A 52538-nucleotide genomic window follows, 5' to 3' on the forward strand; every position below is an offset into this window, starting at 1 on the left:
ACTCTTAGAGTCCAACCAACCAGGAAGACCAGAGGAGGTCCCAGTTGATGGAACTCAGGTCCCAATTTGCAATCCCCTGTGCAACTGGACCTTCTCTGCATGTTAATTTCATCATTAGGAGACAAATCAAAGGCAAATGAAATAAACAGTAATTTGGCACAGAACAACACATGGACTAAGCAACTTCTCCTTGGAGACAGATCAAGGGAGGAGTTTTGGAGGGCCTGAGAAGCGAAGGATGAGATCATAGTATGAAAGGATCAACTGGGCTTGAAAGTTCAGATATTTCTCAAGTCATGCGGATGAACCAGTCATGACTTGCTCTGAAATTGGTCATGATCAGGTTCTATAATGACCAAATGCAACATGCTTCTTTTCACCTGAACTATCACACTTTAAAATGTGCATGACTTTTGACCCAGAGAGCGCATTTTTTTGGAATCATTAATATACAATCACATGAGCAACATTATGGTTACAAGATTCCCTCCATTATCAAGTCCCCACCACATACCTCATTAGAGTCATTGCCCATCAGCATAGTAAGATGCTACAGAGTCACTACTTGTCTTCTCTGTGCTATATTGCCTTCCCTGTGCCCCCCCCAGGTTATCTATGCTAATCATAATGCCCCTTATTCCCCTTATTCCTCCCTTCCCACCCAACCTCCCCAGTCCCTTTCCCTTTGGTAACTGTAACTATTAGTCCATTCTTGGGTTCAGTGAGTCTGCTGCTGTTTTGTTCCTTCAGTTTTTCCTTTGTTCTTATATTTCACATATGATTGAAATCATTTGGTACTTGTCTTTCTCTGCCTGGCTTATTTCACTGAGCATAATACCCTCTAGCTCCATCCATGTTATTGCAAATAGTAGGATTTGTTTTCTTCTTATGACTGAATAATATTCCATTGTGTATATGTACCACATCTTCTTTATCCATTCATCTACTGATGGACACTTAGGTTGCTTCCATTTCTTGGCTATTGTAAATAGTGCTGCAATAAACATAGGAGTGCATATGTCTTTTTGAAACTGGGCTCCTGCATTCTTAAGGTAAATTCCTAGGAGTGCAATTCCTGGGTCAAATGGTATTTCTATTTTTATTTTTTTGAGGAACCTCCATACTGCCTTCCACAATGGTTGAACTAATTTACATTCCCACCAGCAGTGTAGGAGGGTTCCCCTTTCTCCACATCCTTGCCAACATTCACTGTTGTTTGTCTTTTGGATGGTGGCCATCCTAACTGGTGTGAGGTGATATCTCATTGTGGTTTAAATTTGCATTTCTCTGATGATTAGTGATGTGGAGCATCTTTCTTTGTGCCTGTTGGCCATCTGAATTTCTTCTTTGGAGAACTGTCTATTCAAGTCCTGTGCCCATTTTTTAATTGGATTATTTGCTTTTTGTTTGTTGAGGCACATGAGCTCTTTATATATTTTGGATGTCAACCCCTTATCAGATATGTCATTTATGAATATATTCTCCCATACTGTAGGATGCCTTTTTGTTCTACTGATGGTGCTCTTTGCTGTAGAGAAGCTTTTTACTTTTATATAGCCCCACTTGTTCATTTTTGCTTTTGTTTCCCCTACCTGGGGAGATACGTTCATGAAAAAGTTGCTCATGTTTATATTCAAGAGAGTTTTGCCTATGTTTTCTTCTAAGAGTTTTATGTTTCATGACTTACATTCAGGTCTTTGATCCATTTCAAGTTTACTTTTGTGTATGGAGTTAGACAGCAATCCAGTTTCATTCTCTTAGATGTAGCTGTCCAGTTTTGCCAACATTATCTGTTGAAGAGGCTGTCATTTCCCCATTGTATATCCATGGCTCCTTTATTGCATATTAATTGACCATATATGCTTGGGTTAATACCTGGGCTCTCTAGTCTGTTCCACTGGTCTATGGATTTTTTCTTGTGCCAGTACCAAACTGTCTTGAATACTGTGGCTTTGTAGTGGAGCTTGAAGTTGGGAAGCAAGATCCCCCTGCTTTATTCTACCCTCTCAGGATTGCTTTGGCTTTTCAGGGTCTTTTGTGCTTCCATATGAATTTTAGAACTATTTGTTTCTGTTCATTGAAGAATGCTGTCAGTATTTTGATAGAGATTGCATTGCATCTGTAGATTGCTTTAGGCAGGATGGCCATTTTTTTTTTTTGAGAGGGCATCTCATATTTATTGATCATATGGTTGTTAACAACAAGGATGGCCATTTTGACAATATTAATTCTTCCTACCCAAGAGCATGGGATGAATTTCCATTTATTAGTGTCCTCTTTAATTTCTCTTATGAGTGTCTTAGAGTTTTCAGGGTATAGAGTTTCAGGGTATAGGTCTTTCACTTCCTTGGTTAGGTTTATTCCTAGGTATTTTATTCTTTTTAATGCAATTGTGAATGGAATTGTTCTCTTGATTTCTGTTTCTGCTAGTTCATCATTAGTGCATAGGTATGGAACAGATTTCTGTGTATTAATTTTTTATCCTCAACCTCACTGAATTCAGATATTAGTTCTAGTAGTTTTGGAGTGGATCCAGAGAGTACATTTTTAAGGCTCTATCCCACAGAAATATTTCACATACACACAAAGACATATAAACAGGGACTTTTCAGTATAATATCATTTAATAATCTAAAATTGGAGCCATGTAAATGTCTGGGAATAGGTGAATTCTAAGTAAAGTATGATATGTTTATACCACGAGAGTGTAGTAGTTGAAACAAAGTCTCCAGACCCAGGGTGCTTGGGTTAATATCTCAGCTCTACTGCTTACCAGCTATGTGACCTTGGATAAAAGGCTGAACTTGTCTGTGACTCAGTTTCCTCAAACATAAAAAGAACATCAATTTTCCTTGTTCGTAAGACTATTGTGGGAATTAAATGAGATACTACTCTAAAGAGCCAGAACATTGTAGAGACCCATAGCATGTATTAAATATAATTAAATATATGTTGGCATGATTCTTATTTTTATCACACAATTGTGTAGCATTTAAAAAAAATAGGATCCATCTGTAGATCCTGCCATAGAAAACTGCAAAATACACTAATAGGTAAAAAAAAAAAAAAGGTTGTAGAACAATGTGTAAAGGATGATTCTATTAATATTTCAAGTGTATATAGGAAAATGCACCTATATTTATATAAATGCATAGAAGAGAGTGTGCAAGGACCTGCTGACAGCAACAATTATCTCTGGAGAAGGAATTGGATTGAATGGAAGAAAGAACTGAAAGATCTTCACTTTCTTCCTCTCCATATTCTGGACTTGATGAGTTGTTTTACAAGCATAGATTAGTGTTATATAAATACTTTTAAAAATATAATAAGTAGACAAGTAAAGGAGCAATAGGTACAGTGAAAACAATCATGAACAAGTGAATATCTGCAGTGTTTTAACAAACTGAGTTTCCAAGGAAAAGGTAAGTAGGACTTCTCAGTCCATGGTCACAGATCTAACACAAGAACAGGATTAAGATATGGCAAGTAAGGTGGCTAGTGCATGAAAAACGAAGAAGGCAGTCACTTTTAGGGTCATGACTTGCACAATCCTTAGGCCTGGCCCTGATCTAACACTGCATTGAAAATATCCGCAAAGTTAAAGTGTTTGCTTCTTAAGCAGCCAGTATTGTAAAAAATTAAATGTCCTGAAAAATGTGGACTTCCTTTTCTCTCCACTCACATTTGAAAGAAAAATTAATAACTTAGTTGATTTTTGACATCTTGAGTGTAAGTTTAATGTATCCCAGGTACAGTTTCCCAGAAAGTGGACTGAGCAAAGGTCTCACCTTCTTCCTAGCTATTCACTCTTCTCTTCTGGAATGTCATCCTGAAAAAAAGGAGATTATCTGGGTCAGTGTGTGGTGTGTAGGAGGAGTAGACAGAGTTTTCATAAGTCTTTAAATGCTGAAGTATTAAGCTTTGGACTCTCACATGGTTTCACAGGTAATTTACCTTCTTTCTTTGGCTGCAGTGACAGCAACATAATCATTTGTGAAGTTAACTGGCTTCGGAAGGCAGTATGACATTGGTCCAGAGTGAAATGAAACATCCAACCCAGAGTGGTATTTGCCTATTTTCCTGAAATACCCCAGAATGACTCTACCGGTTACTTATGGAAGACATTCATTCTGACTTGTCAGTGCCTATAAATAATTTTGAGTATCATCTCTAGGAAAAACTAAGACTATGGCTCAATGGATAGTTTCATGCATAGTCTAACCAGTTGAGCTAACACCTACAGATACTAAAAATGATAGTTTAGTCCTCAACTGCATGGCAATACCACTAGATGGCGATAGTTCCTGATTGTCATACACCAAGCTGGTATCTCCCCAAACATGTTGCATTTTTCAAGGTCAGGCCTTCATTATCAAGAGAAAAGGACACCAGATAAAGGCCACATGAAGTAGATAACTAAAAACGGGGTCCAAAATTTCATATTAAATAGGGGGAAGAAACGTGATTAGGGATTTATCTTACAAAATGATTTTTTTTTAATGAAAGTACTTCCATTTTTATATTGACAAATTATAAAATTTAAGTTCTAATCATAACTCCCAATTATCAAGATAAAGAATGAATCACCTTTTGATCGTGCTTATAGAGATAAAGTATCTTTTAGAAATATTTTGAGAACCTAACACAATATCCTTTATTCCAAGACTTACAATGTGAGCACTATTTTGGGGATGAGTGTCTAGGGTATTTAACCCTTTTTTTTAAAAAGGATATCTCTTAGTTCCTTGAAAGCCAAATCATTCCCTTTGGAAATTTTAGCATTTTTGTCTGTTTTGTTTCCATTTGTTAACTGGTCTACTCATTAATCTATGATTTGTGTAGGAATCAAATTCTATAAATATCATTTTCATCAATATCATTGTATCTTGCTGCAATAGACAGAATTTTAAGATAGCCCCCAAGATTCCTACCTGCTGGTGTGTACAAACTGTGTAATTCCCTCCTGAGTGTGGATAGGGACTGTAAATATTATTCAGTAGTCACTCTTGTAAGCACGTTATATTATATGAGTCTGTGTCATAGCAGATTCGAGTCAGATTATCCAGTTGGTCTTGAAGAAGCAAATAGCCATGTGTGAACTGCTTATGGAGGGACATATGGCACGGACCTGAGGGTACCCTCTAGGAGCTAAGAGGTGTCCCTGCTGACAGCAAGAAAGAAAATGATGACTTTAGTCCTATTATCACCAGGAACTGAATGCTTCCAACCACTAGTGAACTTGAAAGAAGACCCCAACCCTCAGATGAGACCATAATCCTAACCAATACTGTAATTTTTTAGCAGAGAACCTAGTTAGCCCATGCCAGGACTCTTGCCCCACAGAAACTGTGAGATAATAAATTAATATTGTTTCAAGCTGCTAAGTCTGTGGCAATTTCTTACGTAGCAAGAGAAAACTAATAGAGTTGCATTCTTCAAATATTTATATTATTTGGCTAAATGCTTATAGACTCAATAAAAAAAATTTATAGAGTTGTTGGTAAAAAGTATTCAGAAAGACAGATTCTACTATTAAGAGGAATGGATTTTTGAGTGAGGATAAAGACTACAAATAGTCAGCTCATTAGTGAATATTTTATTGCGTATTTAAATTCTATGATGATTTTTGCTTCTTCAAGCAACCCTGTAACTGTAAGACAAGGGACACTTTGGAAAATAAGGATTCCTTCCCCACAGTTAAGATAGAATCCCTAGCCTCAAAAATTTTTGATATACAATTACAGTAATAGTAAAATGGTGTTTAAGACCATCCTTTTTCCTGTTCCTGCTCCTTTCCCTTCCCTTTCACAGATCTTGATTCCAAAGGCACTCTTTAATAAGCATCTTTCATAACAAACTCTGTTTTAGAGTCCTCAGAGTCAGTTTCCTAAGAAACCCCATCTACAAACCCAAACTTCAATAATGAAGTCACCTGCACTATAGTCCAAAAGGTCTAGCATATACACACATATATATGTACATATGTATGTGGGGCAGAGACAGAAAGAAGACAAATGTGGAAAAATGTTAGAAGTTGGTTTATACTGGTAAAGTATATATAGGTTTTCATTGTATTCTTTTTTCAAATTTTCTAGTTATGAATTTTTTTCAAAATAAAAGGAGAAAAGTAGACAAAGAGAAGATGCATTACTAACAAAGAGACAAAATATGATAATGACTTCTCAAAATTAACAATGGAAGTCAGAAAACAATGGAAGTGTACCTGGAGAACACTAAAAAAATAACTATCAATCTATAATTCAATGCCAAACAAAAATATTCTTTAAAAATGAAGATAAATACTTCCATACAAATATTAAAAGAATCTATCATCAGCAGACTCACCATAAAAGAAATAATATAGTAAGTTATTCAAGTTGAAGGGAAATTATCCCAAATAGAAGTATGGAGATCTAGGAAGAAGTGACGAACAACAGTAAATATGTGAATAAATATATATAGATATTAACTTAATGAAACAGCAATAATAATTTATTGGGGAGATAGTTTGGATTAAAATGTAGAAACTTAAAATCTCTCACCTGACTCTTTGGCAATTTCCTAACCACGACTGAGCAAGAAAGAGACTAGAAAGACTAATGGTGTGTAGGACTAATGGGCAGAAGCCTACATTAGGCAGGCTAAACATGAAAGTGTGATGGGACTCTATCTTTTTCCCCATAGCAAATTTGAAAGCAAAATATGGCAACTCCGAGTTATCTGCTTGAAAAGGACACTAGGACAGAGCACTTCAAATGACAGGAGACATGCATCATGCATTTAAACTATGAGTTTCAAACTCCTTCTCAGCTAAGTAGTCTATCTGGGTTTTGGGTAAGTAGTAGATTAAGTTTTCTTTCACAATTTCCCCCCCTAGCACAGGGCACATTATTATAGGTATAATAACAACAATGGTAATAAGCAACAGCAGTGAAGAAACAAATCCAAAATTACATACTCACAAACACACACAATTCCTACCCCAAACAAGGAAAAAAATAAAAAACAAAAAGTAAGAAAACCTAAACAATACATAAATTTGTCCTTTTTTGAACAGTGAACCAGGGTTAGAGAGGGTTATAAAAGATTTAAACTCAGAGCTCTTAGGATGGGGAGCATTAAAAACAGTATTCTTACTATTACATTTGCTTTCTTTATATCTGTTACTCACATATTATTACATTACCCTATAGTGGTTTTCCCAGAAATTATAATATTCATTCTTAACATATTTAAATCTAATATAATGGGTACTTTGCCATTTCCCAAGAAAGTTTCAACACTTAACTCCATTTACCTCTCTCCTGCCTTCTTTTTTTCTGTACTGCTGTGGTCAGGTATATATCCCATTAGATATATTTGTCCAGTTTGTTATTGGGTTACCTTTTTTCCTTATTGATCTGTGGAAACTTTTTAATTTTTAATATTTTGGATGTTATTCCTTTTTCAGTTTTACACAGCAAATATTTTCTTAGTCTATGCTCTCATTTTTATAAAACAGCTTTATTGAGGTATAATTAACATATAATCAACTACATATATTTCATGTGTACAATTTGATGAGTTTTGACATATCTATACACCTGTGAAACCTTCAACACAATCAAGATACTGAACACATGCATCATCCCCCAAAGTTCCTTCATACTGCTGTGTTGTCCATTCCCCTTCATATACCCTACTCTACCCCCCTCTTCAGGAACCCACTGGCATGTTTCTTGCCTCCATAGGTTATTTGTATTTTCTAGGATTTAACATAAAAGGAATCATACAATGTGTACTCTTTTTTGCCTGGCTTTTTTTACTCAGTATAATTGAGATTTAGCCATCCTGTTGCCTCATTCCTTTTTATTGTTTTTCTGAGTAGTATCCATTGTATGAACATACTAATGTTTTCACAGGTTGGTAGACATTTGGATTGCTACTACTTGGTACTTGTTTTCTTTTTAGCAGTCTTTTTAACTTTACCCATTCTAGTGGGTGTAGTTTATATTTCCCTGATGACTAATGTTATTGAGTACCTTTTTTTTTGCTTATTAACCAAAGTATCTGTTTGTATCTTTTGCCCATTTTTAATTGTGTTGTTTGCCTTCTTATTGTTGAACTGTAAGAATTCTTTGTATATTCTGATACAAACTCTTTCAACATATAAGTGCTAGTGAATATTTTTTTCCCCAGATCTAACTTGTCTTTCAAACAAAAGTTTTGTTTTGTTTTATTTTTGCCCTGCACACTCTGGTAGCAGCAAACCATGTTCGGAGGGTTTGTTAAGTAAATCCCAGAATCTGAGCTCAATTGTTTATGCTATTATTTGAACAATTACTCTTCTGTTTCCATCAGTGAAGTAATTGTGCAACATCCCCCTGATGTCAAATAAAATACTGCCTAGAACAGCACAAAAGACCCTTAGTTCGCTGTCATAAAGTTGTTTGCTTTATAATATAAGCCTCTCAAAAGTAGCCAGGTCATCATGCTGAAAATCTGTAACTGATTTAAAGCTCACAAGTTATTAGCCCTAATTAATAAACTGAGCTCATCCTCCAAAAGGCAGTTTCAGAGACTATCAGAAAGCAAAGACACTCTTAACTTGCTGCACTTTAAGCTGCTACTGATGCGTTTAGCTGCCTGAGACCTGTGTCAAAGCAGTCCACTTTGTTACCAGGGTCCTGCAAATTTTCATCTGCAACATCACTGATTTCATGCCTGATCAACATGACTGTCCTTCTAAATTTGGTCAGTGTCCCAAATGTCCCTCCAATGAGCCAACTAAAAGTATTTGCTCTCTGGCATCAACTGCAACACAACAGTAGGAAGGGAATCAGAAAAGAGCAAAAGCAAGGTGGGCGAGAACATCATTCTCCAGAGACTGAGTTCTATAAGGCAGAACAAGATGACCCTGGGGGAACTATCAGAAACTCCCCAAGGAGAAAATTCCACTTTAATGAAAGACACAAATCCATTTTTCTGTAATAACATTGATAAAAATTTGAAGTGTAATGCAATGTTAACTGGCATTGTTTTTCCTCCCTCCAGACTTCCTTTGCTGCACTCACTGCCCACAGAATAGGCATCTAAGAGCTAAAATGCAAATAGTGACAAAAGAATTTATCTCTTGGCTTTTGAGTTTTAAAGATGAGGAGCTAGGCCTACATAACAAAGGGAATTTTTCCCTTCCCACTTCCACATCCTTTCCCTTTAAGCACTCTAACAAGATAACAATTCTCTGAGCTGGTATTCTCAGTTAAAATAAAGATCCATGATGACTAAAGGTAGTTAGTGATGCAGCATCATATTCTAGATTAGAAGGAAAAAAATAACCTATAAAGGACATTGCTAGGATGACTAGAAATTTTTTAATATAGATGTATATTAGTAATACTGGTAAAAGAATGTGTCAACACTAAATCCCCAAATGTGATAAGGTAAAAGAATGCCTTGTTGAGGGGAGATACATGCTGAAATATTTCAGGGTTAAATGGCATGATAAAGGCAACTAACTCTCCATTGATTCAAGAAGAGAAGTATGTGTGCTGTGTTTGTGTGTTTATGTGTGTGTGTGTGTGAGAGAGAGAGAGAGAAGACAGATAAAGTAAATGAGAGAAAAAGTTAACACGGGTATATCTAGATACAAAGGTATACGATGTTCATTACATTAGTCTTACTTTTCTGAAGGTTGGGTTTTCCAAAATGAACATACTTTCTAAGACGGGAGAAAAGAGACAGAATCAGAAAGGACAGCAAAATAGTGAAATGTTGATTAGGGGTTCTCAGTAAAGGGTTTCATTTGCTGCAAAAAGGAAAATGATGCAATGTCAGATGTGATAGTAGAGGGCACTTGTACCCTACCTCCCACCTGGATTCCTGGGGGGCAGTGGCCTTGCCTGGACCAATAAGGTAAAGAGGGCTGCATGAAGTGTAGAGGGCCAAGAGGGCTTAAGACAATCATGCATATATATCACCAAAGCAGAGCAGAGCAGCTGAGCTTTGCATCGCTTCCAGTACTTCAGAGGCCTTTGTAAATTGCCAGCAGTGGGCTCATCTCCCTGATGTCATGTTGCTATCTGCCAATCCAGGAAGTATGGAGAAAGGAAACTCTCAACTTACTGAGTTTAAAACCGGAAATACTGAGTTTACCCATAAATCATTAAGTTTAGGTTTTTGCTTTGACATTGGTATCTAATTCGAAACTTTGGACATTGGTAACTTAATCTGTATTATGTTCCTAAAGATTCTCTGTGATTAGCATTAATAAACCAGGGCAAAGAAGAAAGAAGACTTCACATTTATGAATACCTATATGAAGACTCAGCTTGTTGCCTTTCATTAGCCAAATTCCTCATTTGGGGAGTGTTTCTCTATCAAAATGACAAACACTTTTAAAGTGACAAATACTTTCAAAAAGCAGTGTGTGGAAAGACTTTCTAAAATTAAAATCTAATTTTGGTGATTACACCATTGCTTCTTTAAGCTCAGGCAAGGCACCTTGTGTATTCATAAAATTCTGGAAGAATTTAACAGCTACAATTATCAGCCTAAACTGTGTTTTAAATATCAGTCCTCTTTAAAAAAGCTCAGAAATATTTCTTGTAGTCTGTGTCATTAAGCTAGGTTTTTACTTGACAGCAGCACTCAAGGTGGAGATTCTTGCCACATTAAGATAACAATCTCTTCTCTGTAGATTTTTAGTATCTTGGGAATTCAAAGATCAAGTTGCTTAGAGACCTCAAGGAATTTGCAGAAAAAGCAAACTCTAATCTTGACATCTGTAATTAATGTTTTATCTTACTCTGAAAATTCATTTTGCTGGCAGCTTAGATGCTCTCTGGAGCTGAATAATGCTCTTGCCACACCATATCCCACATGACTTTCCATCCAAAGAGTGGGTGGGAGCTTCGGGCTATCTATGGATTCTTCTCACTTGGACACAGTGTCAAGATCTTGCTCTTATTATATGGCATTTGCAGATGGCTAGGTTTCCCTTCAATCAAGCTCCCTGCAGGTTTCCTAAGCAAGGCAAACACTGCCCTGGTTTCAATGCTTTCTATATCAGGGTCTCAGACCATTATGTATGCATGCATAGAGCACTGGATCAGTTGAAGGTTGTGAAAACATTAATTTAACATATTATGCAGTGAAGTATGAAAATAGCTGTATAATTCTGACACTATTTTAAAAATTACATCTTTTCCTCAGGAACCTGGACCATTGGCCTCTCAGGCTAAAGCAAGTTATGTAAACCTAACATGTGTATACACACACACACACAAATACGAATTTTATCATAACTATCATGCTAGTTCTAATTGTTCCAATATTTTCTCACACATTCGTATTATATCTTATTATAACTCTTCTGACTGAGGTGCACAAATGCTTGCTTAATGCACAAATCAGTACCATCGCCAAAACTGAAAAAAGAATACATCTTCCATCTTACACTTAAAAGGCAACTTATCAACTTAACTAAGTAGCCAAAGTAATTAGAGAGAGCAACACAGTCATCCTTTTATTCATTCAACAGTAAATTATTGAATGCCTACTCTGGAGCTTGTCATCTTATGGAGTGGGTCCCACTGCCCTTAATCTAACATGCTAGTAAGGGGAGAGACAGTGAACAAGGAACACAATTAATGAAGTAATGGTCAGATGGTAATAAGAATCTAGAAGAAACCAAAATAGAGTGGTGTCTTAGAGCAGATGTAGGGTTTCCTCAAATTGAAGGATCAGGAAACATTCCACTGGAGGCGACTTTTGAGCTGAGAGCTGATGCACAAGTATTTAGGATATAGCTGTCTTCTGATTTTTTCTGATTATTTCATGGCTTGGTCAGGAGAAAAAGATCTCCTTGGTACAAATTCAAATGAAGTTATTAGAATAGACATCTTGTGGATGGAGCTCTATATTATACTCTCAGTGTCTACTGTCTTTCTTTTAAAGCTTCATTCTAAAATAATATTATACCACTGGAATCTACTTTAGAAATATAAGTGGCAAGCCCAGGCTAATTAGTTGTGAGTGATACAGAAATCCCAAAAAGATGTTCCAGCAGATACTGAGCTGGGCTTTAGACAGAATAATGAGTTCATTGCTGTGCTGGCTGCCACAGACTTGCACATCTCAGCCTCTATCAGTGACCAAAATCATTCAACAAAATGACTCTTTAAGTGCTTATGATGAACAGCTACCAACATACCCAGGCACATATTCTTCCATTCATACCTTCTGCAAATTCATCAGCCAGCAGTTCCCACGCTCTGGGTAAGGAACAGACATATTTCTTGTCAAGCAGATTATCTATTGAGGAGTTGTAGGATGTTCATAGTCTATCATCTTGTACTTCATATACTTTATGACTTATGACTTGTAGTCAACAGAAATGGCCACCTGAAGGTATCACCATACAAACTTCTAAAAATGTTTATAATAGAAAATAACCACTAGTAGTATAACCTTTGGCTAATAATTGTTCCTCCCTAAATACTACTTTTTTATGATGTAAAATGAAGGACTTTAATCAGATGAACTCTAATCTAACGGTTGTAATTTTTGTTCTAATTTTAGTCTTCTAGGATTCCATGAACATGATTCAAACAGTACTTCTTTGCAAGGTAAGATGGAAAACATTTTTTTTTAATGTGGGAAAGAAGAATGTCTCAGCATTTTGAGCACTGTGTCCATTGGGAATATGCTTGGCTGTGACTAATAAGAGTTAACATTGTCTTAAACAAATACAGTTCCCTTTATCCAATAAACAAGAAGTCTGGAGATAGGCTTCAGCTGACTTAAGTTCAGCAGCACCACAGTATCAGCAACACAGTCAGTATCAGACTATCGATTTCTTGGTCCTGCCCTCACTCGTAGCCTCATATTCACAAAATGGCTGCTGCAACTACAAAAATCATGCTCTCACAACTGGCTGACTAGCTCAGGGGACAGGGAGCAGTGACAGGTTTGGTCTTTCTACCAAAAAAAATTGTATTTTGTAGAAGCTCCTGCAGCAGTCAGTCCCTTTAGTCTCTTGGGTCACATGGCCAACTATAGGTCCAACGGTAGCTATCAAAATGAGTATGCAGCTTCTCCAGCCTGTTGAGTAGAATCCATTGAATGGCTCTTGCGTTAACCAAGTAACCACGTCTATCATTTCATTATTATATCTTTATCCCTACATATCTCCTTAATTACGACTCCCAGGATAGTTATATTTAGGGTTTCACTAAAACACATATGTGGAACCAATATTAAACTATTGAATGATTGAAATTTAGGAAGGTACTGGCTTGTAGGAAATGTTAGTAGGGAAAACCTACCCACTGGGTCAAACAGGAATGCTTAAACATTTGTCAAAACAAATGAAGGCTAAAAGTCTGATAAAAAAACCTCTAATTATAAAAGACATATGAGCTTACTGAACATGAATTTAGATCATAAGGAATTATAAAGAAGAAAGGGAAAATCATTTAAAAGTAACTCCTGATATAATACATTTGGTATATGTCTCTTCAAATGTTTTTCTAAGCATTCTACATATACTCTTCCTTCCTCTACTCCATTCATTCTGTAAATATGGCAGGTTCTTCTGAAATCTATTTCCCTCAACTGAATATATCCCTATCCATTTTCTGTATAGCTGCTATTTTATATTCCATACATAGGGGTTAATAGTACAACTCAAGCCAGACTGCCTGGGTGTCACCCCCAACTCTACCACTTACCAGCTGCACAACCTTGGGGCAAATTAGTTGACCTCTTTATGCCTCACTTTCCTTATCTTTAAAATGAAAATGTTACTGATGCAGAGGATTGTTGTGAAAATTACATGAATTAATCCCTATAATGGATTTAGTTTAGTGGCAGGCAAACAGTAACTGCTCAGTAAATGTCAGCTGTTTTTATTTTATGGAAATACATTGACTAATTTAATTAATCCTGAATTGGTGGATATTAGTATTGTTTTTAAATATTTGATTTTATAAATAGCTCATCCAATAATATCTTTGGAGATATCTTTGGACACATGTCCAATAATTTCCTAAGAATATATTCCCTTATATATAATTGCTGGCACCAAGACGTCCATCTTAAAAAATGTGATACTTGTTTCTAAGCTGCCCTTCAGAAAACTTTTTCCAGACCATGTGGGAGTGCTTCTTTTTGTGTATAAGATCACCTGCTTTTCCACACCATTTCTCACACTCCATATTAATTTTTGCCAAACTGTTCAGTGAAAAATCTCATTACTCTTTTAATTTGCATTTCTCTGATCAGTAAAAGAGTTAAAAACTTCAAAACTAGTTTAACCATTCACATTGCTTTTTTTTATAATGAATTACTTGACTGTTTCCTTTGAGGCTTAACTGATTTTTTGTTGTTGCAGGTAGTAGTTGGCCTATATGCTGTTTAAATTAAAGACCCCAGTGGCAAAAGTGAGTCTGATAATTTTCCAAATATTTCTTTTTGCATTCTCAATGGTTGCTACCAAATTTTTCTCAGCATGAAATATCTAGTTAAGAGAAACTTTCAGCATTTGTGAAATGTGGTTCTCAGAAAGACCTATAAAGAAGGACAGAGTGAAAAAGTGTGTGGGGTTGCAGGTCTGGGGGGACAAAGAAAAAGTTATTTTAAATAAGAATGAGGTACTGAATTATCTACTTGATTATTTTAAAAATTTGATTATATTTTGATTTGTCCCAAATTGCCAAAGACAAAGGATAGGACCCTACTGTTTTGCTAACTGTTCCTGATATACAATATATCTTTGGAGGGGATATAAATCACTTTAGGCAGATTTTCAAAACTCTTCTGAAGACCACTTGCTTCAGCATTACTTGGAGAGCTTAAGCATCTGAATCTGGAGTCTCTAAAGATGTAGAATAGACAGCTCTATCTTTTAAAGGCCCTCCCCCGGGAATTCTTACACACTATTGTTGGAAGAACTTTGGGAGATGCCAGTTTATTAACATTAGCTCATTCAACTGTTCATCCATTAATTCAAAAAGTAATTAAAATAATTACTGAGCAACTTCTTTGTGCAGCCACTGTTCTGGTGATGTAACAAAGTCTGTGTTCTAATGGAGCCTACATTAAAATGGAGGAAGGCAAAAAATAAATAAATATGTATTATTATGTTAGACGGTAAGTGCTATTACAAAGAATAAAGCAAAGTAAGGGGAAAGGGAGTGATAAGTGATGTGGAGTGGGTACTACATTATGTTTATTAGTAATCAATACATTTCATTTATCTCTCTTAAAAATAATAAAGTTACTTTAATATCAATCTTAGAGGCATTCCAATTTCTCAAGTCACCTAAGTTTGGGGTTGACTCTCTAGTCTTCCGGATATCCTTGCCCCTTCTATCCTTGCCTATTCCTGGAGAATACCAGACAGTATGTATTAGCAAGCGAGGGACTCTGGCCAAAGGGCTAGTCATCTCCACTGATAAGATCAAGTGTGTGGTAAACAGCATAGACTGCAATCAAGCAGTGGTAAAATATGAACCAAAGCAATTACAGTCCATACAAGGCTAATAAATTGTCAACTACAATATTAAAGAAAGGCATAGCCCAGTCATGTGGAAGCATCTGTCACATCAGATAGCCCCAGCAGCATGGTAAGGTTCAGCTGCTGAGGTTCTGCTGGGGAGCTGCCGACTTCCTGAGCATACTATCGCCCAGTGCTTGGCATAAAGGAAGGTCTGGCATGGAAGTGGGAAGAATAAGCTAAAAGTTTTGAAAGCCTTGAAAGAGATCTGGTTAAACCAAACACTGGTTTAGAAACTTTCAGCATCTAAATCTGAAATCTAGCCAGTAACCCATATCAACAGTTCTTCCTCATTCACCAGTAGCTGGAACAGCAATAGCAATGGAAACGAATGCTTGGAAAATGGTCATAATCAGATTCTTTGCCAGTTAGAACTGACTCTGCAGCCATGGGGATGCAAGTAAGATTCTGCTTAGCCAAGTCAGAGTTTCTTAACTGTATCTATGCATTGACTGGCCCATGAGCCTCCACGATTTAAGCAAACTTTTGTTTGTGTGTGTGTGAGTATATTTGCATGTGTGACCAAGGGGGGCTGTGTACATGTGTATTCTTTTGGCTAGGAATAAGATTTTCAGATTTTACCAGATTTTCAAAGGAGATTGTGGTCCAATAAAGCTTGGACCAAGGATCAGCATTCCTTGGACCACAAGCTAGAATACCTAATTCAACCACAGAAGGCTTTTAGTTAAGATAAATGTTATGAAATACTATTTCCATGCTGACCTTAACACACTGACATTCTCCTTCAGAGTTACAAAATATCTCAGGCCTTGTAAGTTCAGTCCCTTGGACAGGATGGTAAAAGCAGCATGTTTGTTATATAAGAAAACCAGTGTTAGACACTTTCAAAAACATATCACTGTGTTAGGTATTTATTGCTGCAAAATAAACCACTTAGTAGTGTTATTTACTCATGATTCTGTAAGGTCAGCAAGTTGGATTGGGCTCAGTTAGATGATTATTTTGGATCTGGAACCCTACAATATCACTTTTGCCACATGTATTCAAAAGACCAGAAACAGACCACAGCCTAATGGGAAGAACTGCAAAGTTACATTGCACACAGAAGAACAACTGTGGCCATCTTGAAAACCTCTACACCTCCATGCTGAAGAATTTATGGTTAAAATACTACGATGTCTGTAATTTGCTCCAAAAGTACCAGGAAAAAACTTGATGGGCAATAGTTGAAATAAAAATGGCAAAAAGTGATCATTGTAAAATGCTTGATGATGAGCATATGGGGTTATTATTTACATTAGTCCCTCTAGAATTTCTTTCAGGTTTTCTTTTTTTTTTGGATTTCCATCTTTTCCACTTACATTACCCATCTCTTCTTGCATGCTGTCTACTTTATCCATGAGAACTCTTAGCATATCAAGTATAGCTGTTTTAAATTCCAGGTCTGATAATGATGATTCCAATATCCTTGCCCTGTCTGGTTTGTAAGCTTGCTCTGTCTCTTCAAATTGAATGAGGTGTTTTTTGTGTTTTTGCTTTTGTTTTTGCTTTTGGTATGCCTCTGATAGACAGACATGATGTTCCAGGCTAAAGGTTCGGTTGTAAATGGGCCTTTGGTAATGTGGTGGTGAAGTGTCAGGAGAGGGGAAATGCTCTGTAGTCCTATAATCAGGTCTCAGTCTTTTAGTGAGCCTATGTCTCTGGATTGTGAACTTCAAAAGTTTTTCTCAGTTTTTTCCCGCTCCACTTAGGTGGGACAGGATAGCTGCCTGGAATTGGGTAAATTCCCTTTTCCTGCTCAGTTAGGCTCTGATGATACACCAAGTTTGGCTCTGGTTAACTAGCTTTTCCTGAGGGTAGGTCTTGTTAAGAACAGGGTGCTCTGTTTTATTTTGAAATGGTTCCCTTTCTCCTCTCACTGCTAGAAGCATGATAGGATTTTTCTCCCATATTTACTATGGACAGCTGGTCAAACTACTGAAGGTAAATCTCACAATATTTTGGGGGCCCCCTCATCCCTAGGTCCCCCTGAGGTTTTTAAGGACAGTGTGCCTGGAGTCTTCCCCTCTCTAAAAGAGTTGTTAATTTTTTAGTCTGTCCAGCTTTTTACTTGTTAGGATGGAGTGGTGACTTCCAAGCTCCTTACATGTGGAACCAGAAATTGAAGTCACATTAGTCACTACTTTTGTGTGTGTTTGCAATTTTTTAAATAAAGAGGTTAAAATTATATTAATAAAACACATACTTCAATCCTTACAATAACTCTCCTCTCCACTATACATGGGAACACTGAGATAGGGAGCAGTCACCGGACTGGCCTTTTTAAAGATTACAAATTTCATAATAGTGGCTAATATTTACTAAAGACATACAATGTGCCAGGACCTTTCCAATCATACTGCGTATCTCATTTAATGCTCATAAAACTATGTACCAGGTGGTATTATTATCTCCATTTTGTGATGAGAAAACAGAAATATCATGAGTTTTCTCAGGGGCACAAAGTAATGAAAGCAAGATTTGGATCCACGAAATGTGGCTCTAAAGCTTCCACTCTTAGACTACTCCCAATAAAGAAGTAAAACAGAGATTAGAATCAAGATTTGTCTGTCTCCAGCGGCAGGACTTACCCATCCCACAGAGGCTGGCTGGGGCTTTCAGGGCAGGGTGCTTCCCCAGTCCTGTACTTTCAGCCCACTGCCTGTCCAGGTTTCTCCCTTCCAAATGTGCACATTGTGCTGCATATTAATACCCCCTACTCAATCAGGGATCTGACTAAATTGTACAACCCATTTCCTAATGGAGAAACTCTCTTAATTTCTTTTATTAAATAATATAATGTATCTCTAAGTTCTTCATAAACTGCAGGGTAGTATGAAGAATAAATTCATTCTCCCACTTTAGTAGCCTTTTCAACTAACTACTTGAAAAGTTATTTTTAAGGATTTTCAAAAGGAATTAAAACCTGTGGTAAAGTTCCCCTTTGGAATTTTCCTTACCAACATCTGCAACTGTGTTTTACACCTTGTCATTGTCAGGTTAGAAGCAAGAAGTGTGTGAGTAAGGGGTAATTTTGACTATGAAAGTTTGTTTCCAGGAATGACCTGAAAAGAAATGCATGGAACAGCCTGAGATTTTTCAATTACTCATCCTTCTAAATGAGGTGCCCTTTGACACTTTGAAGCATATCCCTGTGTGTCAGATCCTCAGTCATCCCAGCCTGAAGCCATGGCTGATCACTCCTCACTCTGAAGAAGAGAGAATGTCAAATTTATCAAAATACTTACTGGGGAAACAGGATGAAGGGGATTTCATGTCTGTGTCATGTGAAGTCACTGGGCCTTCCCAGGAGGTCTTTTTTGTCCAACTCTATCAGCAGCGGAAGTGCCACATCTCAACTGTAACAGGAAGATCTACAGATGCAGAATAGGGTTTGTGTATGTGTGTCAGGTGGTGGTGGTTAATGCCGATTTAGAAGTTAAAAGAGGACGTGAAACACACCAGAATGTTTAAAAAGAGTAGTGCCTCTAAGAGTTAATTGCTGAGACAAAAACTTGAAGCAATATTTTATTGAGATTTAGAATTAAAATATTTTCCCTGGGATCCTGTAATATCCTTTTGTAAAAATGGCGTGTGTCCCTTCCATGATAAAGGGAAAGTAAGTAAAATAGTGCCTTCCTCACAGACAAAAAACTTTGAATCTAGTTGTCAGTACTATTCTCCCAAGCATCCGAACTTGGCAGAAGGACATAAAGAACTGAGGACAGTAATTGATCGATCAACACTGAGCTTTGCAATGTTCTCTGATGCTTCACCTTCTTAAAAAAATTAATTAAGGAGCGTAAGGAAGTAGAATGAGCCTTATTTTAAAACAATATTTTCAAAATACAGAGAAGGAGAGGGAGAGGTCAAAGAGGGAAGAGACAAAGGCCAGCTCCTTACAGAGAAGCTCCTTAATCATCTAGGTCCCAAACAGTCGATTACAACAACACATAAAACAGTCAAATATTTAATAAAAACACAGTTGGAACTTGACCTCCAATACTTGAAGATGCTTTGTATGTATCAGGTTTCCCAGAAACAGGAGCCATAAAAACAGATTATTTATAAAGAAGCGTTTTCTCTCTATATCCAAGTAAACCCTTCCCCTGGTAACCACACAGCTGTTGCAATTCCCTCTGGGAGAGACATTGGGTGCTAACTTTCCTTTCTTTGAGTTCCCTAACACTAGACAAAGATAAATCAAAATTAGAATTCTCCTTAGCTTTCAGAAATCTCAAGAAGATAAAAATCCATACTAGAAGATTGGGCTAAGTCAAGTAGCCAGATACTGTTAAGGGATCATAATTGAGAAAGTTGGAACTGCTAGATTTTAATTTTAAAGTTAAGTGTTATTCAGCCTGGAACATGCTGCAGGTCACAGCTCTAAGCACATGCCCCTTGCAATCATGGCCACCAGACATTTTTCTTTCACTGTGGGAAAGTGTCAAATCCTTTTTGTTTGAATGTGTACATTTGAGTCACAGGAAACGGTCTTTACATCCCACTCATAAGAGTGAATGAGGTGTGAGAACATTTTAATTTCACATAGATGTTTCATGTCTTTATTAGACTGGATTGCTTTGTCTCTTTTATATAACTAAAAATTCTAACAATATAAGGTGATAGAGATTCATTATGGAAAATCTGGACATACATATAATGAAAGGGGAAGAAATACATATACATACATATAAGAAATAGGGGAAGCCATCTAGTCTTGCAAAGAAGCTATTTTTAGCATTTCTTGTTGTTTGGAAGCTTTTCTTATTAAAATACAAATTATAAATTTTTCATTACTAACGGTCATCATATTTCAAAAAAGTACCTAGGAAATGATTTATAATGCCAATATAAATAATTCTGATAATTATAAAATAAATATATAGTTATAACAATGTTATAATAATTTTATTGTTTGTAAATAATACTTTTAGAACAAACAATAAAAACTAAGAAATAAGCCTGAAACCGTATTTATATAATCAGGCAATAAAGGGTAATAGAAATAACACTGGCCTGGGTTAAAGTCAAAAGAGATAGATTTGGGTCTCAGCTTTGACACTAACCTAAAGCGTGATTAAGATTAAGTGGATTTACCTCTCTTAAATTCAGTTTTATCTCTAAAATAAAGGGCAATCACTTCTGAATATTCAAATTACCAATTTCTGTTTTTCATTTATGGATGAGCTTATTCAAATGGTCACTTTAATTCCCATCAAAGAAAACACAGCTAAAGAAGAAAATCAACTTATTCTGTTAGTAATAAATTCATTCATGCTCTAAGCAGACTATAATAAATTGGACAGAAATGACATTTAGAGCTGCAATATAGTCAAGTTCTTTCCAAGCAAAGTTTCAGATAATCTCTAACAATAAGAACTCCATTTTTATAAAAGAGAAAAATCATAGAATTAGCTTGATCGACATTGGAGCAATAATATAATCTAGTCTTGTCTAATGGCATGACTGGCAAATTCAAATGCACATAGAAACCATACATAAAGATAATATAAATGTCTCATTATATCTGATCCATTTCACAGAATGAACAAACCCTCTGATAGTGACAGTGGCTGTGGTGAACTGGAAAACATGTGTCCAGGAAATTACAAACACCGTTGGTGTGAGGAATGTAGGCACAGCATAGCCAAATCTTATGATTTTTCAGGAGAAACTGGCAACCCAGATTTTGGCTCAAAGTTCATGGTTTCTTTTTTTCCTGCACTCTGTGGGCCAAACAGTGGACCATCAATTTTCAAATCTCCAACTTATATAGAAAAATTGGCTTGTTCCATTTTCTGGAATGCGTGCTGCAAAGACATGCCACTGACACATTCAGGCAAAAAGTGGAAGACCAAGCCAACCATCTGGGGATAGGAAAACTTAATCTATACTGCCCTAAAACAAGCCCAACATTTACACCCAAGGGGATCAATTTTGAAAACATTTTCTCCAAATAGCTACATGTTTTTTCACCTATGAATAAAATAGCTGATGATGATTGTTTTATCAATAGGTGAAAAAACACAGAGCTCTTTGTTTTTCAGAATTGGCATTCTGAAAAGTAAATTAATTCTTTTTAAATGAATTTTGGGGTAAAAGCCTCATTATCAATGAGTGCAATTTCCTTGAACTGACTTTAAACAGTAAGTTTATCCTAAAACCTCTGATCCCCCACCCGCACTTCTAGTCACAGAAAGGTGGTGAATCACGGAAAGAGATACTCCATGGCTTCACTAATGTGTGGAACATTAGAACACTTGCCCCTCCCTCTTGTTCCTAGGAAAACATCTGTGCAAAGTGGGCCCAGCTGGCTTGCAAATATGTTCCATGATGCAGGCCAGCTTTCAGCCCCTTCCTGTCACCCTGTGTCTTGTCTCCTTTCTGCCAGTGTATATTTCCTTTTTAAACATCTAATGCTTAGTGAAAAAATCAAAGTTAACAGGTTAAAAGTTAACATGCTTCACCTGTTTCACCTCCTTCTATTAGTAAACCTGGGCCAGCAAAAGAACATTTGACTTACTACCTCTTTGCTTATGTCCTCCGTGAAGGAAATTATGAGGGGTGCTCAAGAGTTGTATATCAAAATGTCAGGCTCCAATTTGGTAAAATCATTACAACACCTGCTTTCTGGGAATTATCATGAAACCTCACTCCTTTTCCCTTTGTATAAAGCCTGATATTGGGCAAGAAATACACCCAACCACAAATTTTATTTTCAGTTCAAGGCCTATTTGGGATGGTGGGGAGGAAGGAAATATCAGAAATTAGCTAATGGTGAACAGTCCTTAGAGGATGAAGCTGAAAGACATCCAGACTTCTTGGGAAGCCTCTTGAGATTAGGAGGCTTTATAAGATTGCCGGGGACTTCTTACATATTTTCATTAGTTTAGACACATTACGCTATGAGAATAGTTTGACTTGTAAACTATCTCAGCTACAGTCAGAGCAGTAAGCATCCAATATTCAGATAGATTAGGAAGAAATAACAATGTAAAAAATACCAAAGAACAAAAATCTGAACTACCTGAAAGCCACAAAAAAAGGCTCAAAATGTCATTCCTTTTGAGAGCACAGAACTGGGATTCCTGGAACCAGAGCTTACATTCAGGATTCATGTCTTCATCTCTTTCTATATTGTCTTTTCTTGCACAGTGACATCCCTCTCCCCTCTAGTCCTCTCCTGCTGGTTACCCAGTGACACCCTAAGCAATGGGAAACTGTGGGTCTTCTTGGCTAACTGGAAGATTTTTAAGCAGTTTTTCATTTCAAAACTGCTCATACCTTTTCATTTACCACCTTTGTGGTTAGAAGGGTAGGAGCTAAAAGACCACAAACCCCGAAGATTAAAAGGATGGACACCCCTACTCCCCACCAGAATTCAACTGCTGATTGTCCCATGAATGAGCATGCTCTCCCACCAATTAGTTTTGCCAGACCTAGCAAATAAAAATACACGACACCAGTTAAATCTGGATTTCAGAAAAAAAGCAAATCTCCATTTATTATACATCCCAAATAATGCATGAACATACCTGTAGTAAAAAAAATTATTCATTGTTTAGATAAAATCTAATTTAACTGGCTGTCCTGTATTTTATTGGGCAACCCTACCACCAATGGATTCATAAAAATTGTTCAACTTTATAGCCTAGTGAACTAAGTAAGAAATCCATTCAACAAAGCTACTGAATAATAATTTAAAAATGTATAAAGCTCTTAACTGCCAGAACAAGTTGAAAAGGCCCACCATCCTACCTCTTTATATGATCAGTTACCTCAGTGATTCTCCACCATGGCTGTACATTAGGGTCATTTGAGGAACGGCTAAGTGTTTCTGATTCTTATACCCTGCCCTAGACCAAATGAATCAGAATGGAATTTTTTAAGCTGCCCTATAATTCTAATGGACAGTCAGGTTGAGAACCATTGAGCTAAAGAGGCAGGAAAGAAAAGCTGAAGTGTTAGGGTGTTTAACTGTTTTAACCCAGGTTCCTCAACTTGGCTGCACATTGCATTCTCCTGGGGAGTCTTTAAAAATTATTGATCCCTGGCACTCACCCCAAGACATTCCAATTTAATTACAGGTGGATACAGCCTGGGAAGTAGGAGTTGTACAAGTCCTCAGGTGTTTCTAATTTGGAAACCACTTCTCTGCCATTCTCCAGGTTTCAATTACTATAATCTTGAATGTAATTCCCAAAACTTCATCTCCTAGCCTATTCTATGAACCATGGAACTTTATAAATTAACCCAGCTTTTATTTGCAAATTCTATGTCTCAAGAGTTCTGGGTTTGTTCCTGCCTGACTTCAAAAAATAACTACCTTGATGCAATTGTGAATGGAATTGTTTTCCTGATTTCTCTTTCTGCTAGTTAATCATTAGTGTATAGGAATGCAACAGATTTCTGTGTATTAATTTTGTATCCTGCAACTTTGCTGAATTCAGATATTAGATCTAGTAGTTTTGGAGTGGATTCTTTAGGGAATATTATTTAGCCATAAGAAGAAAACAAATTCTACCATTTGCAACAACATGGATGGAGCGAGAGGGTATTATGCTCAGTGAAATAAGCCAGGCGGAGAAAGACAAGTATCAAATGATTTCACTCATCTGTGATGTATAACAACAAAGAAAAAACTGAAGGAACAAAAGAGCAGCAGGCTCACAGAACCCAAGAATGGACTAACAGTTACTAAAGGGAAAGGGACTGGGGAGGACGGGTGGGAAGGGAGGGATAAGGGAGGGATAAGGAGAGATAAGGGAGGGATAATGGGGCACAACAATTAGCACACATAATGTAGGAGGGTGGGGACATGGGGAAGTAATGATTCTATAGCGTCTTACTACGCTGATAGACAGTGACTTAATGGGGTATGTGGGGGGGACTTGATAATAGGGGAAGTCTGGTAACCATAATGTTCAAGTAATTGTACATTAACAATATCAAAATAAAAAAATAATAACTAGCTTGAAGCTCTACTTAACAGTAGGAGGAACAAAAAAGTCTAAACTATACTCTAAGTAAAGGTTTATTGTTTGGTAAACGTCCGTCCCACTAAATTCTCAATGCCTTGAGGACAGAGACTATTCACTTATGGTACCAAAACAAACTCAATAAGCAGTGCTACTCTCTTTCTTAGGATAAGAGTAGCACTGCTTATTTTAGGGGAACTAGGAATGAAATCGGAACTTCCAACCATATTTAAGAGTAGACTTGATGTTACTTTTTAAACTGATTTTTCCCATTAGCTGTGAGATTTAAATCCTATGAATGGGATGCCAGTTTTCAAGAACCTGACTCCGCCTCTATTTATAGTATGCCTATTAATTCCTTTGTCAGGAGTTTTACAGGTGGGAGGATTACAGTCACCAAAGATCCTATCATAACTCCCAGCTTTCAATCATACATGATAAAAAGATTACGTGCCTGTGTAATTCAAAAGCCATACTTCTTTGTACACAGAGATTTGCTCTATGCACAAACTGATGGATTGATGGCTGTAGGGGTAGAGTGTGATACGAACATCCGGACTAAATCACAAGAAGGAAAAAAATAACCTGAGATTTGCTACATTCAAATGTAGTCAAAAGGGACTCTGTATATTCCTCTGATCTTTCTTACAAACTGTTAAATGCGCACTGATCCTTGGAACTGTTAGTCCTCCAATACTTAAGAGGTTACTCACTCCCAAGAGATTATTCAACCCTGATCTGACAGAAAGTGCAATAGCTTTGCTTTTTACTGCCAAAAGCCAATAGATCTGGATTTCCAAAAAGATATTTTTTGTGGGAGGATTGAGCATTACCCCAGCTGGTTGGGTAATTGGAGAGCCAAAGGAAGATATGACTGTCAGAGAGGACACCTGACAAGTTCCAGAACTTCAGCTTAGAGAAGTATTTCACAAGACTGACCAATTTGTCAAAAGTAGCCAAATACTGCCAGTGTGCAGTGTGTCATGGGGGAGTTGATGGGGTTCATTTGTGATGAAGCCAGAGTCCAGGAATCCTGCCTGATAATGGAGAGGCAAATAAAACAGTAAAGGAATGATTAATACAAAGAAAAGATCATGTCTAGTATCAGATATGCCTCTAGTTTTATCATCATGATAGGGAAAAAGAGAGCTTTTGCTGTCTATATAAGGTACATAAAGCCCCAAATATGTTTTCTTGTTCCTCATATTTTGAGAAAACTTTGGAAACATGAATTATCTTTTAAATACAAATCATTTCTCTTACATTTCTTATTACTGTGTGCTTTGGGCCATCATAGTTTTAATCGGTTATTTCATAAATAAAGAACTTCAAGGTTACCGAAATTGTACATCTTTTTAAGTATTTTCTATCTTGGAAAACTAATAGGACAGCATGTAACAGATTTGTCTTGCAGGAAAATAGATAAACCTATCCATGACATGATAAACTATTAGGAAAATATGAGTTTTAAAACTTTAATTTCATCAAGGGTGGCTCTTTTCAGAGAAGTAATACATGCAGGTCTGTATTTACACAAAAGTGAACATTTACTTTAGTCAAGAATTCTTTACAGGCCTCTTTGATAGGGTTATTTTGTAAATCAATTTCCCTAGTACCATTTAAAATTCTTGAATGACTGAAATTATATCAACACATAAATTCTCAATGAAGAAATACTGGTTCAGGTGAGGGACACATACTATAGGTGAATGAAGCAATTAAAATATCAGAGGGTATCAAATAGCCTAAACTATATATCTGGTATACTGTCTCTGAGACATTTAATTGTTTCATGTAAACTAATAAAATTTAGCATTTTTCACTATTGAGAATAGTAATTATTTTACAAGTTTTTTTATTTTGATCCCTCAGAAAGGGTTTATAGATTCCCCATTAAATCAATGCATTGAATTTTTCATTCATTCATCAAACTTGACCAAATGCAGCTAGCATGTCCCAAGCACTATGACACTTGCTGGGAGAAACCATAGTAAGTAAAACATATATAGATTTTTTTCTACCCTCAAAGAGCTTGTAGTTTAGTGAGGGAGACAGACATAAATTACACAAATTATACTAACCTATTATAAGTGTTCTAAAGGATAAGCACAGGGTGCTATGACATGTACACAGAAGATGTGCCCTAGGTTAAAGATCCAGAAAAATGATCCCAGAGAGAGTGATATTTGAGCTAAGACAACATTCTTAATAATAACAGCTGGTATTATGTTAAGTGTTTTTAAAGTATTAGTTCATTTAAATTGCATTAAAATGTATTGAGTTAGGTACTTTGATTATTTTATTTTGCACTTCAGGAAACTGAGACTTAGAGAGGCAAAAGTTTGTAAAAGGTAACTGAAGCTAAGAAGTAACAGAGCATGCATGCAATTGAACCCAGATGCTGACTCCAGAACAAGTATTGGATTCTTAACCATTAGTCATAGGGCCTCTCCAGTGAAAAGGATGAGCTGGAATACACAAGTTGCCTTGGGCTGCAATAACAAATTGCTTAAACAACAGAGAATTTATTTCTCATAGTTCTGGAGGCTGGGAAGTCCAAGATCAAGGCACAGACTGATTCAGTTCCTGGTAGGGGCTCTCCTCCTGACTTATTTGCAGATGCAATCTTCTCACTGTGTGCTCGCTCATGTGACCTTTCTTCTGTGGTACACATAAAGAAAGAGATCTCTCTCTCTCTCTTTCTCTTTTTATAAGGCCACCAGTCCTATTGGATTAGGGCTCTGCCCTTATGACTGAGTTTAACCACAAATTACTTCCTACAGCCTCTATCTTCAAATACAGTCACACTGGGGGCTAGGGCTTCAACTAAGAATTTTGGGGGACACAATTTAGTCTGTACTTGGAGTAAACTAAGGAGAAGAACAGTGCTCTAGATTAAGGAATAATTATGATCTCAAATGACTAAGAGTGTAGTTTATAACAAACGTGTTTGAGATTAGCAAGGTAACCATCTCTCCCAATAGAATCTAATTTCTGTAACAAAGATGCTGCCTTAAAATATTAGTAAAGACTGTCACCTAGTGGCAACAGGCAGAAGGCAGTTTATAGGCGAGTATTACTGAACTGCTTATATGTGGGCTGCTGACTAATCAATTTCCCCTTCTACTGTGGGCACTCCCAAGATGTTTTACCTAGGAATATAATACACTAACTAAGCATTACAACATTAAGGCAGTCACCTTCTTTCCATCAAATTGAGACACATATATGGGCACACACACTCAGAAAAGTAGTGTGACAGTTTCAAACTCAGAGAAAGAACAGGATCCTAAGTTTTATCGTAGTCCACCACTTTGAGTCAGACCAAATAATTTAGGACCAGAAAAATGAGTAATATGAATCATAACTAGGTCATATGCTCTGTTTGGCATATCTGTAGGCTTCGGTCATTGTACTGGATATGGAGCCCCAGTTAGTTGAGATATTGTCAGAAAATAAAAGGAATAAGCAAAATAAGTAATGGGCACTGGTAGATAGGAAGTCATTAACTAGCAACTACAGTTCTGTGAGTAATTGTTAAAATTAGGACTCTGACTTTTTTTAATGTACATCTGTATCTTAAACTAAGACTAACTTTTTATATACATATATATCTTAAATTAACCAAGAATAGTATGTACTCTCCTTGGCAAGTAAAAATCATAACTGATATAAACATTCTGTCTTAATTCTAATTGATTTAGGAGCTAAAATCACCTGAAGTCAGATTAATGGGGACATAATGGTAATGTGAGGCAGTGCCAAGAAGAGGGTTACATACAAGCTGCTTGGATCCTTATTATCCTCCTCTATACATTAGGCCCCTTCATTTAGGATAAACCTTCCTTTTAGTTCAACCAAGGCATTTTTCTCAGACAAGCCACCTCTACACCCTATCTCTGGAAGTTAGGAACTTTTAGTTTTAGACTTATAAAATCCTAAATGTAGATTGAGAACTTGACAGGTTAATGAGTCCATTCAAGCTCAGACCTAAGTATTATTGAGGGTGTAAGTTTAAAATCTTCATGTTGCAAGCAATAGAAAACTCAAATTGGGGCCATTTGAGCAAAAACTAAATAGTTCAGGGGTATCCCTAGCTTCAAGAAGAGCTTAAGGTAGGGCTGAATTTGATCAGGACTCTTTTTTCTCCCTCTCTTTCTATCAGCTCTGCTTTTGATTCTACATAAAGCAGTCTTAAGCTTCATGGACCCAAGATGGCAGCTCTGGGCTGCAAAGTTTAAGTACAGAGGGAGTTAACAAAATTCATTTTTCCATCAGTCCAATGAGTATCTTATATTTTTTCATTGACTTAGATTCACTTACATATGCATCTCTCAACCAATTGCTTTGGTGGGATACCTTAGAGCTGAAGGGCATAATCAATTTTAAACAATCCACATGGCCGAAAGTGGAGGGAAAGATGAATTGCCTCAATAATAATCAGAATGCTTTTGACAGGAAAAAAAGGAGGGAATTGATGCTGGGAAGTTAATCCACAATGTTGGGATTGAATGGTGAGGAGGACTACACCTATTCAGGGGAAAAGGAGTACAGCTATAGGGCTTATAAAGAGCTAAAGCTCGTGCTATACACAGCAGGGCCAGGAAAGACGGCAGAATGGACTGTCATTGTTGTTATTACTTGTAACAATAAGACCTGCCTGCCTGATATGATTATTCACTTTGATGTTTTATCATCACAGCAGAAACTGTGACAATTCAATTTCCTGATACCCTCTCAGATGGTTCTTCTGCCTCTTTTGTTGAATCCTTTTCTCCCTATGTTCCATGGATTAGAACAGTCATGAAAGCCCTGCATGTAGTCCTTTTTTCTCTCTTTCTCTAAGCCTCTTTCCTTGATCTCTGCCATTCTCCAGGTTTCAATTACTATAATCTTGAATGTAATTCCCAAAACTTCATCTCCTAGCCTATTCTATGAACCATGGAACATTATAAATTAACCCAGCTTTTATTTGCGAATTCTATGTCTCAGAGTTCTGGGTTTGTTCCTGCCTGACTTCAAAAAATAACTAGCTTTATACAATTGTGAATGGAATTGTTTTCCTGATTTCTCTTTCTGCTAGTTAATCATTAGTGTATAGGAATGCAACAGATTTCTGTGTATTAATTTTGTATCCTGCAACTTTGCTGAATTCAGATATTAGATCTAGTAGTTTTAGAGTGGATTCTTTAGGGAATATTATTTAGCCATAAGAAGAAAACAAATTCTATCATTTGCAACAACATGGATGGAGCGAGAGGGTATTATGCTCAGTGAAATAAGCCAGGTGGAGAAAGACAAGTATCAAATGATTTCACTCATCTGTGATGTATAACAACAAAGAAAAAACTGAAGGAACAAAACAGCAGCAGGCTCACAGAACCCAAGAATGGACTAACAGTTACCAAAGGGAAAGAGACTGGGGAGGATGGGCGGGAAGGGAGGCATAAAGGGGAAAATGGGGCATTACGATTAGCACACATAATGTAGGAGGGTGGGGACATGGGGAAGTAATGATTCTATAGCATCTTACTATGCTGACGGACAGTGACTGTAATGGGGTATGTGGGGGGGACTTGATAATAGGGGGAATCTGGTAACCAGAATGTTCAAGTAATTGTACATTAACAATATCAAAATAAAAAAATAATAACTACCTTGAAGCTCTACTTAACAGTACAGAGGAACAAAAAAGTCTAAACTATACTCTAAGTAAGAGTTTATTGTTTGGTAACATCCATCCCACTAAATTCTAAATGCCTTGAGGACAGAGACTCTTCACTTATAGTACCAAAACAAACTTAATCATTTAATAAGTTCATGTCATAGTATAGACAGCTTTTCAGCACAATGCAACACTTCTTTATCCCATTTCTGAAAACCAATCATCTCAATTCCACTGTAACAGTCATAGTGAAGGCATGATGACCAGTTCACTATCACAGTCTATCCCAGTTTTGAATAGGTAGGAATTATATGGAGGTTGGGGAAGAGTTGTTGTTTTCCTGCATCTAAAATCCCTTCCCATGCTTGGTGGATCCACTATTCTGTGTGAGGAGGCAAAAAAATCCCATCACTTATTACATAAACTGAAAATCACAGATAATGCTTTTCTCCCCTGACTTGTGGTATTTAGCACATGGTACTTGGACCTCATCTGGGCATGTGCATCTGTATCTGGAATTGTGAATCTTGAACAAGTTATCCAAACAAGCAAGAACCATCTAGAATTCATCTCACTTGTGACATCTAGGATCCAGTGGTGTTAGTGGCAGCACCCTATCCAGAGAGTCCCTAAAGAATGACCTCAATTATGATACGGGTAGTTTCTATGATTTTGCTAATGCTATCCCCTCCCCTCGAATGCATTCCTCCTTAGCTCTGCCATCCTTCAGCCCTGCTGAAGCCCCATCTACACTGTACAACATTAAAGGAACACCCAGACAAAACTGACCAATCCCCTCACACAACTCCTTTGGTAGGGTGTATACCATTCATGTGGCACTTACATATACCCCTGTAGTTATTTACATTTTTAAAAATAACATACTCTATTGTCAGCATCTTTCAGACAGGAGTGGAGATTACCATATTTCTGAATTCCTTCCACTATGCCTAGTACATTGTTGCCGCTCAGTTAATAGTTAAAAAATTTTTTTAAATTAGATTTGGGAAAAACATTAATGAATGTAGGTCTATCTTCTCATGGACAAAAGGAGCAAAATTAAGTTCAGATGCAGTTTATATTACCTAATTTTAGCCAGTCATGATTGGTCTAGGTTTTCACCTTTCTGATTCCTGAGTTGAAGAATCTTCATTAAATGGTAGGGAAAATGAAATTTCATTTATTGAAGAACATGGTGGGGGGACTCCAAATGCATCTGCTAGCTATATTGTGAGCAACTTGAAGGCATCATTGCTGCCAGTCTTCTAACTCAGATCAGTTCTTTATAGGCTGGGCTCCCTGAATAAGAAAAGGAAGTCTGCAAAGGAAATTGAGAAAAGGAAGGCAAAAACCTAAACCTAGACTCAATGAGAGTGATCAACTTTGTCATAATACAGAGAAGTAAGGACTAAATAATGAATTTTGCAAGATATAACTCACAGGTGATGTTGAGAAGAGTCATTCACTTGACTGGTGGGGACCAAAACCTGAAGTAGGAAAAGCATTAGAATAAAAGTCAAGTAAATGAAAATAGTGGATCTAAATCTTCTTTTTCCCCAGGAATTTTATCAAGGGCAGTAAATAAATGGTGGTGACTGACCAGGGTCAAGGGAGGTCATTATTATCTTTTGAGATGGAAGTCATGTTTATTTGCTGATAAGGAAGATACACCAGGGAAGAAAAAACTAATAATGAAAAAGAGAGTAGCTACGGCCAAGTCCTTACGTAGGGAGGAAAACACAGGCTCAAAAGCACAACATGTAACAGCTGCTAGGACTCACAAGTGCTTGCTAAGTGTTAGCTATTAGTAGTTGTGATTGCTTAAAATTTTCAATAAATGAATAGGCATCAGGTTTACAAAACATAAACTCATTACTTAAATTACTTAAACTCAAGAGCTTGGATTCTAGCAGCAGACTAGAATCCAAATCCAAATTCTAGTTCCACCACTTGGCCAAGAAACTTTTCTTCTTAGGGCTTCGTTTTCCTCAGTAGATAAAGAGGATAACAATACCTACCTCACAAGGCTGTTTGCGGGCTTAACTGAGACAATCCGTGTACAATTTAACACTGTACTGGCACATGGAGAATGCTCAAATGTTAACGCCATTATAACTGCCATTCTGTCCCAGAAAGGTAACTGTGATTCTGGCCTCTAATGCTTTTAGGTTTAGGCACTGTCACACTGATTCCTAATCTTGGAACCATACCAGAGGTCAAGCCTCTCGGAGCGCACACGAGCTGGTAGGTTGTAAGAGGCCGGCACAATATAGAATTCCCCATTGCCTCGCCTTCTAGGGACACAGTCTGTTCCGAGGTACCGCCGTAAAAATAAAAACAAAAGGCAACTAAAAGCAGACACCGGAAAGCCACCTAGGAAATCATGCCTCAAAAAAAGTGACAAGAAAGGGAGCCACGTCTACGCCTGCGCCACGGCAACGGCGCTCCAAATGCACCGGCGCTTTTGACAAGTGAGACGCTCCGGCGTTTCTTCCATTACGCGCGGTTTGGACGGAACGTCTCGTGAGAAGTGTGAGTTCTCGCGGGAATTGCGTTCAAAACACCCTGGCGCTTTCCCGAATGCTAGTTGAGTGGAAGGCGGGTGTTTCTGCAGTGAAGTGGGGTTACCGTCGCGAATCTGGGCGCTGTGAGCTGTCAGCACGAGCCGCCGGATGCAGCAGCAAGAGAAAGGGGTGAGGAGAGAGGTCGGGCAAGGGACCTGGAGGGAGGTGCGCTTGGAGAGGAGCAGCGGAGGGCCGGCTTCTGGGGAGAGGAGAGCAGGGCCTAAGGAAAACCTGGGGCCTGGGTCTCTGCCGAGGCCTTGGCCGGAACAGCTTCTTCAGCGGAAGAAGTTCTTGTAAACTAAGTTGCGAGCCGGTCTCAATCTTACGTGGGCCGCCTTAACGCCCCGGGGCTTCTGCGTCAATATGAAAGGCGGGATCAGTTGCCTGAGCCCTAGAATGGTAACAGACACTAGATGTGCACTATCCAGCCATATGTGGCAGGTCGAGTTGAGGAACACTGTAAATGTAAAATACTGGATTTCGAAGACTGCACAAAAAGAGTAATGTCTCAGTTTTTATCATGATTACGTGTTAAAATATTTGGGATGTGTTGGGTTAAAATGTTATTTAAATGAATTTCACCTGTACTTTTTTAAAAATGTGGCTCTTGTAAATTAAAAATCACATACGTAGTTCGCATTATATTTCTGTTGGACAGCGTGCCCCTGACAGCTGCGTGTCACACTCTGCCCTAATTGCTTTTCATCCATTAGCTGGTTCAGTCTTGTTAAAACCCTGTTAGGTAGATGTTACTGTTCTTGTTTTACAGATGACAAGACAATAAATACGTTTTCCCAGTTCCTGCAGCCAGTGAGTAGTGGAGGTGGGGTTTAGAACTCAGGCAGCCTGATTCCCCGAGCTCCCGGTCTCCTAAATGTTTTGTGTGTGCTGTTGTTTCCCAGAAGCAATACGGAAAAGTGTTCAGGAGCACCAGGCTTTGGAGCTAGAGTCTGGTTCCCAGCTTACTGAGCCACTTACTAGCTGATAATCCTGGGCAAGTTACTTAACCTTTTGTTGCCTCAGTTTGCACATGTAAAGTGGGGGAAATACCTGTATTTCACAGGCTTCTCGAGAGGATTAAATAAAATAATGTATGTGAAGCACCAAGCACAGTGTCTGGCACATATTAGACACAATTGTTATTTGACCCTGACTATCTCTCTTTGCAGATTGATAGGTTAACTCTTACTCATCTATGAGGTCTCTGCAGAAAAGTCACCTCCTCAGGGAAACTTTTCTTGTCCATATTCTCTCATATTGCCCCCATCTCACTACCCAGGTTAGGACAACTCCCTATGTTATAGGCTCTGATAGCACCATATATCTCTTTCTCTTGCACTTATCACACTTGTAACTTTACAGTTCAGTTATTTAGTACCTTTCCACTAATAAACTGTAAGATTGAAGAAGGTAAAGATATTGTCTAGTTTTGATGTCACCACTGTATTCTCAGCAATAGCACAGTACCCGACATATAATAGGGATTCCAGCAAATCTGAGTGAATGGGAGCTAATTTTTTGTCATCCCATTGCAGGATGGGATGTCTTGAGATTAGCTCCAGTTTTTTCTTTGATAAATGCTCATGACAATAGTACTTAACTCAGGCCCATCAAGAGAATTAAGTAATACATTTGAAGCCCTCAGCCTAACAAATGGTAAATTGTCAGCAAATACAAACTACTGTTAACAGTTCAGCATTAGTAGCTGGCCTCGTCATGTTCTTGGGAAGGTATTGCATTTTACAGCAATAATGCCAGCTCTGGATAACGTAGCATACATTTTTTTTTTCCTTTCTCTTCTAAAACCTTGTATCTCTTCATCTTCATTCTCGGTTAAAGACCCTCCTTCCTCTCTCACCGGTAAATTAAAGCAATTAGATGGGTACTTAAGAAGACTCACTACTCTACCTGCTTATCCGTGTCTCTACCCCTATGCTTTGCTTTTACTTACTTTTCAATGAAATATTTGTAATCCTTTCTAAAATTAATCCCTGTACATTGAATCTCTTTCTTTTTATTCATCACGTTAGCAGTTCTCCAGGTTTTTATATCATCAGTTTTTCTTTTCTCCTGGGTCTGTCCCATGACATACAACCATGCTGTTATTTTCAGGTAAGTTTTTATAAAATTTTAAAAACTTAATTGTGTTCTAAAATTTTTTTATCTCAAAAGAACTTGAATCTACTTCTTTGCCAGCACTGACCTATTTATCTATTTTCCTATGCAGCCAAGCTGTACTTGCTGTCTCCTGTTCTCCTTTTCTCTCTCCAACCCATTATACTCAGGCTTTTGTCCCCATCTCTCCACCAAAACTGCTCCTAAGGGTACCAATGTCAATGCCTCAGCTGATGACAAATCAATTCTACTAGTTGCTCAGACCAGGAACCTTGGAGGCACTTTTGACCTCTCTTTTTCAAACATCCTACATTCCATTTGTCAGAAAATCATATTGGCTTTACCTTCAAAATATGCACAGAATCTTATCATTTCTTACCACCTCCTATGTCACCACCCTGTTGTGAGTGACTGTCTCACCTGGTCTTTCTACTTCCAACTTGCTCCCCTTCAAACTATTCAATATAGCAGCCAAAATGATACATTTAAATATATCAGATTTATATTCCAGACTTTGCAGTGACTCCCCATTTCATCAAGAGCAGAAGCCAAAGTTCTTAAAATGGCCTAATCTGCCTATTCTCCCCTATTATCTCTTCTGACCTAAACCCTATCTTGTCCATTCTTTGTATTCCCTTCTGCCTTAGTATTACACTTCTCCCTAGAATATTCTTTCCTTAAATAGGTACATGGCTAACTCTCATCCAGAATGGAGCACAGCACATAAAAACATTCCAGAAATACCTTTTCTTGATTACATTGACTGAGACATGAGGGAACACCTTAATAATAGCTCTTTGAAAGCAAAGCTGAGTTTGAATGTGGCCTAAGAGGCTGGAACCAGTATGGAAAAGATGAATGAGGTTGAGTTACAGTAGAATGTTTTTGGATATAATGTCAAGACTTTACTTGAAAATCTAAAATGAGATCAGTATTCTTTAATTGCTCTGAACATGGTTTCTATTTTGCACTCCCTCTTGTGAAGAACTAGGAAAATACTAGTGAGCCTGTTTTCAGTAAAGCACATTTAATGTGTTCAGAAAGTTAACATTGTGTGGAACTGTGGACATAGTAGTCCTTTCCTTACCTTACGAATTTTATTCAAAGCTACCTTTTTATATGTTCAATAGCAGTCATGCTACTATAAAATTTCTTAATTTATTTCATTGTTCTCTTAACTTGGTTACCTATATAGTCACATAATTAAGAGACTCACCTTATCTTAGCATTTAAGGAACTTGAGTGCACAAGTGAAGAGCTTTCTGATACTGCATTTCTGAAAAGCAAAATGAAAAGTATTCACGTTTTTGCTATCTTTTATTTGGTCTCAAATCAGGTAACAAAGTCATCAGACCTCACTCTTAGAACAGTAAGGTAAATTTAGCCATTTAGAAGTCAGGAAGAAAATTTTTAATACTATATTTTTATATGTCAGTAGTATTGAGTATGTGTTTGTGTATACATATACATATATCTTTTATTGATATTGCATAGAGTTTTTTGTTTAAGCTTAAGTACTTTTATTTACTCTATTTGCAGTAGACTAAAAATAGGAAAAAAGTCATGGAGGCAGATATAATTGCAGATCTTCGATGCAAACTCAAAGAGGTTGAGGAAGAGCGACTGCGAGCTGCACAGTATGGTTTACAGCTTGTGGAGAGCCAGACTGAACTGCAGAATCAGTTGGATAAATGTCGTCATGAAATGATGACCATGACTGAGGTAGGACTGTAGACTCCTCAGTTTACAAGGGTTTGCTTAGCTATTGAAGATTTGTGTTGTTTAGCAATTATTATTAATACTATTGTTGTTCTTTTTTAAGATTTTAGACCTAGTTTCCACTTACCCCATCCCCAACAAAGAGAAATGAATTAAATGAATTCCTAATATTCTTTCTGACCCAGTCTCTTCTGAGTGTGAAAAATCAAGTTATTTCTGTTTTTATTACATACTCAATTTTAGATTTTGTATTGTTTGCCCTCTTCCTGAAAGACCTCACTTGTTTCATCGCTTTAGATAATATCTAAATGCCCCATGACACTATGGCCAAGTCCTGAGTTACCCCCTAAAATTTAGACTTCTGGATTCAATTACCCACTAATAGACATCTCAAACTTGACATAAACAGAAAGAATAGTTGATTCCCTGTCCACTAGCCAATCATTCTCTTGCAATTTTCTTTAGCTTGCAATTTTCTTTAGTAAATGTAATAACATTCATCCAGTTGCTTAAGCCAAAAATCTAGTTTTACTCAATACCTGTCTGTACCTTACTTCTCAAATATAATCTGTTAGTAATCTCTAAGAGCTTGACCTACAAAACATCTGTCTATGCTACCTCAGTGCTAGTCCAGATCACTGTATCTCTCCCCTAGACTAGTACTGTGGGCTAACCAAGTTGCCTGCTTCCTTCATTGCCATTCATACCATTAATTTTTCACAGCAGCCAAGTACTCATTGAAATATATACAAAAGATCACGTCACAGCCCTGCTAAAAACATAAAACTGCTTCCGATGATGTTTACAACAAAATCTGAACTCCTTTCCTGGGTTTGCTGATTCCCTGTATGATCTGACCCCTGCCAACCTTTTGACCTCATCTTAAAACTATTCTCCCTTGTTTTTAGCTACCTTAGTATTGCCATAGGAGCTTTATATGCCTCCAGCTGAGTTGTTCATTCTTTACTGTCATGGATTGAGTCCTCAAGCTTTAGACTTCTATTACGTCACCTTGGCAGAGAGGCCCTCCCTCAGCTAAGTTTTATAAAGTTGCCATCATTCACTTAGTTCTCTGCAGTGCTAATTATCTCCACATTTTAAGTTCCATGAAAGGGAGTTTTGTTTTTTTTATTCATTGCTGTATCCCTAATGTCTGGCACACATTTGAAAGAATGAATAAATCACTTTTTTTTGTAAATGTTCAGTAACATATTTAAGCTTTCATCCCAAAATTTAAATATAGCAGGTAAAAGTAACTAATAGCAACCATTATTTTTTTTCGCTTACTTGATCTAATTTTATTTTTTCATATTTTTTAAAGCTTGTTGAAGGAGTTTGAAGTGATGCCCTTTTTATCTTTACCTTTAAACTTCCCTGTCACTTAGCAAAAGCACACTTAAATACTCCTTTTGTCTCAGCACTGTATTTATTGAGGTAGTCATTTGTAAACATTCCTCAGATAACTACATGCTGAAAGTGAAGGCTAATTCAGTACTTCTCTTTATACCTAGTCCACTATTTCTTCATTTTGTTAAGAGCTACAAGTAGAGGATAACATCAAACCAAGTAATTCTCAGTAGGAAAATATAAGTGCTATTAAACCTTTTTTTGTTGTTCTTTTTTTTTTTCCTAGCAGAGATTACTATGGAGCATTTTTAAATTCCTTGATAGGGCATAGAAGCAATTACCTTATGGTAACATGCACTTGAATGTAGTTTCAAAATATCCCTCAGCTTTTTTAAGACTGATTAGCTACAGTGTTATTCCAGATTAAACATGTGGTCATTACTTAGCAAACATATGAAAGTAATGAAACAATTAAAGGTAAGAACTGCTTATATGTGATGACTTTGTTATTTTTGTGTAATTGAATTATAATTGAATCTGTTTTCAGAATTATGAACAAGAAAAATACACTCTTCAGAGAGAAGTAGAGCTCAAGAGTCGAATGTTAGAAAGTTTGAGCTCTGAATGTGAAGCTATTAAACAACAACAAAAGATACACCTGGAGAAATTAGAAGAACAGTTGAGCAGAAGCCATGGACAGGAAGTGAATGAACTAAAAAATAAGGTTTGGCTATCTATATTTCACGACAAAAATGTTCCATGCTTATGCAGCAATCTGTAAATGTTGGGTGATAAAGATTTTTGTAGTAACATCTATGCAATATAGCTGAGATAAAGGGCTCTATCAGTTCAATGTTGGGGGTGGGAACACTGAAAGAGTCAATTACAGCTGACTCAGTGTAGTTTGAGCTGCACAGGTCCACTTATATGTGGATTTTTTTCATTAAATACATTGAAAAATTTTTTTGAAAATTTTGATAACGAAAAAATATTTTCTCGGTTACTTTATTAAGAGTACAGTATATAATGTATATAACATGCAAAATATGTGTTGACTATTTTTTATCATCTGTGAGGCTTCTTGTCAACAGTAGGTTATTAAGTTTGTGGAGAGTCAAAAGCCATATGCAGATTTTGACTGCATGGGGCTCGGTACCCCTAAGTCCTACATTGTTCATGGGTCAACTGTATTTAATTTTAATAACTAAATAATTTGATCCAGAGTTTTAGTGACCAGATGACTTCTTTGCTTCTAAAGCATAGTATGGTAGTATCCTCTCAGAAAGGCTAGTTCCCTAGCTTTCACTTCAACTAGTGGTACATTTTGTAATTCAACAAAATAAACCAATAGTTTCTGGTCAATTTATGTACGTTAGAATTGATGCTTTATAGTTTTTTAAACTGAAAATAAAGTAATACATACAGTCTAGTTCTTACAACTACAAAAGAGAAGTACCATTATTTTCTTCTTAAAACAGGTGAGAAAATTAATGTTTAAACAAATGAGTAGATTGGACAAAATTATAGAGCTAAAAATTACCAGTGAAGATTTGAACTGAGGCTGTCTGATTCCAAAGCTCATGTCACTGTACTTAGTCTCATGTTATGTTATACTGGCTTCATTTGCAAGTACAAAATAATTTTTAGTGACTGTCCATTCCCTTTTGGCACTGTTTTCTATACAATACCTTCAGGTTACTTCTAAGGAATCCTGAACTTTTATCATGGCTTCTTTCTGTATAGAGTCCATACTTTCCAGACTCCTCTCTACCAAAAATTGTCTGAGTTTTTTCCTGTTTCCTCAGAAGTCTGTTTTCCAATTTTCTTTGTTTTAAGATTTTTCCATACTGGTAGCACCTGTATTTTTAATTAATTCCTTATTAAATTGGCTCTCTTTTTTAAGTGTTTTCTCACTTTAAGTGCTACTATCAGTGCAATTATATATTTGAGCTGATTATATTTCTTCGTAATATGCAGTAAAACAAACATAACTATTAAAATATACTTTCATGTAGTACTTAGAATCATCTTGCTTAACCATTCTGGCAAGTAATAATCCAGCTTGTCTGAAACTAATCTGAGTTGAGAAATCAATGACTGATAATGATATATTCCTTCTTTTTCCTGGATATTATTTTCACTTAAGTGGTAGCTTTCATTACCTAAACAAAAATGTATAATATAGGAAATACTCAATCTGCGGCAAGGCCAATTATAGAGATGGCTTTTTGGTGGACAAAGACTAAATCAGTGAAAAAAAGTATTTTCGGTCTACTAATGTTCTCAGAACAGTTGTGCCAAGAATTTAGTTTTATTTGACATCTTTCTTTCACTTATTTCTCACATTTAACCCATCAGTAAATTATGAGAACTTGGCCTACAAAACATCTATCATCCAGATAACCATCATCTCCTAGACTGCTACTATAGCCTTTTGTCCAAATAGCCTGCTTCCATCATTGCCATCATGCCATTCATTCTTTACATAGTAGCCACAGTGGTCAGGAATCCATACCTACTCTGATTATTTGTATGGATTGTTTGAACGTTTATAAAACAAGGCATGTCACTCCTGTTAAAAGATGATTAGCCTTGGCCAAATAGGAAACCATAATAGTTTCATCATGCTGTAAGTTTGATTCAGTCAGTGATGTTTTTCAGGAAGATGGCCATATATCAACATAGATCATTCAGCTGAAATTTTTATTTCACACCATGAAGATAGAAAAAGGAAAATCAGGCTAAGAGGCTCTTATTTTTTAAACAGAAAACAAATACAAGGATAAATTATAAGAACACTGACACCTTATTGAAGATAATTCAATTACTTGATCATCATACACCTGGACATCAAGTAAAAGCTTTTTATTGATAACAAAAACCATTTAGTGAGTGTCAGGCAGGTGATGTTTTAACCATCCAGTCTCAATTGAGAGCCTCACAATAACCCAAAGATGATAGGTAAAATCATTTACCAGTTTTAAATATGAGGAATGAAACTGAGACATGTTTAACATAGGCCTGACCCTAAAGCTTCACTGTTGTATAAGTTTGTTCACTTTAAGCTTTATAGGCTTGGTCTTCTAAGATTTGAAACTTGACATGTTAAAAAGAGTAAATAGTTTTGTTCAGCTTGACCATCTTTCAAAGCAGTTAAGGTACTTGTAGGTACCAGAATACTGTATATTCTGATGACCTTCAGTTACCTTTTGATGTTTTAAGATTGTGATTTTTTTCCCTTTTAGTTAGAAAAGCTGAAAGCAGAATTAGACGAAGCTAGGCTTAGTGAAAAGCAGTTGAAGCACAAAGTGGATCACCAGAAGGAACTCCTCTCCTGTAAATCAGAGGAAATGCGGATAATGTCTGAACGTGTGCATGAAAGCATGTCTTCAGAGATGCTGGCTCTTCAAATTGAGCTGACTGAAATGGAAAGTATGAAGGTAATTTTTTTGGCATAGAGACATTTTCTCGGATCCTAGTTGGTGTCATAAAAGCCCAATATAAGACATTATTCCCATGGAAGTTGATACGCATATGGATGTAAATTTTTTCATTTCAGCCTGAGGTTAATTAAAAATTAAAACCTTAAATTCATAGGAAAGACAGTCTCTAGAGCTTTTATTTAGATGCCTACTGAAAAATTTAGTAGTTTTTATTATTAGGCTCCTTACAACCTTTGATTAGTTTTTTTGATTGGATAAACTGCTGATGGATAAACTGAACAGCTGCTAAATGAAGGATTATTCAGGAGAGTTTCCTCTTTTTCAATTCCTGTTGAATAGACCACCCTCAAAGAAGAAGTGAATGAACTACAGTACAGACAAGAACAACTGGAACTTCTTAGTACTAATCTACTGCGCCAGGTGGACCGGCTTAAAGAAGAAAAAGAGGAGCGGGAGAAAGAAGCAGTTGCATACTATAATGCCTTAGAGGTATTATGTTTACAGTAATTTTATCTTTTCAATTTATAATAACTTGTTCCTTTACTAATATAACCTCTATTAGCTAAATTGTTTTCTTTTGAATTTAGAAAGCTCGTGTAGCAAATCAAGATCTTCAGGTACAGTTAGACCAGGCACTCCAGCAAGCCTTGGACCCCAGTAGTAAAGGCAACTCTTTGTTTGCAGAGGTACTTAGAAATATTCTGTTGATTAAATTGGCATTTCACATAATATACGAGTAATTAAGCATGTTGATATTTTCTAGGTAGAAGATCGAAGGGCAGCAATGGAACGTCAGCTTATCAGCATGAAAGTCAAATATCAGTCACTAAAGAAGCAAAATGCATTTAATAGAGAACAGATGCAAAGAATGAAGGTATAGAATTGTCACTGTGAAAGGTTTATTAAGCCTATTTTATATCAGCATTACATGTACAAATACGTCAAAAAGCATCTTTTCCTTTAAGGAGTGTACTTATATAGTTGTTTCTAGAACTGCCTGATTTTAGAAGAAAATATTTTTAAATTGAGCAAAAAATCTATTTATTTACAAAAAGTAACCTATAGTAAATATTTAGTAGTAGTATATTTAGCATCCATTGATGGTTGATTTTTTTAGCCTTGCCAGAGAGGTATAAATCCATGGAGAGGGGTAAAAAATAAATAAAAAAGTTTTTATTTCCTGTTAGCTTGGTATCTTTCCAAGTATAACCCTAAGGTTCCTTTTTCAGCTAAAACTAGCTCCCTTACCATTCGTCAATCCTCCCTTAAAGGCTTATGTAGAGTAAGATTTGTACTTCCTTTCCTTGCTGTTCCTTAAGTTAAGCATATAGGTCCTTTAATTTTAAGGGTTTGTTAGTCATCATTTTGGTTGAACAGATGGTAACATAGAAACTGGTGTAAGAAAGATTCTGGTGTTGTACGAGCCCCTAGAATACTGAGCCTGACCTGTTAATGCCTAATTGGTAACTGGAAGTCAGGATGGCTTCCTGCCTTTTATTCAGGATGGTGAGGTACACCAAACAAATAGGAAAGGTCAGTGATTAAACTTTGGTATTAGAAGAACTTGGATTGAATCCTTGCTATTCCTGAATTGTGACTTGCTAGCTATGTGACCTTGGACAAGTATTTTTACTTTACAGAGTATCAGTAATCTCATCTGTAAAGTGGGATGACAGAACCTGTCTCTTAGAATTACTGTGGAGTTAAATGCAAGCATAGTAAAATGTTTACATAGTACTTGGCAAATAAGGAAGTGCTGACTTAATAAACAGTTACTGTGACTTTTATTTCTAAGGATTTTGACTATTCTGCTTGGTTTACTGAGGCTCTTTGCTCTCTGGCAATTATTTCTTTGTAAATTTTCTCACATTTGCTTCTTGTTTTCTCCCAGCATTGCTTGGACTGATACTATTAATCTCCCAATGTTCCCATGATATCTCATCCTGGTGTGTGTGCTTTAGACACAAGTAGCATTTTGAACCTTCTTAGGCTAAATGCGTCAGCATTCTGAAATAAGAAAAAGTAAATCCTCAAAAATGTCAGAAGTCATCTCTCTGTCTTCCTTGTAACCATAACTGCAACCTCATATCATTGTTTGTTTTGGTCGAAACTATATTTTAAACTAATTGATAAATTTCAGAACTCCAGACATTTCTGAAAGCAGAAAGGAGTGCTAAGTTTAGATTCTAGTTAATTTCCTTCTGATTGCTGTGCAACACCAGGTTTAGGTGGAGTCATAATTATGTCAGTTGATTGCTGCTCTTAAAAACTAAATTTTTTTATATTTGTGTTGAAGACTGCCTCTGCAGCCTTAGATTGCCTTTTGCCTTTGCTTTACATCCTTGTCATTTATGAACCTCATGTTTGTGCATGTGAGCAGCTAATTATTTTTCCCAGTTAATACTATTGAAAGTAATTAATATTTGGAGAAACCCCATCAGACCTTTAATGAGAATGCATATGATGAGTATAGCATTGCGGCATTTGGCCAGGCTTATTTGCCAGCTAAGTGATACTTCTAGATCATAACCATGCAGTTCAATTTTATGTTTCACAGAAGTACAAATCATTGTTAAGACATCAGATACCATTCATAAGTAGTCAAAATAAGTGCCCAAGTTATGTCTGTAACTAAACTTATTGATATAAATGTTTTCAAATTGTTACATTATTAAACTAGAAATAGTTGGTTTAGTTTCCAAAACTAGTTCACAGAAATATAGTTCAAAATATGAAATGTACCAAAAATATGGTTATCAGAATCTCCCTTTCCCTACTCAATTTTATTGGGGTTTAGGGTTAAATTTTTTTTTCTAGTTACAAATTGCCACATTGCTACAAATGAAAGGGTCTCAAACTGAATTTGAGCAGCAGGAACGGTTGCTTGCCATGTTGGAGCAGAAGAATGGTGAAATTAAACATCTCTTAGGTGAAATTAGAAATCTGGAGAAATTTAAGGTATGTGTAACAGTGTAACACCATTAAAAAATGCAGCTAAATTTGGGTTCAATATATTAATACTTTAACTTGAAGAAGTTTCTTTATTATATAATTAACTCAGAGTTTTAACTGAGATTTGAACAATATTTAAATTGCTTTTTTCTTGTAATTACTTTTTGCTTTTCAATGTTATTGGCTATTGCTTGTTTTAGTAGAGTCAAACTGGCCTCTCCCATATTTGTTGTTACTGTTTTACCTCAAAGTGCCATATCTTCAGTGTAATACTCAGTAAATTGTAACACACATATGCCCACTTAGAATTACCCCCCATCTCATGATATAGAATAGAATGTCAGTTGGCAGGCATGTATGGCCTACGAGTGAGCTCAGTGCTATGCTTTGAAAATGATGGCTTTAAGTCAGGGTGTTAATCTGCAATCTCTAAAATTGTTTACAAGTGTTTAAGCAGATTTATATTTTTCTCCCCTAAAGAAATTGTACAGAGATTAATACATCAGAATTTTAGAAAGTGGGGACCAAAAATAACTTTATGTATATCCACTCTTTTTCATAAAATTTTCTAATTTATGACTTTATCATGAAGGCCAGAACTCAACCCAATATTTACTTTTCCCATGTTAAAAGCCAGCAGAAGTAAACCGGAGGATAAAGGTGCTGTTAGAAGCATAGGCTTTGGATTCAAATGTGAGTTTAGATTCTCTCTTCTCAGTTTACTTGCCTATACATCTTGAGCCAGTTCCCTTATCTATAAAAGAGGAATGCTCATTCTTACAGCTATGTCAAAAGGTAAATAAGTTAAGGAATAATGCTTAGCCCAAGTGCCTGCCATACAATGAACATTCAATTATGGGGTAACTGATATTATTATTAATAAAATTTACTAACCTAATTTGTAATTTATTTTAAATAATAAGAATTGTTTTTTTTAGAGTTTATGTGAAAATATGGAATCTAAGCCTGCAGCCAACTCTAATGCTCTGGAAGATAACACTTACTACACAGATTTACTTCAGATAAAGCTTGACAACTTAAAGTAAGTGTTGGGTGGATGGAAAGATGGCTTCTTTTTGACTTGCTTATAACAAATAGTATCAGTAACTATAAATATTTGTTTTTAAATTTTTAAAAAAAGTTTTAAAAATCTAAAGAAATTTTCAGAAAAGAAAGGAAACAAAAATACTTTTGTGCAACAAATGACATTTATTCAATAGATATTTAGTGCTGATTATTGAAGGAAAAATACTTTCAATGAATAATTAAATGTTTTTACTTCTTTGTGTTTATTTTTTTAGATTGGTAGGTGAAAGGAACTTTAATGTAAAAAATGTTCTTATAATCTAAGTTTTTCAAAAATATCACATAATTTAAAACTTAAAGGAATTCATTTATACATGCATAAATGTGGAAAAAATATTTTCCCCCTTTGTCCATTTCCTTGGAAGAATTGAGGAGGTTTTTTTAATTTGAAAGTACTATTATTTTTTATTGAGGTACATACAAAAAAACACAAATGTTAGTGTACGACTCAGTGAGTTTTGACATGAGTATATACTATATAACCATCACCCAGATCAAGATATCAAACATTGTCACTAATTTTTTTTGCCCCTTAACCTCTTTGACCCATCCCTCCACTCCTTTTCCCTATGGCAACCAGCATTTATGAGTTTATCTGTTTTGTTTGATTGTTCATTTGTTTTGTTTCTCAGATTCCACATGTAAATGATATATGGTATTTGTCTAACTTATGAAAAATGCTGTTGCTAAAAATTATTTTGTTTATTGTTTCTTTGTTACTGAAAACTTCAAGGAAATGCATTTTTAACAAAGATTTCAAATATATAAAAGGTTTGTACTATTAGACTTATTTATATTATATGTTATTTTAATGTCGCTTGGTTCTCCTTTTTTATCTATATAGCAAAGAAAATGAAAGCACTAAAGGTGAATTATCCATACAGAGAATGAAAGCATTATTTGAGAGCCAGCGGGCTCTGGATATTGAACGAAAACTTTTTGCAAATGAAAGATGCCTCCAGGTTTCCCAAAGTGAAAATATGAAACTGAGAGCTAAACTAGATGAGATAAAACTGAAGTATGAACCTGAAGGTGTGTATGTCTCATATATTTTGTCTTTTTTTAAATTGTCAGAAGCTCTGAGAAATCAAATTTTTTTATTACTACAGCTTTATGCAAATCCCATTACAAACTAATTTGGGGTATATATTTCATAAAACAGATTTACTGCTACAAAATGTATAGAAAATTCACAGACAACTGGGTACTGGATGTGCATGAATATAATAGGTACTCTTTTGGATATCTTTATATTAGAACCTTGACATTTGGGACTTTTACATTTAAGATTGCAGTATCTTCTGTAATACCAAAGAGTTTGATTTTGGTGACGCAACTGATATTTGGGAGCTATGTTAGTAAATACTGTTTATAGGAAATTAAAATAATGAAGATGTAAACAAGATAGGTATTTATTCCTCCCCCTTATACAGGTCTGGAGGAGGCATTCCAGGACAGGTTAGAGTATCAGGATTTAGGCTTTATTTGCATTGTTCATCAACAGACCTCTCTGAGCAGAAATTAGTCATGTGGTCTCATCTGCATGTAAGAAAAGCTGAGAAATGCAGTCTTTCTCAGGGTAATGTTCCCAACTAACTTTGGGGATTTTTTTTCTTTGGAAGTATAATTAATATACAATACCCTATTAGTTTCAGGTGAATATAATAATGATTTGGTATTTTTATCCATTATGAAATCCCCATAGTAAGTCCAGTTGCTATCTGCCACCATACAAAGTTACTACAACATTATTGACGACGTTCTTAGGAATTCTATTATTAAGAAAGCATAGTAGTACAGATATTAGAAGACAGCTAGGAAGTCTAATCACCACGGTAGAAAATAGCCTAGCCATGAGCATATATACACTGAAAAGAGTGATTTTACTATATGCAAATTAAAAATAAAAGGCCAAATGTTAAAAAGTTTAAGAATGTGACAGCTTTTAGACCAAAAAATGTGTTGTTACATGTTTGGGGTTATAGATTTTCAGCCAGTGTTTGCCCCACATTTCTAAGACTCTCTCTTCATTATTATGTTAATGACTCCAGAGTTAGACTCTGAACAATAGTGCAGGAGTTGTTATCAATGGTAAGGTCTTTTAAAAGTTTCTGTTTTAATGGCTTCTCTTTCTCTCACCCTTTTTCTCTTCCCTGATTCTAATAGGCTTTCCTAATTAAGAATTATCCATTATGAATTTCAAAAGTCTGATGAATTGAACACAGCAAAGAGATAGGAAGAAATGTAGTAATCTAGATGATACGGGTTTCAAAGAAGTGCAAGAAAAAGAAAAAATAATAACTTAAAAAGAATAGTGTACCGCACATCCAACCATAGTTTCTCCAACTTTGCTAACATTTTTATTTTGAAAATAAAAGATACACTGGAATGGGGATAGGCAAAAGGTACTAGAGCAGTTAATTTAGTGACTGTGTTTATGGATCTATGAAGGGGATGGAATGATGTTATGTTAGGTAATGTGGGCAGGTTATTGCAGTAGTTTGCAGTGATATATAATATGATTTGAACTGGGGAAATATCCATGGTAGAAGCACTCATATTTTGAATATATTTTGTTAATAGGCACAAATTACAATATTCAGAGAATTTGACCTTTTTTCATTTAATCCTTACAACACACAATCTTGAGTGAAATGGGTCCTTTTACAAATAAGGAAAATAAAGCTCAGAGAGGTTAAGTATTTCCCCAAGGTTATCCAGCTGGAAAATGCTAGTACTTGGATTTGTACCTTGATTCCTTGACTCTTAGCTACAGTATACTTCCTCTTTTCCACACCGAGATCGTAGGAGGCATACAACTTTTATTACAATACCAGAAGACAACGTTTAAATGTTCATTCCAAGAGGCAAACATACTGAGTTCCCAAAGAAAAAATTATAGCCAGATAACCTTTAAAAGTTAGTTAATGGAGTCCATGAAAAAAAAGAATAAAAGACAGAAACAATATATTTCAATAAGGTGGGGAGTTGGTTTTAAAAGAAAGAGAAAAGCTGTAACTGGTTCTTTCTTTTTATGTTGCATCTTTGTTTTGACTTACTGACTGGATATATTTTTAATGTTTTTTATTCTCAGAGAAAATTGAAGTGCCTGTAGTCAAAAAAAGGCGTGAAGTACTGCCTGTGGATATGACCACCCCTAACAATATATGTGCTGTTGGGGAAGAAGTTTATAGATTACCATCTCAGAAGGAGGAGGCACAGTCCTGTCCTAGCAATTTAGAAGATAACTTGCAGTTAGAAAAGACAGTTTTTATAAATACACCAGGAGTCATTCTCTCTCCTCACAAAGATCTGTCCATGGATATTCAGCCAATGAAGGAAAAGAAATGTGTGAAACTTACAGGAGTTCCAGCGGACTCTGAAGGCTTAAGTGAAAGAAGTGGAAACACCCCTAACTCTCCCAGGTCAGTGTCATCTTTTCTTCAAGGCAAACAGCAGACCTCTCCATCTCTTCTCTATCGCTGCATGAACTGTGCTATCTGTTTTTTTATCTATTTTCTTAGTATTGCATGTAGTATAATTCCTCAATTTCATCTGCCTACCTTCAACTTTTCTAAAACTTTAAGAAAGACTAAAATGATTGCAAGGGGAAAGGACTCCTGAATAAGGGAATTATTTTTAAAAGTTATACTTTTCTGTTTCATGAAACAGAAATATCACAGTCTGGTATATCACTGGATGTTTTGTTGGTTTGAATAAATACATGTTTTTTTCCCTGGCTCGAGAAGGGCCTTGAAAAAATTAGCTGACCTCCTACAAGAGCTTTCCAGTAATCTAAAAAGTTTCAACCTTACAGAAAACTTTTAGGTTAAATGTTTGTGGTTTTTGAAATTGTTTATTCTAAACCTTCAAGAATGAGCTTTGGTATGTATTTTGATATTTTTAAATAGCAAACGTAATTCATTTTCATTTCATACCAAAACTTTAAAGCCTCTAGTTTCTGTATATTTGAGTTTGTGACTAAAAGAGAAAGTGTCAGACATGTATGTATGTAGGAATTAATGTTTTAAGGGACTTATCCTTAAGAAATCAACAGAGGTCAGGAGGTAAGAGAAGGTAAGTGGAAGGACAAGGTAGGAAACAGTGCCTGAGGCTAGAGTGGAATAAGATAAAGGTTCTGGATGTGCACGGCAGGACAGAGTGGGGAAAAAGTGAATGAGGAAGATGGAGAAGGTAAAAAAAGATAACATGATGAAGGATGTCTTTATGCAACAGAATGATAGATGCATTTAAAATAATTTCTTTAGACGTTTAAAAAATGAGGCATTTTGATATGTAAATAGCTTGGATAATCTGCTATGAAAGGAGATCTTTAAATTGCTACTAGGGCTACATCAGTCTTTGATGGATGGGGACAGAATAAGACATTTTACTGGTGTACATTTGCATTGAAATAGTACGACATAGCCCACCTTATGTAAAAGAGCTTTATGTGTATTTTATCTGATTTCTCTTCCAAGTGTTCAGTGCTACTAAGTGTGTAGTACTCTATTAAGTGTGAGAGCATTTCCATAATGTTGGCTGCTATTATAAAGAGGAGTAATTGAGTACTCCATTCCTTACATTTTTATATAATAACATTATAAGCCACATAAAACAAAAGCTTGATATTCTCAAGGAAAAAGTAACTTCAGATGAATGATATCTCCCACACACATGTTCTCTAGGAAGTTTTGTAATGAATTCAACAGGTTATGCTTGTATATATGTAATTCACTGTGTAAGTGTGCTTGCCCATTGTTTATTTCTGGAGGAGGGTTTCCAGAATTGATCAGTGAAAACCTTGCTATCTGTGTTGTCTTCATTACTTTTTCTGCCTTTTTTGCTTGATAAAAATTATGTATTTAGCTACTTGTTTGACTCAAATTAACTAGCACATTGCAATTATTTTCTCTTGCTAGTTAAACAGAAACAAATAAAATGCCACAAAACATGTGTTTTTGTGTGTGTGTGATTCTGTCTGCTAACTTAAGACGTTTCCAACCTTTTGCTTTATGCATGATTAACTTAGACACAATCCTATGATAATATTGTAACTAAACAAGTTTTATTGAGGACTTCACTACTGCATGCATTATAAATTTCATTGATGTCCTTTCTATAAAATATCTTTATAGGTTTTTAAAAATATTTCTCCTCTGTTTATTTTTTATTAAATTATTGTTCTGCTAGTTGAAACTCTATTTTAGTTTTTTCTGATGAGACAAATAGATAACTATTCATGCAGCCCAGGATTTCATGTTATTTTTATCTTATATTTGCCTTTTATATGTCATGTTACATTAAAATAGTGCTCTAGCATTTATATATTTTTTGTTAGGTGTGCTTATCATGATAGGCACCCCTATTATATTTTATTCTTAATTTAGGCTTTGTCATGACTTTATCAACCCTGAAGGTATTTCTTTAGATATTTAAAAAACTAAGTCTACTGATATTAAAAAACTCTTTCAGAGATGCAGTGACTAGTTTTCTTAATGGTACTGGACTCAACTGTAATTTTTTCCCTCATATACAAAAAAAAAAAGCACCTCGCCATGTCTCATTAAAGGCCCATTATAAGAGAAGATTGTTTCTTCTTTAATTTTTCTTAATTGCATTTGAATTCAGAGTGGATGCTTTAATGCCTATAGGTTAGCTGCTGAATCAAGACTTCAAACAGAAGTTAAAGAAGGGAAAGAAGCTGCAAGGAAATTGGAAAAGGAAACTTGTAAGAAATCACACCCCATTCTATACGTGTCCTCCAAATCAACTCCAGAGACCCAGTGCCCTCAGCAGTAAAGACTTTTCTTTAATGAGAGTAAGGTACCACTTACCCAAAAGGTTGCTTTGGAGCTTAGAGAAGATTGTCTTTACCTGAAGTACCACCTGCTAGGTTATTACCTTCCATTCACTCTGCCAGGACCCTGCATTTTATGCTCCTTTGACCAAATGTTCAAAATTTGGTTGTGATTCTAACTGGGATAATGCATTAAATGATTACCCTTTATGGAGCTTCTATTAATCACAGTGAATAAACTATTAACTGAAGGAAAGTATTATTATAAGTCTATTTGTTGCATATTATATGGATTTTTAAAATGATACTAACACATACATTCAGAGCCATATATTTAAGAAGGGAACAGTGAAACCATTGACCTATTATATTTTCCTATGTACTTAGTTTTTCGTTACATTGTAAAAATAAAAATCTTGTTTTAAAAATGATATCATATTGTGACTGGATTTTCTCAGTGTTTAAAGCACCTCTGTTCATTTTTGTATTCATACACGTGATTTAAATTTTATGTCTCAAGCATATGAAAAAAGTAGTTTTGAAACTTTAAATAAAACTGCAATAATTTACCCCCTTTCTATTTTCTTACTCTGTATAAATAACAGGATGTTACCAAAGGGAATAAAGAAGAAACTTCAGAGATTCTTAATTCCCTGGTACGTGTGTGTGTATATAACTTATTTACATAATTTTATATATACATGCACATATAAAACATATTTTTAATTCTAAACTTCCCAAAGAGTTTTTTCCTTTAAATGATTACAGCCTGGTCTATAACTTAATTTCATATATCCTATAGATGGGTATATTAGTCTATATGGAGAGAGAGAGACGGAGAGAGATTTTTAAGACTTGGCTTATGTCATTATGGAGGCTTGCAAGTCCAAAATCTGCAGGGTGGACCAGCAGGGTGGAGACCCAAGGAAGAGCCAGTGTTACAGTTCATATCCAAAGACTGGCTGCTGCAGAATTCAGTCTTGTTCTGTCCAAGACTTCAGCTAATTCCATGCACAGGCCCACTCACATTAAAGAAGTCAATATACTTTACTGAAAATCAACAAATTTAAATGTTAATCTTATCCAAAACCACTCTCACAGAAACATCCAGAACATTTGACTACCCATCTAGGTTCTGTGGCCCAGCCAAGGTGACACATGAATTTACCATCACAGTGGGTTATGTTAGGTAAATCTATTGAAATATATTGGGTAAAAGGAAATTGCTTCTCGTTTATGAATAAATCAAATAAGCTTCTAATTTTAATTTGCTACAAAAAAGATACTCTAAGAAAATTACAAATTTCATGTTAAGTAATATCTCTTGT

General features: G+C 36.1%; 1 protein-coding gene and 1 long non-coding RNA gene across 4 annotated transcripts; one reads left to right on the forward strand and one right to left on the reverse strand.

Moving 5' to 3' along the window:
- Window positions 1–3573: 3573 nt before the first annotated feature.
- On the reverse strand, window positions 3574–32578 carry LOC118967808 (uncharacterized). The gene is made up of 3 exons (XR_005055039.2): window positions 32203–32578; window positions 31625–31671; window positions 3574–3829 (listed from the first exon to the last, which is right to left on the reverse strand). It is a non-coding gene; the product is annotated as an uncharacterized lncRNA (long non-coding RNA).
- A 150-nt stretch (window positions 32579–32728) lies between these two features.
- SPDL1 (spindle apparatus coiled-coil protein 1) lies at window positions 32729–51641 on the forward strand. 3 transcript variants are annotated; one of them, XM_017658862.3, is made up of 12 exons: window positions 32731–32877; window positions 36403–36585; window positions 38477–38653; window positions 41175–41369; window positions 41712–41861; window positions 41960–42058; window positions 42136–42246; window positions 44190–44330; window positions 45263–45366; window positions 46255–46442; window positions 48505–48835; window positions 51065–51641. In XM_017658862.3, exons 2-12 carry the CDS (start codon window positions 36427–36429, stop codon window positions 51210–51212), a joined length of 1803 nt encoding a protein of 600 aa, XP_017514351.2. In that variant the 5' UTR covers window positions 32731–32877; window positions 36403–36426; the 3' UTR covers window positions 51213–51641. The 3 variants fall into 3 exon arrangements, with proteins under 3 accessions (XP_017514345.2, XP_017514351.2, XP_036851104.1); XM_017658856.3 differs by lacking the exon at window positions 51065–51641 and having other exon boundaries at window positions 32729–32877; window positions 48505–51006; XM_036995209.2 differs by lacking the exon at window positions 44190–44330.
- The last annotated feature ends 897 nt before the right edge of the window (window positions 51642–52538 follow it).

Source organism: Manis javanica, chromosome 1, assembly GCF_040802235.1.
Source record: "Manis javanica isolate MJ-LG chromosome 1, MJ_LKY, whole genome shotgun sequence".
Classification (NCBI taxonomy): Eukaryota; Metazoa; Chordata; class Mammalia; order Pholidota; family Manidae; genus Manis; species Manis javanica.

Bases quoted from the DNA above. Each gene is read 5' to 3' on its own strand.
- SPDL1 (XM_017658856.3), top strand. From the start codon at position 36,427: ATGGAGGCAGATATAATTGCAGATCTTCGATGCAAACTCAAAGAGGTT. The intron at 42,247-44,189 runs GTATAGAATTGT...TTTTTTTTCTAG, and splicing joins AACAGATGCAAAGAATGAAG to TTACAAATTGCCACATTGCT. The intron at 46,443-48,504 runs GTGTGTATGTCT...TTTTATTCTCAG, and splicing joins ACTGAAGTATGAACCTGAAG to AGAAAATTGAAGTGCCTGTA.